Source organism: Haemaphysalis longicornis, unplaced genomic scaffold (genome assembly GCF_048455015.1).
Source record: "Haemaphysalis longicornis isolate Haplotype H1 unplaced genomic scaffold, Haemaphysalis longicornis Haplotype H1 scaffold_9, whole genome shotgun sequence".
In the NCBI taxonomy this organism is placed as follows: Eukaryota; Metazoa; Arthropoda; class Arachnida; order Ixodida; family Ixodidae; genus Haemaphysalis; species Haemaphysalis longicornis.
Genome location: NW_027526460.1, coordinates 71,345,633 through 71,417,721, shown reverse-complemented (window position 1 = coordinate 71,417,721; position 72,089 = coordinate 71,345,633). Strand labels below are relative to the sequence as shown.

The following is a 72,089-nucleotide window of genomic DNA, read 5'->3' as shown; positions in this document are numbered from 1 at the left end:
GCGGACGTGAAAGCCCTCTGCAGAAAGGCCCTGGGCTTCGATTATCCGCTTAGAACGAATTCTTCTATGCCCCGATTCCGGAACACCGGACAAGACAGAATGGAGTCGGGGCACGGATACGCGCAGCACGGCTTTCGTCAAGAATGCGCACCTTTCTGCAATATTCCGTCGTCTCAGCTTGAGAAACTTTGAATGACTAGGTTAAGACTACTATAGTTGGAGCTGTTTTTCTCTTCACCCTATTTTGTGATTTTTGCGTGGTATTTTCGACTTTTTCTTAGTTGCTGGCACAGTTTGCATTGTTATGTTTACCTTTAAATATTTTTGGTTTGTAATACATAGGACAATATGCTATGCGCAACTAGTTTTTTTGGGAAATATACAACGTGTGTGCTCCTATCGGCATTAAGAATAGGCAGCAACGCTTAGCGAATGATGATGATACATTCTTCTATTAGGAAGGGGAGGACCGAAGATCACTGGAGGTGGAAGAAGGGGAATAGGAAGGGAAGCAGACGCGCACAAAATCACGCTCGCCAGGCCACTGGCAACGCCAAACTGGGCTAGGGTTACCATGTGTTGGGGATTTTTTAGAATGTCCCTATGTAATGCTTCTATATCTGAACTTTGAAAAACATTATGGTTCAGTCTATGAATATCAAAAGCGAAGCAGTGCAGAACAAGCTCATATCATCCCTAAATGGCAGACAATTGCTGGCCGGAAGATGGGCATTGGCACCGCTGCCCCCTGCACATGTACCTTTGTCACACTGTGTGTGAAGAAAACATGGACTTTGCGAATGGTGCGAGGTGACAAGGCTACATTATTTAATTAGTAATTTTGTATTATAAAATATTAATTTGTTCATTTATTGCCTTGTTCATTTCTTTGTTTGTTCATTTAAGCGTTTATTTCTTATTTATACCTTACTGAAATGCGTAACCTGGAGGCATGATTAGAATAAAAAATATTGTTCAATGGAGGAAAAGCCCACACGCATATGTCACGTGGTTGTCCTACCCCTGAATTTATTTTTCATTTATTCGCATTGCGGGCCTCCTAATTCACCAAATGCGGACATTTGGTGAGGTTAATTGGTCATTCGGGGTGTTGCGGTGAAACTGAGATGCAGCGATTTCTCGAACTGAAGCTCGCTTGCAATTCTGATTTTTTCCAATCTTCTTAGTTTTGTGAAGTCTGTATTTCATTTTATATCAGTAAAAATAACTGAAAATTCGCGAACATCTCGCCAGAAAAAATTATATAAAGATCATAGGGCAAAACGATATTGTAAACGCTTTAATTTTTGTTGACTGGTAATTCCTTGTAGGTAACTCTGTTCTGAGCTTCATACCCACATACCGCAGAGTGCGGGAAATGTTCGTGTTCTATTTGCTGCCCGATTTTGAAAGCGGTCGTCTGACTCTATAACTGCCTCTAAGAACATTACGGTTGCAAAACAGAAAACCCGCTTTGCAGATGTGGATGCCTTGTGCATGCAAAAGAGGTTTGTTGCGACGGGTTTTTATGCAAGTCTTTTGCATTAAAATTCAAACGAGTGCTGATTCGCAAACAGTACGATAGAAGAAACAGCTAATTTCAAGCTACAAAACGGGTAGCCTAGCAACCACAAAATATGCACTGGCGTAACTCATAAGGTCCCTCTAATAGTGGAAGATAGATATGGCCGTATACACATTGATGGAGTTACTAGCAGCTGCTTCTGAGACTAGTTCGTATTAGCATCGTCATAATCCCACCCTGGAGTCGGAACGCGATCGTTTTTATAGATTACCTGACATGTAACTTAGGGGGATTGAGTTCAAAAGCCTTTTTTAAGAAAAGATAAATTTTACCAGTTTAACTGAGTCCCACGAAAAGATTGCATACCTATTTTTACTGCGATGCAGTATACCGCTACCCGCCAAGGCTACTGTGGCGACCATTGGCATCAGCAGAAAACTCGCGGTACCAAATAAAAGAAATAACTCCAACCGCCAGGAATCAAACCTGGACCCGAATAGAGTAACGGAGCAACAGCCCGTCGTCTTACCGAATAAGCGACGCCCACACGAAGAGACCGGCGACAAGATGTCTGGTCTATCATCTGCGATCATTCAAAGCCCTTGTGTAAAGTGCACACCGCATAATATATGATAACAGCGTTCACGTGGTTTGGATTAGCGGCGAACTGAACAGCGTCTGGAGAGGGGTACTGCGGGGAGGGTGCTCCTTGGCCTTGGCGGCGGCTCATTGAACAAGACAGAGGGGGAGGCAGTGAAAGAGCTGACGTCATAGCCGCGCGTGCTGGCCTCCTCCTCACCATTCGCGAGACGCTCCTTTCTGTTTTCTTTCTGCCACCGCTGCTGCCTTCCATCGCCTCTCGTTTCACTCTTTGTAGACCCACGTGTGTGAATTCACGTGTCGTTTCATGGGTAATCGTTGTGGGTGTCATACATAGCTTCACAGTCAAGAACCTTCACAGCGGTGGTTGGAGCCGATTTTTTGGTTTCTTTTGAGTTGGGAGAACTTTGATTGAGGATGGCTATTTGTTTCTTCGAGCAAGAAATGGCGCCTTTAAGAACCCTACAACATCGGAAAAATCGTTAAAAAGCCTTGTCAGTCCTGTCAAAGCTTAGTGTCGAAATGAAATCTAAAGGTCGGCGAAACCTCGTCTTGTCGGGTAAAAGATTCCTAGTTGCAGAAACGGTGATCACCGACCAGAGGTTTATTTAAAAACATAAAAGGCGTTTTGGCTTCCATACGGAAGCCTTGTCCACTCAGCGGAAAAGCCTGAAGCTTGAAGCTTTTAAGTGTAGCGCCGAAGCATCGAAGCCTGGTGCGATTACTTCGTCTCACCACTTGAAAGTTTCGAGCATCGGGCTATTCCGTTTAGTGACGAAGGCTTCCGTATGGAAGCCGAAACGTGTTTTTACTTTTTTAAATATACGTTTGGTCGCAATCACCGTTTATTCAACTATAAAGCTTAGTTTATTCAACTATAAAGTAGGAATACTGTCCAAAAGAAGTCGCGAGCAAAACGCGTTCTTTCACACAAAGGTAAAATGAAAGCCTGCGTGGAACGTCTGCGGTTATGCGGAGTTCTGTAAATAAACATGCCTGTTTTGTTGCCCAGAAAAAACCCCACCAAAATTGAATTACCTCTACGATTGCTTACCCTCAGAAACACAACTACGCCCTACTCCGGACAAAAATAGTGATGGCTAAGTCGAACCTTTACAGTAAAACACCATGCGAAAGTACGTGAAGATGTTTTGCTACTTTCTGAAGTGCGTTAACGGATGCGTCGATACCGAATGCCACGTGAACAAATGCTGTAAGCACGCGTTCGCTTCTCCGGTAGTGCGTTAGCAGAGAGCGTGTCTTGTCACTTGTTGCTTCTTCTCAAAAACTTGCCTGCTGAAATATTTGAGTAAGATAGAGGGCTTAAGTGAGGTACGATTTGATACTTGATAGTTGCAAAGACCATTTATCATAAACGAAAATTTCTTCGTGTTTTGTGGCTCTCATACCGTAATTTATGCAAGAATTATTTCTTAAATATCTATTTACCTCTGGTTGTTTAGGTTAATCCGGATATAGGTGCTAATAAACCTTTGCAGCCGCACTTATCGGTCTTTGTCATTGCAGAGGGAAAGACGTGTTTTTTTTTTTGTGGGTGCAACAATTTCCGCGTGTACGGTGATCACGGAACTGAGCAGGAGTTCCAAGAACACGGCCTACACAAGGTTATCAATGAAAAATCGGAGTTCAAATTGGCATGATAAGCCATTTTATTGCAGTACTCAGAGCCAGTTTTTACGTTTCCGCTTGCTCACACAGAATGAAATTTGTATTTAAAATAAAATAGTACCAAAGGGCCACAGTAAAAACAGCCGTTCTTCCTCAACCGGACGCTCCTTAAACTGCCTAACAAAGCGCCTTATTTTCACACCACAGCAGTCGCTGGTACAACAGCTGTAAAAAAGAGTGGGTCAATTGCAATGTGATCGCTCGTAGGAGCGCACACGCTGGCTTCATTCGTGTTTCTTGTTTATTTTTAGATGCGACTGCATCTCATTCACTCGCCTTGTCCCTGCATCCGGCGTCGGCGTTGTTGTCGGCGTCCGCCCCTCCCCCAATCTCCTCGCCGCGTGAGCTGCGCTCTCCGCCGCTCACCCCCTCTCCTCTCCGATAGCGAACACTCTCTCTCGAGGGGCATTGGATTGGATTAGAATGGATTGGCATGGATTGGCTTGGCTTGGCTTGGCTTAAATTGGATAGGATTGGATTTGGATTGGATTGGATTAAAGTGGATTGTGTTGGATTGTGTTGCGTCATAGCCACGGCAGACGCACTGGCGCCGGCGCGTCCCCTCACAGTTATGCGCGCTATAAAACGCGGTGCCTGCGCCGCTCCGCTAGATCGTTCCAGCGCCGTTCCTCCGCTGTCCAACGCTGCAACGTGAACCCCCTATGCGTCGCATCTACACAGGGGTTCGCGCCAGGGGAGGTGGGAGATTTTTGTTGTTTTTACGTGCCTTGAAAATGTTCGTGCAAGTGTAAACTTGCCTTTTGGCGGTATTAGCTGTTCCTCCTCTTAGAGACAATTTTATGCGATGTACCTCTGTCACTAAAACAGATGTTCACATAAGCGCTCTCGCAAATGTTATCCCAACACGTCCGATCAGAATAAGGTCGAACGGAGCAAAGCATGCCGTTTGTAATTACCGCCTACGATGATTAGCAGCCTTCCAGCCCAGTGACCAAGCTAACCCAACCTGCCCTAGACGTAGACTCTGTAGTACTGCCCTTCAACGACGGTCCGGAAGAAGAGATTTATTGCCTTGGCGAAGAGTGAAAAGACCTCCACCTGAGTCCACGCTAGATGGTGTCGGCTTCTAGACATCATGTTGCGACGACACTGATAAACGAGCTCTCGCCTATTCCTCAAGAGAGCCTATCGTTAACGCAAGTAATGCGTTCTATTCAACGCACAGAGTGGGTAATTTGTGGCTTTCGTACAACTTGCATGCTGCGTTTGTATCCAGCGAAAATTCTGTGGAGGATGTCAGTGCAACAAGAGTTAGGACTGAAAGCAAGCGGGAAGACTGGAGGGAAACCATCACCACACTTTCATGCAAAATAATAACGCTTTTTTGCGTACAAAAATGATATTGTCATTATACGGTGCAGGTATATTTTCATAGAAAACAGTGGACAACTATCTCGCATTTCATGCTCTTTTGCCGAACATTGTTTAGTATGAAGAAATAAAAAAATTCACGCTTCTCCACGAAGTGAATCATGACGAGTGGGCGAAGCACTGGGGATCGTCCTTACCGTAAATCACCCGTGATAGTGCTTACTGCTGCTAAAACAAATTCCAATCCAATCCAATTTAATACAATTCAATTTATTCCAATACAATGCAATCCAGTTCAATCCATTTTAATTCAATCCAATCCAAATTCAAACCCAATTCAATCCAATTCACTCCAATCCATTCCAATGCTCCTCGCGCATGCGCGGCAGGGCTCTCCAAGAGCTCACTCTCTCTCTCTCTCCCTCTCTCTAACTTTTTCTGAACCTTTATTTTGTTCTTGTTAACTTTTTGTGAACCTTTTGTTCACAAATGTTTCGATTTACACGGTGCTGTGCGTCTCTCTCTCTCTCTCTCTCTCTCTCTCTCTCTCTCTCTCTCTCTCTCTCTCTCTCTGTCTCTCTATCTCTCTCTATCTCTCTTCCTAAGCTCTTGTGCACCTTTTCTTTTGTTCTAGTTAAACTTTTGTGAACCTTTTGTTCACAGATGTTTCGATTTGCATGGTGCTGTGCCGTGAGCACGGACGCCGGACGCCGGACGGACAAGCCTCGTCCTTGAGGTGCTTCGCTCCTAAAAAATTAGCAGTGGCTTAGCTCGGCTATGCCAGGAAATAAGAAGCGTGAGTTAAGCTTCACCTGGTTATTCTTAGCTTACCTGGTTGTCTAGGATTAGCTTGATTATCATGCTTACGGCTGCTTCAATGACACACACACGGTATACGGATCACGTGACACATATATATTTGTCGATCGGCTCCGGCGCAGCGTCACCAATCGCCCCAGAGCTAAGCTGGTTCCACAGGCGCACGCCGGTGTTGCAGCGACGCACGAGCCATCGATTCCACACCCGGCCACCCCCCGCATGATCATCAAGTGGACCGGGCCGCCACGTGCCGCGCTTGCGCAGCAGTACTCTCCAGGGGCCACGCGAAACTGCTCAACCTCGGCCAGTGCAGCTCACGCTACAAAAGTCATGCTCACTAGATATTGTAAGCTAGAATTACTTTAATCACAGATGTATCGACTACGAAGCCAAAATGTGCGGAGAATGTTTTCAGCATCACACTTTGTGAAGTCGGGTTGCACGAAAGCAAAAGATCGAGTGCGTGTGAAACGGGAGCAATGACACGGATGTTTCAGGAGTATCTCTTGAAGCAAATGACTCCGCTGAACGGTAAAATTATTTCACAGGTACCGGAAAAAAATCGTGAACCACAACTTGATGTTCTCTAAAAGCACATTTTCACTATTAACATGGTAGAGCAGCTGGCCTTTTAAGTTATGCGACACATAAAAACGACATATTTACTCACGAACGACAGTAAGGGTAAGCCACTCGTGGCTACTTTCAAGGGACGGGGTTTTCTTGCCAGAGAAAGTATTACTTTGATGGGCCAACAAAAAAGAGCAGTACCAAACGGGGGAGCTGCGGCTGCAGAAAAAGAAAACCAAACTTGGGGGAGCTGTTGAAAATTTTCTTCCACCTTTTGTATACAATTACGTTCGCTGCACCCAATGGTCGAACTGGCATTATCTAGCCATACTGATATGAGCACCTCAGTCGACTGCATAATGTTGTCCCTGTGAATTACCGTAGAGAACCCATTAGGTTAACCACTTTTTGCCGGTATTTTGTTATCAGGCAGCGGAATATTTTTGTGACCTGTAAGCAAAGTTCGACGAACCCAATACATGAACTTGTCTTTTGTTCCCGTCTCCCTGAATTCTTGTTAGAGTGCATTCTAAAAGACAAGTATCATGCGGAGTTATGTGTTTCTTAGTTATTTATTGTTTCTGCGTATTTGCCCTTCAGCAAAAATTTTAAAATATTAAACAGGAAGTCAGATAAGGCGAGCGGGTTCACATCTCGCGGCGGAGGTAATGTTGGCAAAAAATTTACCTGCCAACACCACCCGGTGCTGTCATCGATCAAAGCTGTCAGCCGGGCCTAAAGTCATGCGCTACCCGGAGTCGTCTGGTGGCCTCAAATAATATAAGTGTTACCACCATAAAATTTAAAAAAGTGCACGCACTTGTCTTATTTTTATATGGCTCAGGTACCTCTTCTCCTGAGGGATCCCCCGGGAAATCATAGAGAGAGGTGTTCACCTGGCGGAAAAGCGACCCAGGACCATGGAAGTCAATAGCCTGACTAAAAAAAAATAGGACGTTCTTCTATGGAAGTGTGATACAGGCCAGATTTTATTGCTTGGCGGCGGAGAAAAGTGTTGATAACTGTTTACTACGATTTTCTTTGAACTGTAGGAATTCACGCTAACTTATACGGTGGCATACGCATTCTAAGCAGTTATGAAATTCCTAGGGAGTTCCGGGTTCCGGTATTTCTATGGCTACGCGGCGTATGCACAAGAAACAAAAAGGATCCAATAAAATTTCTGCAAAACTAGTTTCGCCTTGCTAAAACTCTACACACGCGTTGGTGTCTCTCGGAGAAGAAAAATTAGCATAATAAAATTATTGCCTGAGTTTGTAAACGGAATTATTTCAATTTTGCTGCCAAAATAACAGGCGTAGCAAGTTTTTGTGTGCGTAAAAAATTTTGTGCAAAGAAACTTTTTGCGGAATTTCAAAATGTACAGTCGCCTGAATTTGAAAATGGTTAGTAAAGTATTGAGCGTCGCCGCAAGCGCCCTGAAGATGACGCGCAGCGCGTCAGTTTTTGGTCGTAGCATAGGCATGAATGCGTGAGCGCACCCATCCTACTCCCCTGATGGGCCAATGGTGTTGCAGGAATGTTCGGTTTGGTATCGCGAAGTGGTCCAAAAATGGCCAGCTTTGTCAGGCAATGTCGATTTATCTGTATTCAGCAGTTTGGACATAACAAGAACAATATAAAACAAGAAAGACACTGCAGTTGACTTAAAACGGAAAGATTGAGTATACAACGCGCAGAATAAGTACCTTTTATTAAGGATATATACGCTTTTTTTTTCAATTTTTAAATTTCAATTCATTTCGGACACAAATACATTGATTTTGTAATGATCCCAAAATTGAGAAATCAGTATCAATTCGTACTTGCCAATTGCGTCAGGTAGGTGCGCGGGTTCGAATATGTTCTAAGAAATGAATTCATAAAGAATTGGTGAGCTGCTTTTTTATTCGAACGCGAATAAAAAGCCGCATCCTGAATTCCCTCATGGGGATGTGGTCTTGAAAGTGGCCCTGTTGGGTCTTTTTAGGAGGGGGATAGCGAATATACTCGTCCTTCAAGTACACTCACGATCAAAAGTTAGGGAGCACGAAAGCAGCCATTTTGGGCGATTTCTCCGCCGGGTGACAGCCCGAGGTAGTATATGCCGTATTTTTCATTACTTTAGTAACTATATGACACCTCTCATGCACACAGAAGCTTGTCCGCGTCGCGGCGCTCTAGGGCGTCGATCTGCAGGCGATCAATAAAGTTGCCCCCCTCCATCCATTGTCGAGCTTCTACCTGAAGAGAAATAGCCTAAAATTGCCATTTTCCTCGTTCGTAAACTTTTGATCGTGGCTGTATATGCCTCTGCTTGTCACAGCGGTTTATCCTCTTATTTTCCCCCACAAGCCGCACGGTCGCATAAAGCCAGGTGGCGGTTCAGCGGCATGTATAGCCCTTCACAAGCGCGAAAAGCCGGCTGGGGCATCAGTGAGCAGCCGTTGCTCCTCTTGTGTTAGTGATGAGTACATAACAGACAGAACGCCGATAATGTTTCGCGAGGGCATCAGTAAAAATGCATTCTTTGTTGAACGGGATCTAGAACGTATTGTCTAATAATAAACAAATTTCGGGAGTTCATAAAATATTTGTGTGCAGAATATTTAACAAGACAAAGGTTGTTGAAATACTTCGAGAAATTCTTCCCGTTTAGGTCTTTTCTTTGATTCGCAACATCCTTGCTTTGTGGCCAACGTTTGCTGAGAAATAATAGACGAGGTTAACATAGGTATGTAGGTAACTGCTATCACTCAGTACATGACTGGAAAACTGATTATGCGGTGATGATGCCGCTGGCTTTGCTATTGTGCGGCCACGATAAAAAATAAATAAAACGTCGTTAAACACTTTAAAACACTCGGCTACGCCGATTAACCTCCCGCAATGGTATGTTCTTTTGTCACCCTAGATATGAGTTCCAGGCAAGGTCCAGAATAATATTGACGCGCCGCTTAAAGTATTCGCGCCTGAAGAATAAGAAATACTTTACACAACAATTGAGAATGAACGAATTGTCTTCAACTGCCTAGGAAGGAGTAATTCATCAATTAATTCATTTAGTGAGGGATGAGGGGAAAGACGTTTTGTAATCTCAGTGCGTTATGGCATAAGTCGTGAAGTTACTTTATGATCTCTTAGAAGTGCATGGTCAATAACTCGACGAGTACTACAACGGAATGCTATCTTTTTAGTAGTGAGACTCTACTTAAACATGCATGGGATAGCCTAGATCCCCAACAACCCCGACAAAAGGCTGGATTGAGGAAAGCATACTCAACAATCGATGGCATTCATGTCGTCAATCAAGAACTCAATCAATCAATTAATAAGAATGGGCTCGAGAAGCCCAGGAGGTTTGAGGTCATTGGGAAAGGCTGTCGTCCTGCCGTTGACATGAATATTCTGTTGTTGATGGTAATGATGACGACGATGATGACGTTAAGCCTTCTTACATAGCATTTATTGATTATGGTTAGCGTTTGATTCTGTACACACCATAGCTGCGCAGGGAGCATTGAAAGACCAGGGACTACAAGGGACCTACAGGATATAGACTACAGGAGAATTCTAGATGACATGTACAAATGATGTACGGGCAGGATAAACCTCCACAAGCAAAGGGATATATTCGCGATCCGAAACAACCCGCCGCGGTGGCTCAGTGGCTAAGGCGTTGCGCTACTGGGCACGGAGTCGTGGGTTTGATTCCCGGCCACGGCGGCCGCTTTTCTGAAGGCGAAACGCAAAAACGCCCGTGTGTACGAGATTTCGACACACGTTAAAGATCCCCAGGGGGTCAAAATGAATCCGGAGCCCTCCACTACGGCGCGCCTCATCGCCTGCGTTGCGTCATTGCGTAAAACCTCCACAATCAATGAATCCTGATCCGAAACAGGGAAATACCATCTCGTCAAAACTATTCACAGCATGTCTTGAGGGAGTGTTCACGAAGAATTGACTTTGAAAACATAAGATTACGAATAAGGGGGAACATTTCGGCCATTTGGGATTTGCAGACGACATAGTCTTGCTAAGTTCGTCTACGGAACACCTGAAAAAAAAATTATACAAGAATAACAATCAGGAAGCCAGGCCATGGAACCGAAGATAAATTTGAATAAATCGAACGTGGTGCTGAATAAACATGCTGAAAGCACCCTGTTCAGCTTATGTAAGAAAACGATACATACGAAACCACACTTCTGGAATGTATGTGCGGCCTCTCTGGGAATACGCAACTGTTGTCTGGGTCCCTCACACCGCGTCCAGCATTAACACTCTGCAGAAGGTTCAATGAAGGAGCACGCTTTATAAATAAAAGATATGGGCGTACTAACTCGCAAACTCATCCATTACGTCGAGCAGGTTTAGCTACCCTTACGTGTAGCGCACGCTTGTGTGGTTGGTTTTCATAATAAATTAATCCATATATCGTAAAAAAAACCCGCATAGTTTTATTATGCATACTCTGAGCCTTCACTTGCATTGCTACTATGATCTTGTCGTTGTATCTGCGCACCTGTCTATTTTTTATTTTCTGCATCTTTTAATGCATACGCTCAGTTCCGTAAAAATCGAAAAGGACGTTTTACAGCGTCGTGTAAATGGAAATAAATAAATAAATAAACAAACAAACAAATAAATAATTAAATAAATAAATACACATTTATCTCGGACAGGCTGTGAGAGTTTACCCCAATGACGACAGATAAATTTAGCGCAGAACAGGTATAGGCTGGAGTGCCTTCCGCAGGCACTCCCAAATAAGGAAAAGTAAGCTACCTCTACCACCCAATAGAACATTATACAACCAATGCATCGTTGCGGTGATGACATATGGCGCGGAGACCCTGCGCCTTCATAAACAACTGAAAAAAAAAACTTTGGTTGGCTCAACGGGCATTGGAACGAGTTATGATAGGAGCAGCATTTACATGTTAGAAACCAGCTTTCTTGATTTGGGAAAAAGTTCGAGTAGATGATAACGCAGTTCAAAAAGATAAAAAGCAATAAACCTGGGTAGGCCATGTACTGAGAAAAAATGACATCTGGTGGAACAACAGTGTAAAAAAGTGGCACCCAGATACGGGTCTAGAAGACGGAGAACGCCAATAACTCGATGTAGGTACAAGATAGGGTATTCTAGAGGCAAGTAATGGACTGTAGCGGCGCGGCGCATTTCGAGGTCGATGGGACAGGCATTCGTCGTGGACTGGACCAAAGTAGGTTGATGATAGGGATGATAATCATCATTATAGTGATGCTCATTATGCTGTTGTCGTTGTTATTAATATTGATGATGATGATCATGATGAGTTAAAGGAATCTGGACGCATGTTAATACTGTTATACGGGACTTCGAGATAGCAGCAATTTCATTCGTATTCCCCTTACAGGTTAAAGCATCCGTGTGATTCAGGCGTAGGCATCCCACGTTGTTTTCAGTACCGAATGGTTGTAGAATATTGTTGGCGACCTTTTATTTCTGAAGCCATTTTCTCGGCCGCCTATACATGCCCATGAGGAGCAGTCACTGTTCGATGAAACAAAAGTAACTTGACATATTGTCTCAATGGCGAAGCGTTGATATTTGCTATAAAATAAGCCTGCGGTTTCAAATGGGCCGCCTTCTCTAGAAGCCCATATAGCACTCAAGGAGCAGGTAAATCAGTCTTAATGTTTAGCAATATTCATTCCAGGTATTTCCGCACGGGCAACGAACTTATTTGTTCCGCAATCACTTTAAGACCCGCTAAGCCGCCTGAAGAACGAGAGGGCTGGATAATAGAGCCTTGAGAAATAAACCTCTTCTTTGCCAGAGAAACATGCAATTCAGAAAGGTAATATTCCTGTGTTTTCTAGACACGTTCCCCGTTGACGCCAGTGTTACGCGCTGGCCAATCACGTGTGACCAGTGGAGTTCTCAGAAAGATTCCGGTGGGGAGTAGGACGCCGGTTAAGGACGGAGGACTGCGCAGATCAAATGGCAAGACAGAAACACTCACCCAATCTGGCCGACTAAGCCCAGCTTGATGTGCAGGTGCTGCCCGCGTAGCTTCATTTCTTGCGCTCGAGTTCCGCGAGAGGCATAGCGGCTGCCACGACCGTATTTCTGTGGCAGCACACTATGAAACGTTCATTCAAGAAATACAACAAACGCAAACCCATGAGAAAGCAGATGTGATAGAAAGAGAAGTGGAAGCCTAAATTAAAAGGTTTAAAATAATTTACTTGCGGAAGAGGCAGTGCAGTTCTTTGGAGAAAACAAGCGGCCTTCGTCAGGTAAACGATAATCCAGGAAGACGACCGAGTTCAGCGGCTGGGATGACTGCAGGTTGAAACCATGTCAAATAAAAGGGACGTCCTTGGGTGATAGTGCGTGCAAGGTCTTCCGTCTCCGAGCTTTCTAAATGATTGATTTCTGGAAGTGGAACAAAAGCACTCAATCCACCGATAGATGAACCTGCTTAAGCTAATTGATGCAAACAATGTACCAAGCGCAAGGATCAAATCATCTGCTTGGTCCTCCGACGTTGTTAAAAAGTACTGCATACAACAATAGCATACAACCAGGTGCTTATGAGAACACCGACCCCTCGCTTTCCTCCGTTCCCTTGCCTAAAGATTTCAGAGAGAAATAATGGCAAAGAAACAGCTAGCTTTCCTAGTGAATTTTCAACTATAACGTCGTAAGAACCGCTCACCTTATCAAAAAAAGGTTTCCACAAATATTCATGGTTGCTTACTTAACGTCCTTAGACAAGCTGTATTCGCAAAATATGGTCAAAAATTTCTGATATTCGTAAATAAAATTGTTGCATATATAGAGTATGTATATGAGTACTGGCTTGTGCGTAATATTTTTTTTTCTCGCAAGAAAATTGCAAGGGCGGATATAGTTAGGCATTGTAACAAATGCAAGTTTCATCTAATTGAAAAATAACTTGCAAAGAGAGTAAATAATATTACCGTCGCTAGTAAGAGTGGTGTCTACTTAGTATTACTTAAGAGCCGAGCGCCCGGCCGCTGAGTCGCTTGTACCTATTTTACCAGTAGGTGTCCGGTGCCACCAAGGTATACGAATGCACATATAACATGATGACTTCCACAGCCACGGTGGGAGCTCGACTTACTAACCGCCTGTGGGAGAATATGGCGCCTGACTCTTTCACCCCCCGGCAATGCGGCAACAAAGCCGGGGGCTCGGCCAAACGGGCAAGGGACAGGGGCCACTCGCATGGGGAAAGGCAGCTGTGCAGGTGTAAATTCCCCTTTCAAGGGCCGACACTTGACCAGAGACGCCTGTACCCATTAAAACCAGTCGCTGCACGGCTGTACGCAGATTCGATCCCGTTTCCTCCCGCATACGGACAATCCGCCTCTTTCATTGCGGTGTGCTGCCACCTAGCGTGCCTACCGGAAGTTGAAGCGGTAGGGTTTGCCGGCGTTTCCTCCGGCTGCATTCTCGTTGCATGCACAGCAATCCCACATTACGGCGGGGAGCAGCCGAAGTTTTAGGGGCGAAGCTCCTTAAGGTGTGGGTCTGTCCATCCTCGACGTATGTATGTAGCCACCTCTAGTTTAGTTCTTGGATTGTTTACTAGATGGCGTGGCTACCTCTAGTTTAGTCCTTGGATTGTTTACTAGATGGCGGTACTTGTATATGATGAAAAGTTGCGCTTGGATTGTTTGCTAGATGGCGTGGCTACCTCTAGTTTAGTTCTTGGATTGTTTACTAGATGGCGGGGAGCGTTGTAATAAAATCCGTTCGCTGTTGGCGCGCGCTCGGAGTCGCCCGATGGATAAGGCTGCAGAGCGGCGAGCGCGCAAGGCGGCCGCCGCCAAGATCCTGCCGTACGAGAGCGGGAGGCCGAAGCGTGTCGTCTGGCTGCGCGACGCCGCCGCCAAGATCCCAGCGTTCGAGAACGAGAGGCCCAAGCGTCACGGCAACGGCGCGAGGACCCTGCCGTACGCGAAGCGGCACGGCTGCGGCGCGAAGAGGATCTCCAAAACGTCAGAGAACGGGAAGCGGCGAGAAAGCGCACGTATCGGCAGGCAGACCCCGATGCAGTGAGAGCTCGTGAGGCGTCTGCAAAACGCATCTGGCGAGCCGACGCCGACGCCAAGGTGCCGATGCGCGGTTTAAGCGAGACTTTCTAGACGTTACGTTCGGACACAGATGTAGTGGGCGAACTTTCACTGAAGAGTCACGGTTTTACCGATGGTTTCCCCTCAGGAGCTTCGCCCACTCATCATCATTCACCCCGTGGATATGCTGTGAATTTTTTTTCTTATGTGTTGGTGTTATAACGCCTTAAGATGACAGCCCCTGGTCATCACATAATACTAGGCGGCTTCTTATCACTGAATGAGGGCTGGCAGAGAAATCTCGGACAGAATCGTGTGCCGTCCGAGTAGCAGAGTGAGCAGTACTTGGAGTCGTCTGGCATGAAGTGCGATCGCCAGCTCAACAAAGGCCGGCATTTCGCAAAATTCCTTTAAGCGCTGGACACATGTACGATTGGTACACGCGATTCGCATGCGACTGATCGTTACGACTGTCGGCACGACTAGTCGTACGCGTGAATTTGAGACGGCCCGATGCGCGCATGAGATGCGTCGTCGGCGTCGGTCCGCCCACTGTTTTTGCTCCATGGTCAACTACGATGATCGCTGAGGTAAATTTGTAGATTCTGCGCGTTTGTTCACAAGAAATGGATAAAGCAAGCAATCGTGAAGCGTTTTCTGCCTCCGGAAACAGTCCGCGCACACGCCAGCCGCGCCTGCCAGCTCGGCACACTCAGCGGCTCGAACCGGCGCAGACCACGGTAGCAACCGCGCTTGTCGCTGCTCTTCTGAATGAATCTGATCGCTAAAAAGAGGTTCCACATGCGAGAACGTAGGTGTTAGTGTGGTGAAAAATTGTGCTAGGGATTGTTGTCAGGGCTTATTTTAAAAGCGGCGATCAGATATCTGCCGCGATGCAAGCCTACGCTGACCGGTCGCCGCGGCGCGCGGTGCGCCGAGCGGCCGAGAGATGGCGATACCTGCGCGGAAGCATCGAAACATGCTACGCAGATATCTTGGTCACCGATCGCTCAAACGGCAGTTATAGCTTAAATAGAGTTCCACATGCGAGAAAGGGGATGATAGTGTAGTGAAAAGTTGTCTTGCGGATTTTCATTCGCAGTTGCACAGATAGCGGCGATCAAATATCCGCCAGGATGCTGAACCTAAAGTTCCCATCACCCGAGCCGACGCGAGCGACGCAAGCCGCCGTAGCCGATCGCGTGCGGCCGACGGGAAGCGATAAAAGCCGACACCGGTCCCTTCTCGGCACTCCGAGTTACAGCGGAACGCAGCACAAGTTGTGGGCATTGTTCCGCGCACAACGAGCACACAAAAAATCAAACGATGTAAATACAACCACGACCCCTTTCCGCTTGTGCGGGAGCTGTGGGGAATGTCGTCTGCTGCCCGTACCGGACTGCTTAGGGACTTGGCCGCTAGGGGATTGCGCATGCGCAGTGGGGTTGTGAAAGAGGCGGATTGCTGTACTTCTGAACCATCGTTGTGGTTAACAAAATTATGTTATGTTATAACGAGAACAAAACCAGAGGTCATTGGATCTTGTTGGAATAGTTATAATGTAGAGCAGGATGTTCTGCCTGTTGCTGTGCATATTGCAATGATTATTGGAGCCGTTTTTCTTCCGCAAGCCGCCGTGTGCTATTAACATTTCACTGCTCGAGTCGAGAATCTTCCACCAGTTGCAACCTCGCTTATGACCTGTGTGAGGTCACAACCGCGACAAACTTTTTTGTTGTTTTTAGGCTTGTGAAGTTGTCGTGGTTTACGTCGCAAGGTCGCCGGTGACAGCACCTTGAAGTAGTTTAGGCGCACTCCATGAAGAACGCCGGTGACAGCACCTTGAAGTAGTTTAGGCGCACTCCATGAAGAATATCCTTAACGGATATAAACGCAGGAGAAAGGTATTAAATACGATCGAAGAAGATATCGTGATGATAACGGACAAAGCTAATTATGCCACTGAAAGTACAAAAATATTCAATAAATACACTGCGCAGAAAAAAAAAACAAAGCAACGTGTACGTGGGACGACCCAAATATGTACGTGGGAGGAATTTTCGAGTCTGAGTTTTTATGTCTGTGTGGTGCAAGTGTAGGGCATTCTGCGGGTACTGCTTGAGCGAGTATAAAAACAAAATCTTTCACTCATAATTTTGGAGATAGATGGAGTACTGATCCTGTTTCGTGCTCCTTTCCTCCCCTCATCACTGCGATCAGGCTCTTACCTCCAATCTTGTTGCAAGTACAGTAAGGAGCGTAGGACACTACAACAATTAAGAATAAATAATAGAAATCTCCTTTCACAACTGCGCTGCTGGTTTACGTAAGAAAATAAATACCTTCAGTCGTGTAAGAAAAAAAAAAGTCGGTGTCCTCATCCAGTTTTTTTCGTTTCTCTGAATTTCAGGTTATGTAGGATGAAATTTTACCTTTCACGACAAGAAGAAGCGTTTTTGTACCGCGCATCCGTATTGGCCAAAAGTATGCAAAAGCAGGATGACAGTTAGCCGTTCATCATTGCGAAAACTACAAGGATACCGCCTCTCATACTTCCTTTCTCGTTATTCAGGAGCCTGAGATGCGCCACCATCCATCACGATGCGAGGAACCTCGACAGTGCCCCTTATTACGTTCCTATTATCCCCGCACAGCACCGACACGGTATGGCAATCTGGACAACGAGTAAAGAACTGATTACAAAACTAGTTATCTCCGCAGTTGAAGGAGCAGCTGTCATACCTATCGCACTCAGTTTGTAGAGCCATCGGGCTGCATTCGCACATAAGGCGAACTGCACATTCCTCGGTTACTGTTCTCAAACATGTTGAAGTGGTTCATTGAAAACGGACGAAGGACGTAGAAGAGTGCACAAGACGGGCGCTGAATCGGAACTAGTATTTAAGTCTAGTGGATTCTTCTACGTCCTTCGTCTGTTTGCGCTGCAAAATTTCAGAGTGGATATTCATCAACCCACTTAGCTATCCGTTGTGTTATGCTCAAAAGTTCTTACACACTGCATTTGAAAAATACATCGGAAATAAAACTCGCATTCGCTCACTCCGCTCAACAAACGGGGATGGACGCCATTAGCAAATACGAGGGAAACCAAACATGGCTATTTAAAAAGAAAGGTGGTCCATATATTTTCAAGATTTCCACCCTTTATTGCTTACACATAGCAAAATCTGTCAAGCGGGTCAGCTTTCAGTCTGTTCGCATTGAATATAAACTTAATCTGCCGAAAGAAAAAAGCCCTTAAACGCAATGAGCTCATTTCTATGCACGCGTGTGGCGCATAAAGATTTGAATGGAAATGACGGCCCACATTGCTTAGGGCACGAAGCGGCGCGTGTTCAAGTTTTGTGGCGAGAAATCCGAGAACCAGTTGTTCGAGGAGTTTTTTTTTTTTGTGGGTTGTGGTGAGTACTTTTGGAATAAAACTGACAGTAATATCTATATTTCGGCTACGAGATACAGATTTTCAGCGCACAATCACGAGCAATCTAATCTCTGACACACAGGCGCATGGTGCTCAAACGAACTCGTGGAAATTTTTCATTCCAAGCAAAGGAAAAATCTAGCTGTGTTGAGGCCATAATGTTGTGCCTGTAGATTGAAAGAACACAAATAAATTAGCTAAAAACACAGCACTGAAATTACGAATAACTGTACATGGAATCTGTAGAGTATCCTCGCAAGAAGGAGAATGTAATAAAATGGGCAAGTATAAGTCTTTGTGGGTATGTAAAGAGATAACTATTAAGTGGGCACTTTAAACTACAATTGCACATTTCTACTAACACGATATACCATAACTTAACCACACACAAACAAATACTTATAGAAAATTGGTGTAAGGTGCCAATGGGCACCTGTGAAATCTGTTTCACCTCTCAACTATTCGTTGATTGATTGATTGATTGATTGTGGGGTTTAACGCGCCGACGCAACGCAGGCGATGAGGCGCGGCGTAGTGGAGGGCTCCGGATTAATGTTGACCACCTGGGGATCTTTATCGTGCGCCGAAATCTCGTACACACGGGCGTTTTTGCTTTTCGCCTCCATCAGAAAAGCGGCCGCCGCGGCCGGGAATCGAAACCGCGACCTCGTGCTCAGCAGCGCTCTCAACTATTCCAAAATTGAAGTCGTTATCAATGCTGATGTAGAATTATTTTATTTAAAGCGAAGCTTTTAACGCCGCACTGATGCCGTCGAAAAACGGAAATGCACTGCAGGAGCGCCAACTTCAGACAATGGGAGGGTATATAAGGTTGATGGGTTTCCGCAAAGGCACATAGAGCGCCCCCTAGAAGTGATTCCCGTTGGGTTAATGTAATCTGCGTTCCTCGAGTTATGAAGCCGGCACCTACCCGAATCGACCATTCCGACACGGATGAAGCAGTTTGGATTTGGGACTTCGACTTTGCGTTAGGTTGAATGGGAAAAAGTTCGCGTTTCAACCGTCTTTTTCTTAAAAACGGGCATTTGATTTTTTCGAAACTCTTTCTACAATTGTAGAAGCTTTTTTTGTTAAATTTAAACAATGGCTTATTGCTTGGAGGTGCTTGACAAAGGGCTTTTGTTCCTATGTTATGACAACTGCATCACTGCTCAATATCTACACGCAGATAACTAGTTCATAACAAGAAAAAGACGTTCGCCTCGACCCCTGATTTCGTTATTACAGAATACACTACCCATATTCAGCGTAATGTTAAAATATCGGTTCGTGAAAAATAATTTTACCTACATAAGTGCAACGGTGCTTTTTCTTTGATAGTCGTTAGTACACACCGCATTCACGTTCCGAGCTTTCACACGGAACTTGACAATACACAAGAAACTATTCCCTCCCTTCAGAAACGTAAACTTCTGATTAAAAAGAGCGGTTCCCGAATAAGCAACTTGCTTGCAGTCCAGTAGGAAGTAGAAGAGTGCAAGGTAAAGTGCATAATAAGGACTACATAACACCTTGCAGTAGTGATATGTATTCTATACGAGTAATTCGCATGCACGTAATAGGTAAGTGTTAAAGATTCTAATGTTGCCTTTAATGTAGCTTGTATAATTAGCAAGTACTTTAATTTCCACTGGCCCGCATCCATATTAACCTTAAACGTGTAGTTCTGTGCCATGCATGCACACAGGTTCAAATTTCTTGCAATGTTTGGGACTTCGCGAAGACGCCATACCAACATAAGCCAGAAGTTTGGACTTTCTATGTGTACCACTAATAATTAAACGCGCTTGTTTCACGGTACAATCACCGGACGCAGGTTCAAAGCCAGCATATACCCTGTGTGAGTTTCCTTGGTGTGAGTGCACGTCGTCTTTAAACTGCTTCTGAAAAGGTAAATGAAGTGGTTGGCTGTCAGTTTTATTCGTGCTTGTGAAACAAAATATACAGTTAACTGTCAACACTGCTAAAAAATTGAAGCCCGTTTCAGGCACGTCGTCCTTCTTTCTCTCCTTTCTCGTTGGTCATGCAGCTCTACTCGAAATGAAATTTTCTGAAGGGAGTTGTTTTTATCACCCCGTTTAGAAGCTCGTCCTGAAGTCAGGATAGATAAGATGTCGTCAGGTGACTGCTTCCGGTTACTGACGAGCCAAAGAAAGCCAAATCCACGAAGTGATTTCCCAGGTGGCTGAAAATATTTTGAAACTTCAAGGCATTGTTAGAGTTGAACAAAAATGATGCATAAAGACGCCATCATTTTTCCTGCGATAGAATACCTCCCCTATTTAGATTTTTCTTCATCGGTTTGTATTTTTAAAAACCAAACTTCGAAAAAAAGTAGCGTATGGCACCTCTGGGAAATTTGCTCTGCTTGGAAGAACATTTTGTTCCTCTTTCAATACTTTTCTCAAGCGAGCGCCCAAATCAACAATAGTATTGATTCTCCCCACCTGCAGATACCGCCGTGCAGAGCATTTTATTTCGGTTGCAATGGCTTTCAGAATGAGATTAAAATTTAAAATGAAAAGCAAAAATAGTGAATTAAAAATATTTTGAAGTCTGCTATTACCATCGTATCGAGAAGAAATACGAAAGCGAGTAACGTGTATTCATTGCTTGCAGAGTGATATTATTTTTTTGTAGTCGGTATTTCATCGCCGACCCACTCAGCGGTAACTCCGTGTCCTAAAGAAAATTTTACAGGAGCGCGGGTATCATTCATTCACCTTTAACTATTGAGTAGGGTTGTTCAGGCGCAACTCGTTGCACGAATTCACTGCATCATTTCTATAGCGCAGTAATAAATTGTTCCCACAGGTTTTCGCCCCCACAGCGCACCAGAACGAAGAATCGAACATAAGAAGTGTCCAAACATAAGAAGTGAACATAAGAATAACGACCCAGTAGTGCGTCTGAACATGTGCGGGTCTACATGATGTTTGGCGTTGCGCTACTTCGCTGCCCGCGCACAATTTTTAAGCAAAGCAAAACGCGTACTCTTGTCAGTCGCCAAGTTGAGTCCACTTAGTTATGCCAAGGTAGCATAAGAGGGTTTTCCGCCAGTTGACCGCTAATGACAGGCTGATAAGCGTTTGAGTCAGGACCCGAGGGTTGAAAAGAAGGTGCCCTCCTCCCCGTGCAGTCGGAGTGGCCCTGGCTACCACCAGCCACGACCTCAAGCGTCAGGTCCAGTGTAGTAAAAATATAAATACCTCAGAAAGTGAAGGAAAACCCAGTCGCCAGTTAGCCGAGTTGGTAAAGCATCCTAGATAAAATCGGAAGGCGTGGATTGGTGCGGACTCTGAACGCGTGTTTTTTTTCTTTATTTCTTTCTTTGTTATGTAAATTTAAAAACGTTAAATTAACTACCCGTTCCCCGAGGCCTCCTTAAGCGTTGTGGACTGCAGGCCTTTCTGTGTTTCATTAACTGGCCCGTTATTTCCTAACCATGTTATTCTGCGAAAGCCTAGCGAGGGCCTCTGTTCTGGCCGCCTTAATGCCACGGTAGCATAAGACGGTTTTTGGCCAGCTGATCGCTCATGACAGGCTGAAGACTTTCGAGTCAGGCCCCGGGGGTTGAAAAGAAGGGCCCGTTCTCCCCGTGTAGCCAGAGTGGCGCTGCCTACCGCCCTCAAGCGTCAGGTACAGTTGTAATAAAAATATGAATACCCAAGAACTTGAAGAACACAGTCGGAAGATAACCGAATCGGTAAGTCTTCCGAGGTCAAATCCGAAGGCGTGGGTTCGGTCTCCACTCTGTATGCGTGTTTTCCTTTCTTTCTTTCTTTCTTTCTTTCTTTCTTTCTTTCTTTCTTTCTTTCTTTCTTTCTTTCTTTCTTTCCTTCTTCCTTTCTTTCTTTCTTTCTTTCTTTCTTTCTTTCCTTCTTTCTTTCTTTCTTTCTTTCTTTCTTTCTTTTTTGTTTCCTTGCTGGTTTGTTTCTTTCTTTCTTACGTAACTATAAAAATGATGACCTAACTAACCGTAGTAAAATATACAATATCTGGCACTGCAATCACAGGCCGTCATGGGCAGCGCGATTGCAGCTGGCGACGTTCCTCGCCTACTTTGTATGGCAAGCCACAAGGCGTCTTTTTTATCTCGAAGCCAAAATCAACAAGTAAAAGTAACATCTTTCTTTCATTCATGTTGCATGAAGCTTCTAAATTATCCCCTGACAAACATTTTTGTAGTTTCCTTTGTTAGATACCAAAACAAATTTGATTAGTCTTCTTCAGTATTATCGTCGGTTTTTTGCAGCCAGAGGCACTTGTCCAACCAGTTCATGAGCCATGCCGAGGAAAAGCGGAACGTCCCAGCCTGGTATATCAAGGAACGCTTGCGGTAGCGCGGATCGCCTAGACAGTGGTGCCAGATTTCCCTCTAGTAAATAGTAGTCTAAAACTCTATAATTTTAATGACTGATAGTAACAGAAATCAGGGTCACGTAAGTGGCGATATCGCGTATGCAATTTTCCCAGGACCACGTCAAACAAGCCCAACGCGCCAGACAGCTTTCCAGCTATGGAAGGCATAGTTCAGTCAGTACGCACTGGTGTTTCTGTGTTTACGTGTTCCCTCTTAAATTACATTGTTTAGCCTATTTCTCTTACAGCTATAAAAAGAATGTGCACTAAATTTAGGCGCAATTAGCTCATTCCGCAAGATTATAACTCGTATTTAATCTGCGTTGGATGTTGTCACCCTCACTCCATAGGAACGAACTGCCCATAATAACCCACAAGGTGAGTACGCAACAGCAGCTAAGGAGTCGATGCCTGGTTTCTGTTTTCTTCGTTACACAGCTTGCTTGATTGTAGTTTACATTAAAACTGGTGTCATTGTTATTCTAACGAGGCGATCTTTCGAATGAACTAAACTTGCCTTTTGTCTTCATGTCCCCTTTAACCCTTTCGGCCCGGGCGTCCTATATTTAGGACGTGAACCAAATGACTTCTTGCAATGTGTAAACAAAACTAATACAGGTAGTTTATCAGGAAACAGTTCTTCATGGATTCCTCTTTAAAAGATATCACCATTGTTTGTTTTTTATAAAGCTGAATGCTTGAGAGAGAAAGGCACTCCAGTAAAGATCAAATTCACGTTAGGGAGACCCCAATGACCGAAGTCCTCGTTTGATGACTAGGCTACACTACCAGCCTTATTTTTGTATGTGAGATCACTGCTTTCCAAGTTGTATGAAAAGAAGCAAAAACATTTTATGCTGAAAATTTCAATTTCAATTGGCGGGCGACCTAATTTGATGCCATGCTTCTAAATCACTAAAAACTTGCATCACAAACTCTATTTCTTGTTTGTGAGCCTATATGTTTCAAATATAAAAAACACACAGAAAAAATGTTTTGACAGAAAGAAAGTTCAGGGCTAAAAGGGTTAAAGCCTGTTGTGGTGAAGCCTCGAATACAGGCGTCATTTTATAGCTAAAATACATTTCCTGTTGAATAAATGTGACGACCAAAGCCTAAGAAGTCGTTCATTAAAATGTACTGCCCGACTACAGTCATCTTTTTTGTGGGCTGTCCAAATATTCCATCATTGCCCCCGTTTTACAATGCTTTACGCTTACGTGTCTGCGTGGTGTCGGGAAACTATAATCACAGCCAGGTACTTTTTCGTCCTTCTTAGACTGATTTATTGCTTCCACGCCAGGTCATACATGTTTTGCTAACAGGCGATATAATGTAAGTTGTACGGGAGACAAGTTGCAAGTTTTGTAATCATTGGAGTAATATCCCTTCTCCATTAACGAAAGATATCGCCGAGTGATGCGTTCGTCAAATATGGCATGTCACGCCCTTCTTTAGACTGATTGCAGAAAAATATTAACACCCCTTTATTATTAAGCAGCAGATCATTAAAGCGCGAAGCGTTCTGCCATGCAACCTGAGTCCCAGTCAAAGTCCAAAATCCAAACAGCCGCGACCGTGTCTGATTTGCGCCATTGAGCAGACGTCGGCTAAGAACGCGAGAGGCCAGTTCCGATTCACACCACGGGAAGCATATTTTTTCTTGAGGCACTTGATGGGCCCTCATCATCGTCATCAGCAGCAGCAGCATTTTGCGCAACCATTTTGTAAAGTTGGCTTTCCAGCAGGGCGCTAGGGTGGACACTGATGCCATCATGGAGGCATAGAAACCTTTCCTTTTAAATATACTTTAGGCAATATGGGCTATGGCTGACATTACCTCCATCCGTAATGCCGCTACCTTTATGTAGCCTTCACTGAAACCGAATAAACATTAGGGACGAATTTCGTTCCAGGTATCTGGATTTGTCAAGAAATCCGGAACCTCTGGGTTACTGAAACAGTAAATATGAAACGAAGGCTACAGCGGGCTCAAAGGCTAAAAGAGAATGAGGGAACTAAGACTATACTAGCGCTAAAAAATGAGCTGTATTATGCCTTGTTTTAGTAAAAACCCCTTAGCAGGCCGGAAAGTAGCATCTTCCAACCGAACATTAATAGAGAGGCATTGATAGGTTTCATAAAGTATGCGTGCTTTATTCGTTTTTTGAATACAAATATCGTTGACGTAACAAATTCAATAGATCATTTTAAAACACATACCGGTTTAAAACAAAAGTATGGCAAGCTAGGCCCTATTATTTTTTTTTTTTTGAAGCACACATTTCTTTCTCGGCAGCATATGGTTCTTACGTATTTACCACTTCAGAAGTATTCTATTGATCATGTACGTAAATAGTTTAGTGTAAGTAAAGGTAAAAAGTCTAATAATACTCTGATTGGTTAGCGCAATTACGCATTAGCGTGTCACTTGTCAATCGGCGGCCTGGCGTGAACGTTATTTATTCTCGTTTGGTATGTAGAATGCTTCGCACAGAAAAAATGAACACGCGTTACTTCTGTAATCCAGTACGTATGGAATTGGCCTGTAGTTTTTAATCGTTTTGTAAAGTCGAGTACAATATACACCTTTTATTTTTTCGTATCAGTGTCGCAGTTACCTGAATATGTAACAAGACAAAGTGCATGCGTGGTGCCGGGGAGAGAAGTGTCAGAGATGCACTTATGTGTTTGGATGTGGGCCATGTTCTTAGACCCACGGTTTGTCGGCTGCTCAATTTGTCGGCTCCATCTTCCGGCTTTTCTGATTGGAGTATCGGAATTGATAGCTGAGCGGTAGGCCCCAAACGTTATGGAGTGGTTCGAGGGGTTAAATAAAATATGATCGAAATTGTATTTGAAGAATGGTCTGGTAAGAGCCCTGTCGATTACTTTTTTCTCTTTATTCCAAGCACCATAGGTCGCATGGGACCTTTTTTTTGCATAGCTTTGTGAGAAATTTCTCAGACATCAAAGTACCCAAAGCCCAGTGAAGAAAAGCTGTCTAGGCACCATGATTCCGTTTTTCAGAGGCCGCTGGTAATGACGCACTCCTTGCTGAAAGCAATTGCAGCGCCTTTATCTCGGAGGTCCCTGCTTGAAGAGCACCGTCCGTTTGGTTACAAGGAGAGCTCGCACCGTTAAAAGGCGAACGTTGGAGGGCCGTACCCTTGACAACGCGGGGCAATTCGTCTCTGCGACAGGCTCAGGTTGGCGCAGCGCGATAGAAGCGTCTTTGATGTGCCAGCGCTTTAGTGCCGCAGTGTATTCTTGCGAAGTGGACACCGCAAATTGCAAGGGGCAAGAGTGGGCGTTTCAGCCGAGGTTCCCCAACAAGCCGATAATACTTTCAGATTGAACTTTATAATGACTTGAGTTTAGAGGAACTTCAAGTTATTTGCGATCACAAAAATCGCTCTACTATATAAAGCAAAAATGTATGTTCCATTCCGCTCTTTGAAGCTGGATGACGAATGAATTTCGCCTGCGGACTTCACGCGGCGTCTTCCTTAAAACCACATTGAATAGCGGAGGCCGTTGTAATGAAAGTAAATTGGCTCGCGGGAACCAGCGGTGTATAACTGCTCGCGGAGCCACTCGCTACTCGCGGGGCCAGAGCCACTCGCGGGGAGCTTCTCTCTGCAGTGGGGAGTTCAAGTGGTGGTGAGCGTGAGCGCAAGTCAGTGCGAGTGGTTGCTGTGAGTGGGTACGACAGGTGAGGCTGAGGAATGAGCGTGAAGGCGAGTGGAAATGGCGACGTCGAGAGGTTACTGTGAGTGAGTGCGCGAAGAAAAATACATTTAGTTGAGTGAGCGTGACTGAGTGGCGTACAGTTTTGCCGAGGTATAGCACGAACGTTGGTGACCTTACCGCCCTCCCCCTGCCCTACCTGGGAACCTGGTTCTCCGTGACAAGAAACCTCTGCGTGCGCATCCATGCGCACGTCTCTCGTGAAGGAAGGACGCCGTAGCGGTATCCTCGAATTTAAGAGCAATTTTTCACCGCCTTTTGCTATGGGTCCAAGATACAAACTCGGAATTGATACAGGCTGTCCGCGCTTGGCTTCGTATCAGGCATCTGTTTCTAGAGCGAAACTGTTCCATGGAGTTTCGGAGTGCCGCTGAAGCCTCCCTTGTGGTTTTGCAAGCCCCGCGGGTGAGTCTTGGCACCCACTCACCGCAATCGCTACAGCTGAACAAATTTGGGCAGCTGAAACCATCATTGCCAAGCCAGCTGGCGGGAAGGGGGGGGGGGGTCGGGGCATGAGCAGGCGGCAGTCGGATTTCCCCTGCCAATTAACAAGACAGAAGAGAAATTAATTTCAAAATGGAGAATGGCGGCTTTCCATGAGGACGGAACTACGGCATGAAAGAGACCGAGGAAGCTAGACATGCAAGCACTGGGAACGCCGACAAAGGGAGGCTGGAGGGAATGTACACGCAGTCGGCGCGGATGGCACAGAAGCAAACCTTTGAGAAACCTTTACGACCTATAGGTAATATTGGACTTGTATGAACTGGTGTTCATCGATGGCTCAATACTCAAAATCCATATACAAGGGATGAGGCGTAGGGGTTTTAGGTTGAAACATAATGTTTTCAACGGCGTGTGCCCTTCATTGTGACCACGTGCTCATAGCAAAGAAACCGGTTGACAAGGGCCCGCCGTTCAGAAAACGTCTCTTTTGTTCGCAGATGCTGAGGGCAAATCGAATGCTACACCGTTAGACTTAGCTGGAAATTATATGGCATGAAATGTGCGTTGTATCATCGACACGAAACCCTACGGTAGCTATGTTGTGGGAATTAGGTGCATGTTTACGCAGCTGCATCGCACTTAGGCGATATCAAAAGACGCACAGTAAAAAAATATGCCTGCCTTTCTTGAAGAACATTTTCCTTCCCTTTTCTCCTGGGAAGCCTTTTTTACGTTGTTACGAATTCCTTTTTTTTGCTTTGGCGTTAACCGCGATTTCAAAATAATACTGTGGTCTTTGCGGGAGTCAGAGCGCTAAGCGTTACAGTGATGAAGAATTGAAAACGGACGTTCATTTTGATCATGTTGGGCGGTTGTCCTGCGACAGAGAGAACACCTGTGAAGACTGGGGACGCGTGGGCGAAGGGTAATGGCGTTATTGTAATTGCGTACATGGGAAACCACTGTGCATTCGTTCCTGCTTTCTCACGTTATTGTACATGTGTTCTTCACTGTACTATATCCAGGTCCAACAAAAATGTCTACGTTTGGGTGCATTCTCGAGGGCATACTTTCTGGCCTGTTCATCGCGTTGTGGAAGACCAAGCCATTGATTATGATTTTACGTTAGCCCAGCCATGTCGGCGCTTGTGACCAAACAAATCGGAATGAAAGCGAATGGAAGCGTTATAAAAATTTTTCTTTCAATCTGACCACTGCGCAATATTTCACTTTGAATGCCAGAAAAAGAAGACAGCCACGTCTAAGAAGGCACAGTGACAGAGACCTGCACGAGGACCAGTGAGCAATACTATCCAATTAAATATTTAGAGCCCCATGGCCATTGAAGTCGTTAATCTCCGTGTGTAGGGTGCAGCCGTACGCGAATATTTTAATTGTGCACTCTGTTGGCCGTAATGTCGCTGATGTAGATAAGAAATAAAAATAGCCCATGGATGGGCCCTTGGGCCACACCTGATTTAACAGAAGGTGTCACTGACGATGCGCCTTCAAAATGCAGAATCTGCTGGCGGTCGCTAACAAACACTTTCACCCAATTCGTAATTTCCCCCTCCCCACTGATGTTTTTTTTACTTTGGAAATTATCTGCCTTGACAGGCTCGATCGCACGCTTTCGATAAAGCAATCAGTATTTTATGAGTTTGAGAGCAGTTATTTGCACAAAAGGAAGGTCATGAATAATTGCGGTAGGTTGAGTTACGTTCGATAGTCCTTTCCGGAAGCCGTGTTGGTGCAAAGACAGAAGGTTGGTATTCCTAGAGTGAAATGATATAATATTATATGCTCTAGTATTCTGAATGACGTACTCCAGAGTGAAATAGGTCTGAAATGAAAAGAACCTGCGGCATCACCGGTTTTATGGATTGGTATTACCTTTGCTACTTTCTATTCTGATGGCAGCGGTAGTGGATATACTGGTCAGTAAATTTATTTCCGAATTTTCAGACCGCGGATAAAACCCCGCTTATGAGCACAAGGTGAGGCTGTTTTGGATGTCGCTCTTATTCGTGTATTTATAAGTGCAACATAAACATCTGCACATACATAAGCAATAGAAAAAAACCAATCAATTCGAGTTCCCGTGCAAACTTTCAATTGAAAAGAATTACCCAAATTATACCGTCTGGAACAATAATACTCCAATAAAACCGGTGGTGTGCTAAAGAAAGATATGCAAATTGGCTCTATTATGATTGTAACACCTACGTGTAGAATCCAGAGGAATTGCTCAAAAAATATTCAGAGCAAGAGCAGGTACTGAGCCCACACAACCCTTTCACGAACGTGTGTGAAAACACCGGACTCAGGGTTGAAGCACACGTTTCCCAGCTGAATAGACATAAAGCAGACAGAAGTGCCCCCAAAATTACTGTAAATCATGTGCTGCTGTTTTTGTATTGCTGTAACTATACTTTCAAGTGCATGTCATGCACATCCCTCATTTAATGTTATGTTGAGACCTTTTAAATAAATAAATAAATAAATAAATAAATAAATAAATAAATAAATAAATAAATAAATAAATAAGAACAAGTAATTGTGTATAATAATTTTATTCATAAAATAAATCAATCCTCTTAGATAGTTATGACTTGATGTATCGAATTTCCCGATGTGGAGAAACGATTTTCCACAGGAAATTTTGTTCCCTGGAAATACTCATGTAAATCATTAACACAAAAGTAAAAGGCGCCTTGCTGATATTATTTTCCAAAGTAAAATTTTAACTGCGTTTCATCGAATGGGAAGCATGTGCCATATAGAAGCGCGAAACTAATGACTTCACGCTTTCTCACAGGAGCACTACAACCAGCGTCTCCCTTAGGTTGTCTTACAAACAAACTCTCCTACAAGCTTGGGATCATCATTATTATTCATCCACAAAAATAGCAAAAAGGAGCTCTGTTGCCTCTAGCAATTTTGGCACAATGAAGCAGCGGTTGCCATACCAGGCGCTGTGGAGGCCTTATTCTAGTCATGTATTGATAGTAGGGTTTAACGCGCCGACGCAACGCAGGCGATTAGGCGCGCTGGGGTGGAAGGCTACGGATTAATTTCAACCACTCGGGGATCTTTAACGTGCATCGAAATCTCGTACACATGGGCGTTTTTGCTTTTCGCCTCCACCAGAAAAGCGGCCGCCGCGGCCGGGAATCGAACCCGCGACCTCATGCTCAGCAGCGCAACACCTTAGCCACACAGCCAGCGCGGCGGGTATTCTGGCCATGTATAAACCGTTGAATTCTTGCATTGCGGTGAATGTGTTAGTACAGAGAAACCTACGAAGTGGATGCTGGGTTATGATTGTATCTGTTAAAAGACATGCTGGACGCGTACCAACAAAATTGTTTGCAACAGCACAAATGTTACGTCTCCTCAGGCGTACAATCAACAGCTAATTTGTGGCATCTTCTTTGTCTTCATTAGCAAGTTCTCTGTAAATTGACCTATTAACTAATAGTTTTGAAGTGTGTGTGAACTAAGGGCAGCCGGAGCAATTATCCAGTTGAAGGCCTGTGCGACCAAATGTAGCATTCTTCCAAAAGAATAAATTGTTAGCACACCTACAATGAAAATTTGTTTTCCAATATGAGGGTGCCTATTTGTTTCCAGAAATTATATTTATGCGCATCAATCACACATAGAATATTTTGATGTTTTCGTTCACATAACATACTACATATATGAATAGCAGAATGTTCCTTTACGGCAAACGTATGTGGATGAGCTGGTCAATTTAACATTACATGCCTTCATGCTCTTCACAGCCCATTCCCTCAAACAAATCTACATTGCAGATAGAAATTACTTTAATAAATTGTGTCGTTTTTTCGATAGCTTTGGCTATGCATACGGCCGTCCCAAACTTTGTTCAGGTGCGCTGATCTTCAGAAACAAGGGTTTCATAAATACATTCAGCAGGTTAAAACTTTTTATAAACCCTATGAAAATATTCCGTACATTTAGCCCAGCTATTTTATTAGACTTATTGGGTGGGCAAAAATTAGCTATATTTGGCAGGAGACATGCTGACAATTGCGTTCAAAGGGAAGGTAATGCCATAACTTTTGATGTTTTCCAAAAAGTTTCAGAATATTCCGATATCGTGTTTCAACATTTGCGTCTTATCTTGTTAAATAAATGGTGAAGAAGTACTGAAGGAACACTATCATGCATTTGAACCACATTGGGTCTTCAATTATACGCAAGATTTGATAATAAAAACAACAAGGTTTTTGGCAGTTTAAACTTTTGAGATATAACTATTAAAGTTTGTTGAATTTACTAAAGCTGTTGAGTTTAGGAAATTCGCAAGGAATTCAAATATAATTATAAACACAACGAAGACAGCGTGTACAGCTTTCAAGAACTTTATATAGTGCTTCAAATAAGAAACCCGCTGCTTAGGCATCATGACACTTAATTTTTCCACGAATTTGCAGGTGAGCGTTAAGGAACACTCATTTTTCTTAGTCTCAGTAAGCTTTTGAGCACACTTGTTTCACTTACAAAACGTTTCGTGGCCAGAAATGCTTCAAACGAAAATCGTGGATACTAGAGGCAGTCAAGGCGTGACTGGAAAAACTGTGACAAGCCCAAGGGGAATGCAGATGGAGTGAAGAAACACCCAGAGCAGTGGTTTCTTCACTCCGTCTTCGTGTTTTCTCGCTGGTTCCACTAGAAAATGTCATTATAACGTATGCAGCTTGCCCCACCTTCAAAATGATGCAAATGGCACTCCCAGCGAATGGGTCTAGTTTAATGACGAGATTATTCCACAATAGTTGGGCCACACTTGGCACCGCCTTACGCAATACGGTGTCATCACCACTCCGACTATGGTGTTGTGGTAGGGTTAGTATTCAATGGATGTCGTTACTTCTATATGGGATACAGGAGGCATTCGTGTGTCGGCCAGTAAACTTCTAAACAGCCCAAAACGCTCGAGTACCATGTTACGCTTTCTGTTCTAAAAAGTTCTCCTACAAAACCGCGCTGTTGGTTTACCCTTTTTAATGCTTTGGCATATCATTATTGTGAAACTTAACCTCTCGTTGAAGCGCTATTTTATGCAGCCTAGAAAAGCGATAATTAGCACAAAGCCTGTATAATGGCGTCTGCGTTGCCATGCATCGTTTGAAGTAATATCTTAGCAAACAAAGCCTGTAGTTGAAATGGTCTAACGGCGTCCTGGTTATACTGTACATGCGACCAAAAGAGGGCTTGAGCACTCTTAGCTGCGAAGGCGTATTTCTCGCAATTATTGCTGTCTGCGGGAACACTGCGCCATCGCGCCAGTACCAACGACATTTCGACGACAAAATCCCTTCTGGCGGGAGTTGTAATGGCGTCATTTATACTAAATAGAGCATCATGACGAAATAGTGGCACTGACGTCATACGTTAGAGTTTACTGCAAATGACCTCATCAGGTTTTTGAATAATTTTGTTTTTGCAGCTAGTGGTCTGGTCGCTTTGTCTGCTTGTTTGTATTCTGTGAAAAGTTCAGCAATCTCTCTTGGAAAACCAGTACACGATGAGCCCAGCGGGAATGGCTTTTCATAATGAGCTATCTATTGTGTCATCCCGGTTCCTACCATTGCAGATTTCATTCAGTATTTATACAAATTATAAAGTGCCTGAGGTCCTTCTCAATATCATCTAGGAAAATGGCGTGCAGCACAGTCCTATCTGCCTGTTTACTTATATTGTTACGTAGTTAAAAGAGCACAAATAACAGTTTAGTAACAATGAAATGCTGCAATACACTATAACGAAAAGGGTAAAAGTAAACCGAATTTCAGTTACCACTCAAGGTTACCTTCCTGATTGGCCGAGAAACTGTTACAAATTTAAATTCATGTACATGCCCCTTAAGCTGCACTGTATGTCCCTAGGACCAACCAGCTCGTCGGTCGACCGCACGGCAACTGGACAGGAAGAAACGTTACACTTCCACCTACGCTCCCGGCAATAAGAATTGCGTGCTCAGTGACCCCAGGAAAAACCATCCAGCTTCATTGAACAAAAGCAACGCGCCCCTGCAGTGGTTTTGTTGGCGCGAACTTACCTCTCTATACTCGAAAGCAGCAAATATTGTGCGTACATATCTCACAAGAGGCTGCTGTAGGCTTTTCTCATAAAAGCGCTCAGAATAAAAATAACAAACCACCTCATAGAAACCATGCAGCAAAATTCTACACGATAAAAAAAGAAACAAATAATTGTGAAGAGGAGCAGCTGTCTTATGCTGCTCGCCTGCTTATCTCTATGACCAGTGCACAAACGATCACAGTAGTACCTTTACGGCGTTGGCTGTGGGCTTCATATCGGTACGCTGCCAAAAATGCGTGTATCGGAATCGCTCCCCTCGGCATGTCGATTTCAATTAATGCAGATAGGTAGTTGATGTAAAAAATACAGTGGGCTTGCTTACATTCCTGAAATAGTGTGCCATAGAATGTTGTCGATATGGCCTAAGACAAAGTAGCGAAAGAAGTAGAGGTCATATGGTCGCAAAGCATGTTTCTTTCATTTCGTTCTTTGTAGTTTGGTCCTCTTGTCTGTGGTTCATGTGGTTTTGTTTTCAAAGAATTAGGCTTTACTATATAATATTTGAATCATTTGTGCACTTGCCGCAATGTTGCTTACTGCCCCGAGCAGGACGCGTGGGCGTTTTTGACGTCCGTTATTTATATAATCTGTAATACTTTCAATAACAAGTGTTGTAATCAAATACGATTGAAAAAGCCAAACCTTGGCAAAATCTTTTTGTCTTTGTCCTCGCTATAAAACTACACCCTGGAAAGCATCCCTCACAGGATTTCAAAGATGATTAGCGATATATTGACCAGGAAGACAGCAACCAATGCGCTCCCTATTGCACCTGTGCTACTTTTTGGCCCGTGGCCGCAGGAAGACATTGATGAGGATGACCGAAGGTTAGCGTTAAACCGCCCTTCTCTGAGGAACCACGTTTCGTAGCCGTGCATCTGAAACCATTCATGCTGCATTTAAGTTATTTTCTTCCCCTTTCCTAATGACAACAATACATGCGAATATTTTGGACTTTGTATCACTGTGTTATCCGCGAAGAAAAGAGACCGACGGTATAGGTTACTCGAATATGCACACATTATGCAGGATGTGCACCCACAAAGGCGGAGCTCAGCGCTGCTCAAATGTGTACAAAAGAAAGCATTGGGATTTATTCACAACGCATACAACAGGCGAGTATCCGTGACAGAACTGCGCAGGCGTACTGACCTACCAACACTACAGTGCCACCTCAAATTACATCGAAAAAAATTAATATGCAGCATATTCAATGGTTATTCACAGCATGACATTAATACCTACCTGGAATTCAACACGTCCGGCCACCAGCCTCAACAGGCACAACAAAACAATCCTAATGCCTTTCACGAAAAGACGCCCACCGCCTTTATTTCAGCGTGAACGATAGCATAATGGCACTATGCCACACGACGTCACTAACACAATCAAAACACCAAGAGGGCAAGGGACACCTACTTGAAACATGCAGAAATGTACCTATTACCACTAATTATGTTTTTCACGTGCGAAATTATCTGGCCCCCTTTGCTACCGCAATTTTTTAACAGTGGAGCAGCTTAAGGTTGAGGTTAGTCCGGCGGTGTTAGCAAAAAAATGCCGAGAAAAAAATCGGGCCATCTACACTAACGTGAAACCCGAGGATGGGCGAAGCATACTGTGTGTAAGTTTATTCAAAGAATCCAAGCCTCTCTCTTGACGTGGGCCGCGCGCTGATATGCACGATATGCAAATTACGAAGACGGACGAGAAGAGAAAAACGAAAAGAAAAACTCCAAAGTTTTAAGATAAAGCGAGTACTAAGCGAAATAGAAACAAGCAAGCAAGCGCGAACAAAATACGAGTGTCCTGGTGTGTACGCTTGGTATGCGTGTGTGCTCACGGAAATGAAACATTGCACAGTGAGTATTTTCAAAACGAGTGTCCCGGTATTTTGGTACCGTGACAGCATGAGATTACGATGATGAAGGACGACGACGGCATGAGACGCCGGCAGCCCCGGCCCCTAAGGCGCTTTTTCACTAAAAAACTCCTCGGGTGCCAGGCGCCTAGCACGAGCTTCGTGCAGCTGCGTGCTCGGAGCCAAATCTCGCTTAGGCATGACGTCACTACGCCGAACGGGCGACACAAACGCAGATGCTGCTTGGCGATCTCGACGGTCGAGACACAAACCGGCAGAGAACTTGGATGGCGCCCGCAGCTCCTTGTATACCTTCCGGATGTCACGCACTGTAAATGTGTTCCGAATACCCCTCTCCGCACACCTCCGATTGAAATGAACGAGCAATCACGCACAACAGCGCATCGTGACTAAGCCTAGAGGTTGCTAAGGTCGGCCAAAGAAATATGTAACTCTTGAAGACGAAGGAGCGCAGCTCCAATGCCTTCGTGTCGCTGCTCGAGAACATCAGAGACGGCTACGATCAAACCCCTAGTATTGCGTCGAAGACTTGGAAAACCTAGTAAAACATAGAAAACCAAGAAAACCCAGGGCAACGCCCACCTACGGAATTTCTCCAGCCTTGCACCACACGTGCAAGCTGCGTCAATGTTTTTTGCAACTCAGAACGCGTTCTCCGGCGTCGGGTCGTAAAAAGCAGCGTTGTCTGTTTTTTCTCATATTGTAAACGCAAGAGTGGGTAGTCATTTACGCAGCAATAACACTTAGACATATAAACCTGTAGGCTAGCGTTTGTGACCGAACTTGGTGCATTTGGTTAGGGAGGAAAATTGTATCCACACCCTGACACCATGTTTCATCACAATGTAATCGAATCACCTCCAGGTGCAGTCCAATAAACACGAAACCACCGCTAGGATAGAAAAACGTAGGGCAGCTGCCCAATTTGTAATCGGTTCCTCCCATCGGATAGTGTATTTTCGTACGTTCTGGAAAAGGGTTAATACAGGAGTGGGATGAATGGTTTCCTCCAAGATAAACTTTTTTATGTATTCTTTATTGGGGATCATAGCATTTGAAATGCCCCGGGGCAGGCAACGGACCGAACTTGCGCATCTTGGAATTCTACTCTCACAGCGTTCAATGTTATTAAAGTACGCCTGCAAAACCGATCAGCTAAATCCACAGCATCTCTATATGAATAGTTTGAAACGATTATTTGGTGAGCGCTTTGTTTTTTGTTCAATTTTCGATTGTTTCTTGCTGAGCATTGAGTTGTTTTACAGTTTTCCTTGTCTGATGATGTTAATTTTTTTTCATTTTTTTCTTGAAATAACCCCGCCTATAAATAAAACCTTGCGTACACCCGTGACGATGTGATCAAGATTACACACTTATAAAGCCATCAAGACTATCGTTCGTTAATTTAGCAATGTCGAAATTGTCGTCGGCTTTCCAAGGTAAACGGGACACATTTTATAACAAAGGAGGGAGGAGGGTCGTACCGAAACAAACATTTATCTACATAGCGAAGGAAAAAGAGAAAACTATACAAAAGAACCTTGCTTGTTTACGCCCCCACGATTCGCCAGATTTTCTGGGTTTCCCTCGGCCCGTGAATGCACCCCTCACCGCGCCTCGTCACACGCGGATTGGTTCGTGGGGCTACGAAGCGTTCAAGTGCACACGGCGTGTCGGATCGATGCCGCTGGCGATGCTCCGGTGGCACGACCGACGGGGCGAGTCCAAGGATCAGCCGGAAAGGGCTCGACGGCTTTGGTTCCAAACTGCGGTCAACCGTGCGTCGTCGTCTTCACGACTAGGGAAAGAGGTAGCAAGCGGGAAGATCTTAAACCATCAGCACCGCAAAGAGAGGGGCCGGAGCGACATTTTGCCAGGGCCAGTTGCCCAGCATTAACAAGTCTACAATGATTGCGCCACCCTTAACAAGGCGTGCTTGATAATGTCAAGGATGAAGACGGGGTCAGAACCCCTCCATGCCGCTCTCATCCGTGTGAGGACGGATGGGATGAAGGCGTTCAAGACAGGCTGAAAGCGCCGTCCCACGTAACTGAAATTTGAAGCGCCATTTAGCCGGAAGATGAGCGGAGTAAGGATTTTCTCTGTTCACTAAAGAAACCGCCGTGGCTTTGTGGTATATCTCCTCGTTAGGGAAAACTGCTCGCAAAGGGCGAGGTATAATATGACTCGCTCTTCTGTATTGTCGGCATCATAAAAAAGAGCGCTTCCTTATGCCCGTGTGTATTTTTTGAGCACACATGAATGCGCGTTTCTGGTTCGTACCAATTAATTTGTTAAAATAGTCACTTTAGATAATTTCCGAGGATCGAAGTCATTACGCGGCGAACGTTCAGGTCTCGCAAATGTCTCATCGAATCATGTTGGCGCAATTTAGAGGCGCATAGTCGTGGAATTTAGTTGGGGTTCTCCTGGAGAATAAAAAAAATCCAAAGAAAAAATACACGGTCGACAAAAAAGCCATGCACCCCTCCGTAAAACTACGGCGATGGTTGAACGTGAAACTTCCTCGTGATGGAGTCTTTGGTTCGCCAATCCTACACTGAGAGTATGATGATGATTATGGTTAGATGTTAATGGCGCAAGGCCAACTAGGGCAAAGAGCGCCAAAACAATAGTCATATATGAGGGGTGAAACCTTAAACACTAAGTAAAGTCAGCAAAAACAAAAGTAAAATCACAAAACGACAATGAGCATGGCTGGTGTATAGGGCCAGATTTCATTATGCGTGATAGGAAATGAGGTTTAAAAACTTGACGTCTGACAAATACTCAAACACACGTTTCACGGAAACAATGGCATCGTCACCTAGAAAAAACGATGGATGTAGGGGAATATGTTGTCTGTAGAGTTCTCTGAAGTGTTTGTGTCGTGTTGTATGAAGTGCCTTGCATGGGATTAGTATGTGCACTACGGATAGGGCCTCTCCGCACCTGCTGCACTGGGGTCTAGAAGATCCCGTCAGCAGATACGAGTGCGTTGCATGGGTGTGCCCTATCTGCTGCCTACCCAAGGCGACTTCTGTGTGTCTGTTACGTGTGTCAGTGGTGTATGGTCCCAAGCGTGGTTTTATAGCGTGTAACTTGTTATCTGTCAGTTCACTCCAGTGTGTTTGCCATGTTCTACGTAAGTGTTGTCTTATGTGTGGCTTGAGTTCTGTATATGGTACGGTGGTTATGTCTACAGTGTTCCTGAGTGCAGCAGCAGCGGCCCCCTGGTCTGCCAACTCGTTCCCAGCGATCCCAGCGTGTCCTGGGACGCAGCAGAGGAGCAGCTGATGCTTCTGGGCATACACAGACATGATAGTGTTAAATACAAGACTAACTATGTGGTTTTTGGGGGGTGTGTGCGATGACAGTGCGCGAACAACACTCAAGGAATCTGTGTAGATGATAGACTTTGGAATTTGATTTTCAAGTATGTGTCGTACAATCAGTAAAATTCCATATGCTTCTGCTGAAAAAATTGTTGTGTGGATGCTCATGGTTCTGGCTGCACTGAAATTCGGACCATGAGCAGCGCAGGAGACCATAGTGGAGGTTTTAGACGCGTCACTGTGAAATTCTGCACATGTGTATTTAAACTGCAGAGAGAGAAAGTGGGGCAGTATTGCAGCTCGCGGTACCCGATTTTTGTCAAGTGTAATAAAAGAAAGGTCGGAGGACACAGGACGAACTTTCCAAGGAGGTAAAATGTTTGAAAAGGATGATCTGTACACATCTAAAAAAGAAGCGCTCAGATCCGAGGCTCGCTCTCTCACTCTAAGTGGAAAGGGCAGAGGAACGGATGGGCGATTTACAAAAAGCACAGATGTGGATGTGTCGTTAAAGACGGGATAAAAAAGATGGTTATTCAGCGATGAAATTTTAAAAGCATAAAGTAAGTCCATGTACGTCCGTTGGTTCTCAAGGCTCCACTTATTACACTCGGTATACAGACTCTCGACAGGGCTAGTACGAAAAGCACCCGACGCAAGCCGTAGTCCCAAGTGTAGCACTGGGTCAAGCATTCGCAGCGCTGTTTTAGTCGCCGACCCATATACCACACTGCCATAGTCTAAACGAGACCCAACCAAAGCAGTATAGAGCCGTAGTAGGAGTTCTTTGTTGGAGCCATACAATTGGTGTGAGAGAACCTTAAGTCTATTCATTGTTTTCAGACATTTATGTTTAAGTTCCTTGATGTGTGGAATGAATGTGAGTTTCTGGTCAAACACAACACCTAAGAACTTGTGCTCCTTGTTCACAGGAAGCGACACGCCATTTAGAGTAATGTCTGGGTCCGGATGGACCCCTCGCTTCCTGGAGAACACAACGCAGGAGCTTTTTGCAGGATTCAATTTAAACCCATTCCTGTCTGCCCAGCCGGCAAGCTTCTTGACACCAAGCTGGACCTGACGCTCGCATATTGACATATTATATGATTTAAAAGATATTTGCACGTCGTCTACATACATAGAATAAGAGATTGTTGGTTGCAGTGCCTTTCCAAGAGAGTTCATCTTTACTATAAAGAGAGTGCAACTCAACACGCCACCTTGCGGCACGCCATTTTCTTGGACGTGAACCTTTGAAAGTGCACAACCAACTCTTACTCTGAACGTTCTCTCTGACAAATAACTAACAAGGGTGTTCAACATATTACCCGAAACACCGAATGACCTGAGGTCGCTAAGGATCCCATAACGCCAAGCGGTGTCGTAGGCCTTCTCGAGGTCGAAAAAGACAGTTAAACAGTACTGCTTATGCACGAAGGCATCCTTGATGTATGAGTCAAGTGCAACCAGTTGATCGTTCGTCGATCGCCCCACCCTAAAGCCTGCCTGGCAGCTCTCGAGAAGACCATTGTACTCGAGGAAGTACACGAGCCTGCGATTAATCATCTTCTCGAAGAGCTTGCACAGGCAGCTCGTCAGGGCTATTGGACGGTAACTTGAGGGGGACGACGGGTTCTTTCCCTCCTTCAAGAAAGCCACTACAATGGCCTCCCTCCAAGAGTGTGGAATGTGCCCTGAAAGCCATATTTTATTATATAGGTGTAGAAGTGCTTCAAGTGTGTCTGCGTGTAGGTGTTGTATCATTGTATATGTAATGTTGTCTGGGCCTGGAGCTTAGGGTTTACACGTGCTCAGAGCATCCCTCAGCTCATGTAGTGAAAACAGGGAGTTGAAAGAAGTCTGTGATTTGTTGTTGTTGTTGGCGTACCTCCCCAGGGGGAAAGAGGGAAACCTCTTCCGCGCCTCTGGGAAGGTGATGCTTTCTGTCAATTTTAGATTGATTATTTTCTTTTCCACTTGGAATTTCTCGCACTTCCTGGAGTAGGCCGCATGAGGGCCCCTGGAGTTTGCACATGTGGGGTTGTCAGAATTGCAATTGTCAGTGGGGTGGTCCTGCGCTGCACATTTCGCACAGGTTGTTTTGCCACGGCAAGAGGTTGTGCTGTGCCCGAACCGCTGGCACTTAAAGCAGCGGCGCGGGTTCGGTATGTACGGGCGAATAGAGCATCGGATGTAGCCTGCATTTATATATTGCGGAAGTGTCGATCGGTCGAAGGTCTGGATAATGTGTTTGGTGGGGATTATCTTATCGTCCCTGCGAATCGTGATGCGGCGCACGGCTGCGACGCCCTTGTCCTTTAACACTTCAAGAAGGACGAAATCTGTTTCTGTAAGGAGATCCGACTCTGGAATCACACCCTGGGAGCTGTTCAGGATCCGGTGGGGTGTGATCCTGATGTCCAGATCATGGATGCGAGTTTGGGCAAGAAGTATGCGGGATTGTTTTTTATTGTTAAGTTCGACAAGGATTTCTCCTGTCCTGAGCTTTTTGGCTTTATACTTTTCACCTAATGTGCTTTGCAGAAATTTCGAGACAAGGAGTACCGACAGTGAAGCGATGGGTCTCGCTGGGTCAGATGACTCGATCACAAGAAAACGAGAATAGTTATTCACGTTTGTTGAAAAGACAATTGTTGACAGAGGTGGGAATGAAACTTTGGTGCGGCCCCTTTTCGGGGGGCCGATCACGTCTGGGGGAAGGGGGGTGTAGAAAATGCCATATATCATAGTATAGAAGCAGGGGACGGGGGTACTTTCTTCTTTGACTTTACCCTGATGGTCAAAGAGGTCCCGGAGCTCCCTGCCTGGTGAACAGACAGGGAGCCCATCCGCCGGAGCTTGACCTGGGCTCCGACGGCCACCGTTCGTGGTTTCTAACCCTCCACCTATAAACACATCGCCACGGTTGGATCCAGCTTATGTTTGGGGGCTCGGGGTCCGCTGTATCGCCAGTACCGTCACCAAGATTGCTCAAGGTGCCCCGTGCGGGGTACACTGAGAGTACGTGCTACTCTGGTGGTACGCACTACTTTTATAGTATACCCACAGTAGCTCTAGGGTGGGCACACGTAGGCGTAACGTTTGCGCCTAGGGTGAATGGCGCGAATCTACCTGACGCTTGGCGTTCGCGTCGACCATGTCGAAATGGAACAGTCGGATAGACCAGCTCCATACCCCGAGAGACCCACGTGCACTTCCGCCCACGGGAGGCGTTTTTTTAACCCGAAAGTGTTTTATTCTGGGATACAGAAATATTTCTCTGACGGGATATCCGTAACGGAAATGACGCCAGTAAAACGAAGCAAGTGGCCTGTAAAGGATGCACCCCTGCAAACAAGGTCTTCTTGGGAAGAAGCAACCTTTAGTACGAAATAGTGCGCTATTATATAGGGTTGTTCGTTTTCGGGTTGTATATTTTAACACGAAAGTGTTTTATGCCTGGATACACTAAGATTTCGCTGACGTCATATCAGCCACGGAAACCACGCCAGTACACCTTTGCCGAATCGTCCCGACATCAGGGCGTCACTCGCCAAGCACAATAACAGAGCCGCCGGCCCGCCCACTATGCTGAGCGGCAGATTTTGCTGTACATTTCACATTTGTAGTTTACCGTTTCCTATGACAGAGCAATCTGCCACAGTTTCTTCCTTTCACTTCACCCACAAGAGAAACATGCCAGCCGGGTGGGATTCGCACCCATGACCTCCAGAATGTGCGTCTAAATAAATAAACATAACATTTTTTTTTCGCCAGTAATTAAGAGGAAACTGGTAGGCGCAGCTGAAAAATTTCGATTTGTCTTTGAAGTGGCCTAACATGCTAAGTCCCTAATCCTTCGAAGTGCTTTGGATCTTGTGCTGCACGTAGCGTTCTTTTGAATGCCGACTAAGCATTGTTTCAGGACGTCTTCGAAGGCCATTTGAAAGCGAAGCAGGAATTGTGCTTCTTCAGCTGTACAGTTCCGTTCAAAATATAAAACTGGGCTGTTCTACCAACAATAGAAAGTCCGCATATGTTTGCTTCCGGAAACCGTTTATATGCTGAACGTGCGTCCTCTCTTTAGAACGGTCACGTACCTTTTCAGCTGTCCGTACGGGGTATTTTCAACTGAAAAAAAAAGCATAGACGGACCACTTATACTTTGTACCTTTTAGTATCCATGCCTGCATTTTTTTATGCGTTTCAACTTCCAACTTGGTAAACATGTTGTTGATGGCATGGTTGAGGCCACACGAGTGCATTTTATGCCTTTTATACGAACATTCACACCAACAAAAAAAGAAAATTTGCTTTATTTAGTGTGACAGCCTTAAGTACCACATTCTTCGAAAGGCTGCGTTCTTGTGTTGTACTACAGAAGATTCCCACCGTAGGAAAGAGCAAAACCTACAAAAACATCAAATCGTGCGAAAGTGCCTTTTTATTCTATTATCCTGCTCTGTGACGTTGAGTATTCATCAAACTGCGAAATCATTATGCTCGAAAGAAATGATAGATACTTTTGAGTTATGATGCCAATGAACCTGGTTATCGAAAGTAGTATCCGAGAGTGTTACCTCCGCGCTACATTTGCACTTTACCAGAGGCAGAACCGTAGTTGGTGTGCGGCATGCAGTGCCGACGTGCTATCGCATGACAACTTAAGGTGCAACTGTGTAAAAGCAAGGCATGAAGAACATTCGTTCTGGCCCATTTCTTGCGTGATGTGTCCCCATTCTTCCTCTCGAACTAAGTCGCGTTAAAAGCAGATAAGTGCCACCAGGAATTGTTTCGTGCACGTGGTTTGAGAACCAAATATTGGCAATATATGACGTGCTGATTGCCGGATTTAACTAAACAAAGCCGTTTAAAATGAAAGCGAACTGTTTCAATCAACTACTTTAGTATTTTGAAGTAAGAATGTATGAACACAAATGTACGACTAGAACTGCTCATTATCTCGGAGGGAACGGTTAAAAGGAACCTAAGAAAACACTAACATTTGTCTACATGCTGCGAATTTAATGTTGAATGTGTATGCCACAGCGAAAAAAATTGTTACAAATGTTCTTCATTTTGTGTAGGACTGCAAATTAACTAAAAAATAGGTGCTAAGCTCTACGCAAACTGCCCTAGCAATCAGGAATGTGTAAGTTTGCTTTAACTCGAAAGTTCTTAGATGACTGTTGTTGCGAAGCAAAGGTTACACGAATGGGTGTTCTGCTATACAAATCATGTAACTATATTGGTGGCGCTTTCACTTTTGTGGCCACAGGGTCTTTCGATTGACGTCTGGTGTCAGTTAACGTGCGGACACTTTCGTGGCCGAAAATATTTTCCTTTCCAGGATTGTGCAACACACTATGATGTAGGCAATATTGAGCGTCATCACAACAATTTGGGGCGCCTTTTGTTAAATTTCGTACTTAGAAGCCAACGTCTGAATCTCGCTATGTTGTGTAGAGTAACTTTTGATTCCATTTATATCAGCACAAGTAACGACAACAAGGTCGTGACAGAACAGTTGCTTCGTGGGAGCAGCTGTTCTACATCCAGCGTGTTCTTGTGTCAGCATGCTGGTAAACCTTACAGGTTACGTAGCCGTCGACAACAATAATCGCGAGTTTGTTTTTCGCTGCCCTCGCTTTGTATTTTCAGACTGCGGATTGAAATGTGCATGGTACCGCTCTCGCAAAACAATCCCTTAAAATTGCAAACAAAGGGAAGTAGCTGTTGATATAAAGCATAAGACAGAGGCCGTTTTGTGATAGAAGTGTGTAACGAAGATTTGAATATCTGCACAGGTTTTTGCTTGAAAGACGGAAACAAATGTAAGTGCTCTTTTGGCTCTAATTCTGCCTACTATTCAGCGCTCCAATCGCGCCATCAAGCAGCCATGCGTTGCCCGAAAAGGTATAGCAAAGAGATAGAGAGAGTGGGTGTCCAGCGTGCATTCGTTGTTCATTTTCTTTGCGTCTTGCAGTAACCAGTACTTGCCGCCATCAATGCAGCGGCAAAGTGCTATAAAATGGCTCAACCTGAGTGCAAAGTCACACAATATATTTGTCACGCTGAGGCAAAAGCGAAGGAAAATGCTAGTCCGGCCAACTTGGCGAATTTTCTTCATGAATACAGCCAGAGTTGAATATTTTGGCTAGCGCATTTCAGCAACGACAAATGCATATACAGTCGTTCAGGCATTTTGAAACTGAGTGCATTTACCTTTACACTTACTCGCCATTTAGCAAATGCATCGCTTGCTGACCTTGCCCGGAGCGGCTGGAAGTTCCAGACGGGAAACTCATTCTGGTTGCTTAATACTATGCACGCGCTAACAAGTGTCGGCGCTAAACACAAGGGCTAGTGCATTTCGAAAGACACTTTCCCAAAACGCGCTAAAATGTCTTCTGGTGCACTTTTAGGAATGTTTCGCAAATACTGGTGGACTATTGAGGTTTGATTGATTATTATGTTTAACGTGCCGATGCTACCCAAGCGATGAGGCGCGCCTTAGTTGATGGCTGCGGATTAATTTTGACCACCTGGGGACCATTAACGTGCGCGGAAATCTGGAAGACACAAGTGTTTTCGCCTTTTTGCCTTCATCAGAAAAGCGGCCGCCGCGGCAGAGAATCGAAGCCATGTGCTCGGACTATTATTTCAGGCTGCGTTCTCGCCTGTGATTACATCTCGGTGCGTAGCGCCAGTGCACGGTTATTTGCTCGGGTGTGATTGATAACAAAGCGTGCACCTAAGGTAGTGAGGCTCAACGTTTTAATATTTACATGTGCTGATACCAATATTGTACCAGGAATCTTTTACTCGATTCTTGTACTTGTAGCTGGCATCAATCTGTGATGCAGTTAGTCCTGTGTGTACGAACGGAATACACCATTGACGCTGAAGCTCACGCTAAAAATATTGGTATGAACGCCAGGGGAAAGTTCTTGCTATTCTTAGAACTGAATACACGCATTTACCGCATGAATGCTATATTTAATGTTGCTTGAACACGGTGGCTACCAATTGAAAAATGTCGAAAGAATTCAAGTTCTCGCAATGGCTTTTACAGCTTAAAATGTAGTCGCCACAAGCCAGGGTGATGGAACATATCAAATAAATTTATTTACGATCAAGAAATGAAAACCTCGGATGATTGGCATAAATTAAAACTAGGAGTCTAAAGGTTTTTTGTGTGCATTACTTCTGCAAATGGGTTTTCAACAGCGAAGGTACCTGTAGCGTACCCTAGGGAGTGATCGGTGTGGGTTTTACGAATTTCAGCAGAGCTTTTATTTTTTATCGTGGAGTAAAAACACAGTTGCTTTCATGTGGATTCGCACTTTATTAGGCAAACCCTCTTGCGAGAAGGGAGAGAGGTCTTTAATGGGAACTGGTGGGGTAAGCCCTGCTAGGGAAAAGGCTTGCTACTCCAGATAGGGAATGACTAGAATGATGAGTGGTAAAAGTGGGACATTAGGGTACGGCAGGAAAAAGACAAACACTAAACATGAAACGTTAAAAACGAGAAACTAGGGAATGTTGCTGCAGAGTCTATCCATAAAAAATACAATTGAAAAGAAAATGCACCGCTCATAGAAAGTATGTATTACAGCCTTTGCGATTCTATCTTCTAACATACTGAAAGATTTAAATTTTTTTGCAAAAACTTCTCTGGGTTAACTTATGTGTTCCGTATAATTGGTGCGGTAAAATAACCCAGTTTACTCACAATGTGACATTGCAATAATATAATTGCTTGTTTACTAGCTTGTGATGGAGTTCGCACTTGGACATAAACATTTCTTCGATTTCACGTCTAGCAATTTATTCAAGAAGTTATTTTGGTAGAAGCGATGGCCTGTGTAAAACGAAAAATTAAATTCGTTGCGCATTTTCCCATAGCCATGGTTCCACAACACAATCGTTGTATTTTACATTGTGATCTTTTCATAGACGATAGTCTTCCTTAGGCTACCGAAACACCGAACATGTTGGTTGTCTGTCTGTGCGCCTGTCTCTAGATGCAGCTGCCAGGCAGAAAGCTAAAATGAAATCTAGAAAGGGGAGTTTACAGAGGCAGACGATTTCAAACCCCCAAATGTGAAACAAACTTCATATTTGCCAACATTGTTCAGCAAAAAGAAAACATTAGACCTATTTAAGGCAAAACATCAATACGTAAGTGGCATTTTCAGTGCTATGCTAAGAAAAATGCGTTGCTCCAAAATTTTTTGCGATAAGAAAAAACAAATAGGCACTGGAAACCATATTTCTAACCAAAAATGGATGGACAGCATGCGACGAGTCTGGAGCTTGTGACTGCGTTCCAAGTCCTACAGTGACAAAACGTTCTACTAAAAAGCGCGCGACAAGTAGGGCGCTCAAAAATTGAATCGGTTTAAAAGCGCTCGAGAAGTAGGTCACTTAATAATTGAATCGACTTTAGCTAACCTTCTCCGTGTTTATCATGGGATGAACTATACCGGACGAGGACGAGCTTGAGAGGTGGGAGGAGAAGACAAGAGAGCCAATTGCAGGGCAGGGGCGACCGAAGTTTATCATATTTGGACGACATTTATCATATTTGGACGACATTTCAGCAAAGTGGGCAGATACACGGCCTTTTTTGGTTCAGAGAGGTGATCAAGGGATATTTAAAAGAAGCAAGTAATCTACTCTACCACCCATTACTATAGAGGAGCCGTTCAGTCACTCATTAGTCGGTCTGGCGGCAGACTTTGACGTATTTATACGTACACTGGGTTTTAACTCCCTTATTGCCGATAAACTACTGTGAGCGGTATGGTCTTTGTAGGTAGATGAGCCACGGAGTGAGATGCCGTAACGTTTTTTTTTTCTTGATAAAGCGAACTGCACCCTAAACAAGACAAATAACATCCGTATTTGTCTAGACGTGGATTTTTTATTTTAGTAGTAGCAATATATTAAACGGTTGCTCAAAATGAAAAAGGTGGCCTTTTATGTATTGCAAAGATCAGACACGTATTTCTCCAGTTGTCTATAAAGGGTTTCTTCAGGCTTTATTTAGACCCTTCCTTGCCAAGAACCCGGACTAAAGCATTATCATACTCTATAACAAGAGTAAGTAAAAAATATTTCGGTGTGTTTTTCTGCTTTTTATATTTGAGGCACTCCTTGAAGAAAGTTGTCCAATAAACAAGAAACGCAAAAAAAACGCATAGCGCCACAGGGCCAACGAGAATCTTGTGTGTGTTTAAAGATGTGGAATCATACGATATGGAGTTCAAGAAGATGGCATTCGAGGGGTCAATGATAGGGACGTTTTCGTCAAGGCAAAACAACGATACAAAGGGCAATGGTTTGTTTAGATCATTATTACACAGAACAAATTTGACATATATTTACTGAAACTGTAATAGAAGGACTTCTAATAGGCTTTTATTGCGACAGAAACAGAAGCAAGACAATGAATCGAATCCTGCCAGAAAAAGAACGGTTAGCCAAACAGAATACCCATGGGTAGGAGAGCTTCTTAATTTAACGCAGCTATGCGATCACAAGTGTTTGGTAATTATGGTGAACATTTGTCCCTTTTTTTCTTGCAGAAAAAGAAACCACTTCTGCCCCTCTTTGTTCTCAGATGCTGTGGGCACAAATAAAGAGTTACCGTAATTGTAAAAAAACGTCAACTAAATTTCTTGTTTTATGATGATGATATGATTGCTATTGGTTTCCCCTTTGTAGCGGCGTGATGACAGGTCATCTTACAGAAAGGGCTAATATAACTATGTTTTATACTCTTGGTTTAATACTAGCGCTGCTTAAGGCAGGCACAAAAAGCATATTATGCAGAAAATACTTTTTTTCCTTTTACAGGTGGTAACTGTCCAAGGCAATATTCCCCTCTCTGCTTTTCGTCCACCATCATTCTAATCTTCTTTTTGTCCCCCCGACAGCCTTGAAGTTAATTTCCTCTGTGATACCCTTAAATCCTAGTGCTTCTGGAAGCCCAATATTCCCTTCATGTAGATTTGGATGGATACCTTCACTATGGGCCGCATAGTTTCTGTTTCTTTTCCGCAGACCACGCATACCCCATCATTTTGTGAATACTTCCCCACAAAACTCTTAGTTCGCAGGCAACCTGCTCTAGCCTCAAAAAGCAAAGCACTGCCCTGGGAATTACCGTAGAAATTTTTCTTTCTGATGTTCAATTTCTCAGCCCCGTACATCTCTTACGACGTTTTAGCTTCCATTTTTTCCCTTCATTTAATCGTTTCAATCTGCCTTGCTTCTTTTTTGGTTACCTTGGCTGTTCTGGATTATCCACTGTTGTTTCCGTATTTCATCGTTAGCCTTCTAGTTTTTCTTAACCACTGCGTGTCCACGCTTTTCAAGTATAGGTACCTAAAAACCCTAGCTGCCAACCTTCGCTGATCCATTGCCCTCAGCCTCATCTCAAAGCATATTTTACTCTGTGCTTCTCTAACTTCAAACGACGCCCAGCCCATATCTCCCTGGACTGCTTCGTTTGTTTTTGCATGCGCGCCTAAGGCCAAACATCCTACCTTTCTCTGGTTTACTTCAAGGCCTGATAGAACGTCTGATTTTAAGCAGAGTACAGCATTCGCAAACGTGAGACCCGGAACCATTACTCCTTTCCACATTCCTCTTACTACTTCATATTTGTCATATCCCCACAGATCTCTATGCTTCATTATAGCTGCGTTTCGCTTTCACTTAACCTTAAGTTGCTCCTCGTGAGTTCTTAATTAGTTATCCCCTTCGTTTATCCACACAACCAAATATTTTTATTCCTTCACTCTAGGTGATTCGCCTTGCCGGATAGACATTACATCAGTGGTAGCGTCATTGAAAACTATTATTCCTGATTTTTCTGCACTGAAATTTAACCCGAGGTCAGTGGCGTCGTGGCCACTAATATTTATTAGCCGCTGCATATCGGTTTGGTTATCAGCTAAAAGAACAATGTCGTCTGCGTATAACCCTCCCGGTATATGCTGTTGTACCACTTCGCCTTGGAGCATATGGGTAAGGGTAAACCCTACATTACTTTCTTCCAGTTTCTTTTCTAACCCTGATATGTAAAGCATGAACAGTATTGGGCTCAAAGGGCATCCCTGTTTCAGTCCCTATGGATGTTGACCTGCTGGGCGCATTTCTGTCCTTCCCATGTAAAATGTACTTTATTGTCTTTATAGATCGCCATAAGAAACTGCATTACTCGTCATCTAATCCCTGGAGTTTCAGCATTCTCCACAGCCGTTCTCTGTTTACGTTGTCATATGCCCCTTTAATGTCCAAAGACGCAATCCACAATGGTCTATTCTGTGCTTTATCCCGAACAAATTGTCATCCTGTCGCCTGTGTTGTCTAAATTCATTCTGCAGTTCCCCAAGCATTTCATTTTCTTCCATTCATGCTTGAATTTCTGATTTTATCGCCTGCATTACGAATCTATACACCACTGACGTTACTGTGAGTGAGTGTATGAATAAATACTGGCTTTGTCTCCTCTGCCATTATATATTTATTTCATCCTACTTTCTAGCCAGTCCTCTGGTATTTGTTTGGTTTCTATTACCTTATCTATTGCCCTCATAAACGATTCCTTACTTTTAGGTCCAAGCAGGTTTATCAGTTGTATTGGTATTCCGCCCGGGCCCACTGCTGTCTGGGGCAAACCTTTTGCTCTGCTTTTTTTTCCAATCAAGGTTGCTCAAACCTATTTCCCTTTCCGCAGACTTCTATGGCGCTGATGTTATCGGTGCAGGTTCCCCTACCACTATTGCCCTAAACGTCTCACTAATCACTCGATGAATATGCGCCAACGCGTGCTCTCCTTCTAGGTGTTACCCCTCCTCATCAATCAGGAATTATAGCATGTCACGAAACAAATTTCTGCTATGTTATTGAAACATACAGAAATACATTGCGGTATGCTATATATCTATCGGTAATTGAAAATAAAAATACCTAATCAAAGATTACTCGTAGAAACAAGCAAAGAACGGTGTGGTGCACATTTTCCCGCTTGATATATTGGAGGAAGCTTTCGTGATATTTTGTCAATGAGTTTTTTCTGTATGGTATGGTCTTTTATTGTGGTTTGCCGCAATTCATTGTCAAGCCATTTCGAAGTCTGCACCGAAGGAATCGAGATAGTAGTAGGCCTCGCTTCGACGCCGAATGTTTACGTAATGAACTCGGAGTGTTTGGAAATTACGTCCAAATCCTTCGAGGGCACCTCTAGAGCGTCCGCGATGTGTTTCTGACGGTTGGGCTTATAGCAAAACATGTTGATGGGATCTCGCTAAAATGCGGTTAAGATGCCTTAGGACCGCACATTGTAGCAAATGTATTAAAGAGAAAAACGCTTCCGCTGATTTGTTATCTTGGGTTCGGGATTTTGTAACAGCAAACGGGTAGTTTTGATTTCTCTATGTTCTTTAAGGTTCTCTGGTTTTCAATAATACCCAAAACGTATGAATATTGCGAATATTTATTTACTAAGAAACGGCGTACCGGCTAGAAATATCTAGGTCATTTCAATGTCTCAGATATAAAAGGAACGATTTTATAAGTATCTCAATCCGCGCCTGCTTACCCGCTAACTATCCTCTACGGATCCTTTACCTTACATGCATAACGCCAATCATACAGCGTACCATGCCGCCAAGAAACATGCTGTGTCCTTACGCAAAACTAATGTTTACCGCCATGCTTATGTATTTAGGAAATACACAGCAGGTTTTTCTGTGGCACTTGCGATACACTTGTAGCCATCTGCACATAGGGTTCCAATAAGGGAGAAAATAAACCCTATTTCAAATCTAATATTGATGGAAGCTTGATAAAGATTTGCAAAATTTGGATATGGAGATATTTTACAAACGTTCGTGATAAATATTCAAACAGGTTAAGAGCAATCACATACAACAACACCGTCAAGCATAAATTGCCATGAGCGCAGAGTGAGTTACTAATATGTTGCCGCACTTAAATCTACCAAATGCCATGCAGGCTTTCTAATTGCAGCATTGTCGTAAGTAAATCTGTTAGCGTACCGCAGTGCCTAATTCGAGAGCTATATTACGCAAAAAAAGTATTAGGTGATACTCATAAAATTACAAAAAGCCCTAAAAAAACGCGTGAAAAGCTTCAAAGAGAAAGTTCTTTTGACTCAAGTTTACAATAGCGACGAAATTATTACCGGCACAGTACACGGAAGAAGACCAGCTTGTTTTCTTGTCAATGAAACTAATGCTTTCACCTCTTCACTTTGTTTGAATTTTTTGTTGTTGTCAAGACAACCTTTACAATGGCATGCTGTTTCTGCCCTGCTATTATAACTGAATAACAAACATGACGTGTATCCGCGCACACCCATTGCCATGCACGAAGGTAACGATGACAAAAAAGCTTATTGGCGGTTTATTTTCCTTTGGCCAAAAAAACTCCCATCATTAAAGATTATGGAGGCAAAATTGAGCATCCCAATTAGCCAATTAGTGAACGTAGCGGAAGCAAGAATCTACTACTTGTGCATGCTTAGGTGGCAATTTTTCACTTTTTTGCTGGTAAAAGCATATGCCGCGTGTGGCAGTAATGTCTCCTCTCGGATAAATTTTTTATGAGCCCGGTTAAGGCGGCTTACACAAATTGCGTTACGCGGCTGCTTACACAAATAACATTACGCTTGCTACGCCTGGAGAAATACGTTCACAGGAAACGATTATGAACCTGTCCAGTTTTACAAATTGTGGGTTCATTAATGGACCCCTAAAATGCTCACTCCTCCAGCTTTTGCGCAAAGGCTTGATCCCTCTGCGAATATTGTAATTGTTATTTTCACCCTGTCCAAACCGCCGTCGCAATATCCGTGGGACGGAAGCTAATGTATGCATTGATGAGCAGAGCATGAAAGGAAACTATCGCATCGGCTGCATCACCACCATGGCCGCATTTTATTGGAATGTAATGAAATTTAGAGCAATGCAGAGCCTCGCGCTGCGCGCACATCGATGATACTATCGCCCACAGCTATTTTTTTACATGCCCGAAACCTCGAAATATTTATGCTGCTAGTTTGTATTTTGTACACATGTGAAGCTTCGTACAGACGCGTCGGCCGAGGGATTGAGAATTGATATTATCTGCTGACTCTCCAAATTCTGCTTAGGGGCGCTTTCCGGCCATTAATTTTGAAGAACAGCAGAGTGAACAGCCCTAAAAGAACCTGCCGGGAAAAGCTGAAGTTTGCAGCTGCTCTTCAAAAAGGGGGGGGGGTGGAGGGGAGTTCACTTCATTAGAGGGCTAGTGCACGCATCAGGGAAGGTAAGACCCAGCATGTGCAGTCAGAGAAGCAACAGCACAAGAAACAAGCTGCGGAGACGACGAGAAAATATTTATACCCTTCCCCATCATCATGTGTAGTGGTTTACAACAGCTTCGCTGGGCATCCACTTTAGCAGGGCGGGATGACGGACAATTTTTTCACCTCGTATGTGATACTTCTGCCATGAAAACGTTAACCAGAACGTCTTTTCTTCATGACTGTAATTACTCACAACTATGCTGGGAGGTCAATAAATGTATTGGGTAGTTCACACAGTCAGCCAAATTATTTACTGTTCCATCGATGTATTCGACTAACCCGAGGCCAAAAGCAACAGCTCTCACTGATATATGGTTCCGGCACGCAGAATATAATTTTAAAAAACTCTACTAAAGAAACTCGTGCTTTATTTACTTCGATAGTACTAAATGTACGAATTACGACTGTTAAAACTACCTCCCCGTAACTGCTGCCATACAGCTCAACTTTCACAAATTTTGGACGCGAGACCCTGGCGCAGAATAAATGCAACAGCATTTTTAAAATTAAATACGCGAACTGCTTTTTAGGTACATAACGTAGAAGCATCTTCCACATGGTGCACGGATTGTTAATCCAAATATCTTCTTGTTAGAATCCGGCAAGTAAAGTTGTTTTGAAGAATCAAGGCGTCATAAATATGTAATAGCATAACCATAGTAGCAATACAAAATACAACAATACAACATGTTACTTAATGTTGCTAGAGTTGGAAATAGGGCTACAAATGTCTAAAGTTCAAAATAAAGGTCACTAGGTTAGAGTAGAAGAAAGGACTCACCCTGTAGTGCCTGCATACTTGTCGCGTGTCGTAACAGTCAACATTAAGAGAATCCAGAAGCCTGAAAAATACGTGCTTCATTTCTTCAAAGTAATAATGATGGAAGGCAGGCAACCAACTATTGATTCATATAAGTATACAAAAGCAAGAAAAAAAAATAAGACGCAGCTGAAACTAAACCCCAACTAAACCTGCCACGTATAACGCAACTACGTTCTTCAGTGCTGCTCGTCCCCAAACGAGGAACATTTGTGAGACTGCCCCCTACGTCCCCACGCGTACTGCGCTTCAAACCCGACGTGGAATCTACGAAGATGGCAATCATTCACCTGCGGGGCACTTGCGCGGCTAAAGCAGCGTCCATATGGCACACTGACGCAAGTCAGGCGACCCCCGATGGCGTGCGCTAACGAGCGACCCTGGAGAAAAATCTACAAAGGCGTCTTCCCGCTGGAGGCGGCGGCGGCCTCTCGGGAGGCTCTTAATGGTGTGTTACACGCTCTTCTGAAGCGGTTCCCCGTCTCCCGGAGCCGCATCCATCCACCGACATCTTTCAAGCGGTAATACTTCAACGTATCCTGCTTGAACTAGCGTTCTTGCCACCTCACCGATTTCATGTAGCCATCACCGCTGTGTTTGTGCAGGAATTTTGCCTTCCACACCATTTATTCCCCTTGCTGACATATTCTGGCTATATGTTGCAGCACCCGGTGCAGGGCAATGCTCATAACTAAACAAAAAAACAGTTAATGCTAGAAAGATGGCGAGAGAAAATGAGACATTACACTCAGTGTATTTGTGCAGGTAATGAAGGTAAGTGTAGCTCACCGATAAAGTTAATTTTAATGTCGCTGCTCAAGGAAATAAGGCAACGCCTCCATCTTATGTGGAGGGGCACGTGCTCACAGTGAGTGTCTGGTAAATAACGTTGCAACAATTCAAGCCATTTAGGAAAAGAATGCCGAATATTGGCTGACAGCGAGTAATACGAACAGACAAAAAGAGGCGTTCATAAAACAGGGGAAAATATAGAAGTATGATTTTTCCGATTGTTTGAACAAATCATCTTTTTTTCAGCTGACTAAAGCACCTGGCCATAAATTCACGACAACGTAACATACTGATAAGGGGTGGAAGCCGACTGTCAAGAGTCACGATCAAGGAAATGTTACGCTGGTGATGCGCCCGCTTTTTCTAGCGGAAGACCAGATCTGGTAGCCAATATTGGAGAAATGTGGTGTGATTGACTTAACTCCAGCAAACAATCTAGAGGTTGTTGCGCGTGCACGGCTCACTCTATAACCCCAATTTCACCACAAATACTTGTTAGCGGAAGCATCGCAAAATTAAAGAAACTGATTGCTTTGCTAGCTTTTTTCACATTTGTTATTTTGTTTGTCTTGGAGGAATACTATCTAATTGACCGTCTGAGTATTGTGTCCTTGTTTATTGCCGCCGACAGCCCTAAATTACAAGACCTGTGTAGATGATATGTGCGCACTTTGTATTAGTATCTTTATATTTTGGCCTATGTTTATTTTATTTATATTTGCAGTAATTTTGAGACTAATGAAGTAATTTAAAAATCCTACACGAGGCAATAAATCTTGTGGGCATACAACATAAAATGCTGAAAACTACAGTTTTTGTGTATTTTGTTAGCGCAAACGTAGAAAACGCCATTTTTATTGTTCTGAGGTGTTTCGCACTCGGTGACTGTCGGAGAACATGTTTATTTTTTTTATTCCTAATTTTCTTTGTATGCGCATACGCACTTGTGCCGCATTGTTTTGAACGTTCATTTTATTTTTCGCGTAGGGACCTCTTGTTTACTTCATGATATTTTTGTAGGCTTCGTGGTGTTTTATTTCTCTGCGATAGCGTTAAAGATATCGTTTGAAACCAACAAATTTTTGAAGATGACTGAAAAAAGAAAACCAGGTGGCTCTCTGTAGAAATCAGAACTATCGGGCAACGAGAATCTTCCCAAAATAAAGCATCAGTCCAAAACAACCCACGGAGAAGCGTGCCGACTTTATTTATTTATGATGACTAGTACGGTTGTAACGCGTTTCCTACATTATGTGCATATAGTGGGTGTGACGTGGGCCAGCTGGGGTGAAGGAATCGGAATGACGTCGGCGTCATAACACGACCGACCAAGGTACACTTCCGACCCCGGAAGCGTTTTAATTTTGTTCACTTCACACACGATCGTCATCTTCGCCAGTCAAATTGGCTTTCCTGCAGTGCATTTAGGTTGGACTGAAGACATCAGTGAGAGGCTGACAGCTTCTTGTTATTAAAGAAATCATGAAAAGCACAAACCGTGCACTGCGCCTTTTAGGTACCTAAAAATACATAACGCTAATGTAAGAATTTTCATCGCCATATTAGTGTAAACGCGCGACATTTAGGAAAAGGACGAGTTTGAAGCCGGAAAAAACAAAAAACCTAACTACCTGCTGTAAAAAAACTACGATGGATCAAAGTGAAGCTCTCTGAAATCGAGTTTAACCACAATCAAGCCAGTGCATATAGCGGAAGGATTTGATTTTTTATGAGGTCAAGTGCGGTGGTCGTCGTCGTTAGCTGCAGGTGTGAAATTTCTATATTTTCCCGTCCATGTACCGCCTTCCATATCGAAACTGCGTCAACCATGTCAGAAAATGGAGGGGAAAATAGCCCCGGTGGTAGCGTAGTGGGCATTGCACCAGACGCGCATTCTGGGGATCGTGGGTTCGGATCCCGCCCGGCGGGCACTTTTTCTCCACTACCTTTCTGTATTTCCAAATTTTTTATCTGTTTCAAAGACCTACCAAATTCTTCCCTTTGCTTTCCGAGGTTTTCTTGACAGCCAACTCCTATTTCCGTCCTAATTCAACGAGCCCCTCATTTTCTATTCTGATTGGCTGCATGCATAGCGGGGGCGTCTGTTCTGGACGTCTTGGTGCCACAGGGAGCTTAAGAGCGTTCAACGCTGGTCGACCATTCTCGACATGTCGTAGACACTCGAGTCACGGCCCGGGGGTTAAAAAAAGGTCCCCTTTACCTCGCCCGAGTAGTCCGAGTGACGCTGGCTAGCACCCCCAAGCACAGGAAACAAAAAATACTTTACCATTAATACCTCAGAAAGTGGAGAAGAAATGAGCCCCGCCGGTAGCGTAGTGGTCATCGCACCAGACGCGTATTCTGGAGGTCGTGGGTTCGGGTCCTACCCGGCGGGCATTTTTTCTCCACTTTCTCTCAGTCTTTTCAAATTCTTTATCTGTTTCAATGACCTACCACATTCTCCCTTTTGCTTTCCGAGGGTTTCTGGACTTCCAACTCTTATTTCTGTCTTAATTCAACCACCCCTCATTTTATATTCTAACCTTTACTAGGAATGCTTTTTTTGTAAGTTGATATTTTTGTTTGCGGCCGATGTTTGCTAACCTGAGTTCACCATTTTTGCTCCGCAACGTTGAATGCTCCACGAGCGAGTTCGCAGAACGCGCGCAGATTTACTCTGACGCGCTAGCCAGTTCTCGTTGGCGTGCTGTTGCCACAAGCACCGGCTGCTTGCGGGCAGTGGGCATAGGCCCGAATCAGCACACCCTTGGCCTGGTGCGAACACGGTTTTTACGATACAGGCATGAGAGAGGCAAGCTCCGAATATGCGGGAAAAGCGCACGGCATTTGAGCGTCTGGGGTGACGCGGAGGGCTGTCATCTACTGCGTAGGCCTCGGCTAATGATTTCTACAATGCCAAGCCGTCCTGGGAGGCTTGTATTAGGCCTATTACAGCCCACAACATCGGAGAAACGCGGTACGACGATTACTGAGATATCGCAAATGCCCATCCAACGCTGCCGTCGAATGTCAAGTATGTTGGTTTACAGAACCGAAACGGAGACTTGTTTGAATACTAACCTTGCACATCGTCCAATCACGGTGCCACCTCCTCCAGACGTCACAGCCTTTAGTTGGTGCGGCGGCTACAGAGGCGCATGGTAGTTTTGATTTTTTCCCGCTTTATAAAATAATTACCGACTTATCAACCGGATAAACGATAAAAAGTGCGGTAATTTGAGCCAGTCTACGCAGTGCAAACAAACCCGGGAGTTTGACAAATTCCCTTCAGTGTCCCTTTAGTTCCAATTCGAAATTCCATGTGTTTAATGCCAATCGACAAAAAACACAGGCCTACGGAAGATGTACTACTTTTAGCGACGATCGAAGAAAAAAGACGATAAAGTTGTCGCAGTTGCACTAAAGCTGCTTCACCAAACCATAATGAAGTGCGAAGTTAATTTCAACCTAATACTACTGAAAATTTCAGTGGCTGAAAAAAAGGCTTCGCAAACTCAGCTTCGTGTTTCCGTAAAAAAGCAAAAACTCTTACTAGTGTAGTTCGCTAGCTGCCCCACTTATTCGAATTTCCAAACTAGCTTGAACACCGTGGTTTTCAGTGGTGCGGAAAGCATAACTATATGCAGTATACCAACTACCGGTAGCAGATCTACAAAAAGTTCCTGGAAACTGCTGCCGCCGATCTCTGTGCGTGGTTTCACTGGCAGTATGAACGCCGCCTTTACAACAGCCTTACTATATTTCCGGTGTTTTTGTGCGCTTATTCAGCCCAGCATCCGCTTCTCTGCGCGCAATATTCATTCGTTACAGAGGCGTGCATAAGCTCCTACTGCTCGACTTCTCCATCACCTGTTTTTCTACTATCCTCGCGGCAGCGGCACCCATTTCTCATCCGTATCTGCCAGGTAATATCATTCCAGCCCTGTCGTACGGGATTGGAAACGAGAGCATTGGTATCGTCTTTTGCACTTCTGGTACTTCACGCAACCACAGGGATGATGCTTTGCGCTGCGGATTCACCGCACACGCCAGTTGCTGTAAGCAATATCGACCATATTTCCGAAACTTTTCTTTTTTTCCGCTATTCCCGCAGCTCCATCGTGTTGATTGGGTTCTAGAGTTGTAGCGGGGCTGTTCTTTTTTCTTTTTTTTAACCTTTGGGCCTACGCAACTTCAGAAGCTCCGCGCATATGTTTAGTTTGGGGTTCCTTTGTTGCCTGCGTACATGTAGGCCTTCTTTTCGTCCAGGGGCTTATCTCCGGTTAGCTAAACTGGATAACCAGAATTAACGGCAGTTTTTAAAATTCTGTATTGAATCCCTACATGAGAGCACTACACAGATTTAGCAGCAATCTATTGTGAACGAAACAAAAACCGTGTATTTTTTATTTGCACGGTTTACAGGTTTACAGGGCGACGCCAATGTGGGATAGGCAGTGAGGATCACCCGGAAACTCGGTCCAGCTATACAGTATAGAATGTTGCAAAAGGCCGAGCGAAAACTGTCTGAAGCGTTCGACTCAAACTCGCGTGCGCTTTCAACAGTATCTACCACTTTGCAGCTTTGTTTAAACGAATGGGCAAAGTGTTTTTGTTTGTTTTATGAAAGGTAGTAAGGCTTCCTAATCCTCTATTATTTAAAAGAAGTTCAACATTATTTAATTTGGATAATTTGTTACAAATATGTCCCCCATGTGCCGCCCTTCTCAACGACATCCCAGAATAGACAAGGGTTTATCGTATACCAATACCAAATGATTTAAGTGCGTTGGAACATACGCTGCCACGCGTATTTACAATCCAAATTTTCCTATAACTGCAATGTGGGCAGACTACATGATCAATTTATTTTCGGGCTAGCGTACAATAGAAGAAAATAATCACCCTTTGCTCCGTGAACAATGCATTACAAGATACTGAATCAAAGTGCTTCTGTGTAAAGTTTGCGGAAGATTTGTTCTCGCATAGCAGACAAAAAGCGTAATGGCAAGGAAGTGTCCACATCACCAGATAGTTACCCGGTAGAAATTTGGGGCCACAGTCCACCGGATGTCAAGGTGAATCGCTAATAACCCTAGACAGGCCAGCGCTGCTTCCTGTATACATAGAGACCGGCAGTAGTAATCGCCAGGCGCGGATTGCAACGGTATTCATGCATTTTAAATGTGCCGCCCACTTTTCGTGGCACAAGCCCGGAATGGCGCAGCTAATTTCGGAATAAGCCCCGCTGTCACACGCCGGCCTTGTTGCCCAGGCTGACTGTAGCGACGGTTAAACTGTTGGGGTGACGCGGAAGTGGTCGAGAATATGTGCCTGCTTTTGTGTGCACGCGGCCGCACAAACCGGAAATGAAATATTCAACGGGTAACAGGGCGACTCTGGGCGGAGTAAAGGTCACTTCATAGTAATACAGGTTACACCGAGTACTCAGAATACACTTAGCTAGTTTATATAAGCCCGAAACGTTTCATGAAACAACTCTTTACAGCACTATCATCAATCAAGCCTTACTATGCCGCGGACAATGTAAACTTCCGCAAAAACCTGTGAGGACGTTTTCCATGGCTCTACCCTCAAGTAATGCACATGAAGTGTAATTTTGAAGACGTATGCATAAAACACACACAAAAATGAGCGCAGACAGGCATACGCACACAGTCACCCGTAGCCGACGGCAAATAATACGGCTGTAAACTGCGGAAGTGAGCAAGCCCGTTTTAAATAATGTGGTTTGTTTGTAACCTTTGCTATAAAAATAACTGTAGATTCACTTGTCAAAAGACAGATAATGTGTGGAATGTGAGTTAATCACAGCGTGGCAGGGCAATCCTCCAAAAGTTGCATTCCATCAGAGTAAAACTGAAGAAACCTAGCAGCAAATCTGGTTCAGGTAATTAAACTAAAGCCATGGTCTTAGCATTGAAGGCATCATTAGTGTTCCCCTACCTGTCAAATGCGGGCAAATGGCGAAGAAAGTTATTTACAAAACTCCGGATAAAAATACTGAACAAATTAGCTTCCCGAACGTGCCCCTAGTACTGTATTGTGTTGCAAACAGCGAACCTATTAGGACAACGTCATTGCGCTTGCAGATAATATTGGATGGAGGTGGTGTCCATCTTACCTCATAGTAAGGTTGAAGCTGCGGCAGGTGGTCATAAAGAATGCCGTATTTGTTTTAGAAATTTGACTGTACACGAGCACGTTCTACCACCTAAAAGTCGAAAAAGAGAACGAAGGTATGCAAGTCGTCCGACACATTCCCTTGGATAGGGCATGGGTATGCTTCTGCTGTAATATTCCCGGGCATAATTACACATTCCAACTCATGCGACACGTAACGGGTGTGCGATACAGAGGATGGGATATTTGTTTCTCGCATGATTTTAGCTGCTCGGTTGTAATTGAGTTTTCACTCGTCTGAGTTGGGACACGAGGGAAGGTGCCTGGTTGCCGTACCTTTTTACCAAAATGATCTGTCCTTCGCCTTCCGTGGTTGGTTGATTTACCGGAAGGCTACCTTACAGTGTGTCTCTCTGTCTGCATGCCCGACCGCCTGCGCGCATGTATGGATAGCTTTCTTCAGGGCAACTATGTAACAGAATTGTCGGTATATAAATATAGAAGTAACTGCGGTGTAATAGTTTCGCCAGATGGAGGTTTAGTGGAGCGGAGTTTAGGTCCACACAGAATAAATAGCAACGGAATGCATGGGGTCACGGTATTTATTTGAAAATGCAAATTCAATTCGATAAGCCCCACGGGAACACTACTTTGGCGGCTGCCGTGATGGCTGCAGAGAGCGCATTTCCTCCGAAATTTCTGACGACGTTCGAGTGTTATTAATAATGAGAAAAGCAACGTAGCAGTCTAATAAAGCAACATAACGCCTGAATAAGCATAACACATCAAGAAAAACAAAACTTGAGCCGCGGTTTCTGTGTTGCATCTTCCTGGATATTGTAGCGTAAAAATAGATGGCTTTATCCCCGATATCTTTTCTTGCTAGGCAAAAATTGCAAAGAAGGGGCATAGAGCTGTTAACACCTAAAAATAATACATTTGCAGCAACTTTAAGGTTACTTACAGCTGTGGTGGTGGTGGTGGTAACACGTATTTATTTTATGTACAAGGGATACAAAGACGCCATGTTACGCTTTAGTGAATTTTGGTGTCTGGGGAAGCGGCAATACGTAATGGGAATTGGGGAAAAAGTATGATACATCCAGTGGTACATCCATTTGGGTGTGCAATTAAAGGAAATGGTGAAGGCCAGAGTTCTCGACGAACTTTCGTAGAGCGGCGAGCAGGCGCCGTCCTTCGCTCTGATTGGAACGGCTTGGATAAAGCCAATCATTAGGGCTGGGTGGGATTGGCAATCCTACGGTTTTGAAGGCTTGTTGTCGAAAGTCGACAATGCGAGGACTGTCCCACAGGATGTGTGCAATGTCATTATTGGCTGAGCACCGCGAACACTCGGGGTCATCTAGGCTGCCGTATCTTGTGGAGGGAAAGTGCGGGATTCTGGCCTATCCATTTCTAATCCCGTGTTCAATCGTGTGCCATTTCTGAGGCAAATGCTGAGGTATGACATGACGCTTCACTCTTAGGGCCGCTCGTAGTTGCAACTTCCTTTCCACCTTGCAGCGGGTCTACAATTCCGAGCTAGAAGTAGGTGAAGGATCTTCCGCTGTGTTTTCACAGTTGTAATACGTATGCTCATCCCGAGATGCAGATGATGGCACTATGACCGAAGGAAGCTCAGGAGAATGTCCAAGCTGAGCAGGGGAGGGGTAAGCCCGTTCGATGTAGCTTTTCCCAGTTGGTGTGTCGCTTGCAGCTTGTTGAGCTAGTGCGTGGGCATTGCCAGTGCCTGAGATTCTCGCGTGAGCCGGTATCCAGGGAAAGGTCACAAGACGTCCACGGGTCCGCAGCCTGCTGACTCGTCGCCGGATATTTAAGATGACCTCGGAGGTTCCATCTAGATGTTTTAGACGGTGTAAGATGTTGATCGCGGCTGTAAGAATCACCGATTCTTTGAAACGTTCTTGCATTTCTAGCCACTGAACATCTCGATGAATGGCTATCAGCTCGGCCGTCTCAGGTGTCGTGTTGTTGAAAAGGTGTATCTTACGCTTTTCATCGCATTCTGGACACACGAAGGCAGCACCCGCAAGCCCAGTGGCTGGGTCAACTGAGCCGTTAGTGAAAACCATGAGAGCGGTGTTATACTCCTCGTCCAGCCATTGAAGTAGCAAGGATGCTCGGGCCAGTTTCCGTTGTTCGGCCCTCCAGCCATGAAGGCCGGTGCGGTGTCCAGGAATTGGAGCACATGCGGGCACATCTGCTGTCCACGGTACTTGCGGGAATTGCGTTCTGGGTCCCTGCGGTGGGTTTTCGTGATGTTGCTTTATGATGCAACGTCCGGCTGGTGTCATAGCTAGGCGATGCTGCTGTGCTAGATGCCTGTCGAAGGTGAAGTCGGCAAGGGTGTTCATGCCAGCCTCCGTGTAGAAGTGCAAGCTGGGAGTCTAGGGTGGAAGGCCAAGGGCTATGTTATGCCCCACCTGTTCAAAACATCGAGTTTATTAGTTTGGGGCCTGGTAGGGTAGAGGTGCGGTAGGACGTATAGTATCCTAGATTGAATGAGACCCTGGTGTAGGCGAAGGAGCGTCTTGGTAGAACAACCCCACTCGTAACCAGCGCACCGTTTGGGTATGTAGAGAAGCCGTAGGCAAATGTCTCTTAGAGCGATAACTTAACCTTAGTTGCGTAGGTTGGCGTCAACTATAAGGCCCGCTATGCGGGCTGTAAAACCTCTGTGCACAGCTTGTCCATGAAGGTGGAGTTGGGTGGCCGGGGGTCTCCGCATACGTATACATACAATGTGTGTTCTTTTTCTGGTGAGAGTTCAAGACCACGATGGTGTAGAAATTCAACTGTGACGTCAATGCCTTGCTGGATGGTTCGTTGTTGCGTTGTGATATCACGTTTTGTCGTAATGCGGCCACTTATTTTCCTCCTTCCAACTCTTTCTGTTAGAGGTCTCACGTGTAGCTGCACTCGCTAATGCACGAAAAGCCGCAAAGGCAGTACTACTGTTTCTGTTGCAGCGGAAAACACTCAGTTGCCATTGAGTGGCCCACCATTTTATTTACTGTGTTGGTGCGAGTTATCAGGTCTAAATTAGGTGAGCGTTCGTTGATGGCGACCTCGTGTATCGTTTATCGGTAGCGTGTGCTTGCCTGAAAATATACGAAATGGTCTGAAATAAAAAGAGGCTTTTAAAGCAAGCCTACTCAGCCGGAGTGGTGGAGGGACGACTATATAGATTAAAAAGAGGTTTAAGATAAACATAACCAAAACCAGACTTTATTGTAGAGGGTGGACATATCAACGGGCTTAAGGATAGGGGAAAGAGGGGCGAGGGTGAAGGTTTACAGATTACTTCGGCAGTCAACGGCTGTGCAGCGCGCGAAGTCTTACATAGACTGCACCGTCTGCCGCATATTGTCTAATTGCGTCGTTATTTTTCAGTCAACAATTTGCGGAACTCGGGGTAGGAGATAATAAGACGGTGCGTTTGGAAGCCTAGACACTACCACATGTGGCGTACAATACACTTGGCTCCAGTGGAGCGGGAGGTGCAGGGTTAAAGGGTTGCAGGTTTTTAATCCTAACGACCATGCTAATGGCACTTTCGCACATAGGCGTGCTATAGGGGCAGCACATCGTCGGTGAGCGCACCACCAGCCCATGTCTTGTACAGAACAAGGCACGACCGACAGTGAGGGTCGTGACAGCGATTGTTTTTTCGACAGCGATGTTCGAGTAGTAAAACACTTGTCTCTTAAGCGGGAAGAAGAGTAGAAGCAGCCATTCCCCGCATCGCCGCTCCGTGTCTTGGCATTGGCGTTATAGGTTGCGAGCACTCCGTTCTTTGGTTTCTGTTTTATGCCAAGCAAGCTGTACCCGCTTAGGATGTTATTAGAATGGAGCTTGCAGACTCCGCTCTAGAAGTGTTTCGGCGTGAACGAAATGAACATCTCGCTCAAACTCGGGTAGTTGTGGCTTTTCCTGAGCCCTCATGTTTCTTGCAACCTTTCGAGTAATTCACCTTCGTCGGGTACACCGCGTCTATAGCGAGGTGGCGAACGTCATTACAACGCTTGTAGTACTTCTCTCCGTTGTAGCTGTACTCATCCGGTGTTTCGTCATGCGTTTTACCGCACTTTGTACACACTGCAACACCAGCGAAGTAGGATACCGCCCTTTGTAGCGGGTGATGGAATCGAAGACAAACCAAAGCACGGTGCCTGTATTGCCGGACTGTGCAGTAAAATCTCCAGTAAACGACTTGGCATGGCCACTTTCTGACTTTGCAACGCCCGAAGTGCACGAAACATGCAAGCATTGATTATTGCATGTTGCTTCATCGGCGCTGCGTAAGACAAACGGATACGTGCACCGCCCCCCCCCCCCCAGACTACAGCACACGAACAGGCTATACAGCTCAACGTTTTATTCACCTTCAACGGCCAATGTGGCTTATCATTTTTTTCATAGTTTGCAAAGTGCTTGTGCAGATCAGGTACAAATTAATAGAAGTATCTATAAACCGAATCATGTTATCATAAGTAACTTCAGTGGCAGGATAAAGAAAATCAGAAAGAAAAGTAAACGCGGCCACGCGTTTGAGTAACATCCGTGAACGAAACCTAACTCATCCCGTCTTAACCTAGAGTAATCATCCTGCTCACTCACAGTGTTCGACTGAGTCGCCGCTTTTAACTGACGAAGGAAATTGTAGGCGTGTACTAAACCTAATACAGTAAGACAAAATGTTCTGAAGCGTGCGACTGCATTTACTGTTCTGTACTTTGAAGAAAAATGGTTGCTGCCCTAAATGTTAAAGATTTTCCTCTACCGAATGATTCACGTGAATACTTAGTGCTGTACAAAACAAACCCCCTACCCCCCGTGCAGTCTTATTAGGCACCCGTGGTTGGCCAGCTCGATAATTCTTTTGGTTTCATATACTCTAGAATATACCATGGAGCCTAAGGAAATATCTGACGGCCGTCTGACTAGAGAATCACGGCTTCTGAACCGAGCCAGAGCGCATTGCAAAAATATCTCTCGGTTTACCTGGAACCAAGGTAGGCGTAGAGCCACATTCTCAGAGCTAACTGTTCTCGTGTTTTACCCACGACATTTATATGATCAACCAAATATTATGACATGGTCCTTGTGATATTGCCTTGTTTCTAGGCGCTAGTTACGTATATTGTGCGTAGTATACACATACTTTAAAATTGTGACCCACGAAACGCACCGGTGCTTTTGTTCTGATTGCAACCGAAGCTAGATATTGGTTGTCTCTATCCAAACGTGTGCGTGTTTACAATTCGTACCGTTTTATGACAGTTTATTGCAGGGGTAAATTGGTAATTTATTTTTTGATTGTAAATATAACGACATCACAATTTTAGAAAGTTTTGGCACATTTATTTTTGACAACACAAACACTTATTTATCACCTTCATCATTAGTATTGCTTTGTAATATTTTTTATAATATTTTTATTATCACCACCACGATCATAATCATCCCCATCACCATCCCGATAATATTCATCATCAGAATCCTTCCGACTTTCCAGGGCAAAGTTCTTACGAAGCTTAGAACCCATGAATTTTTTCGGAAGCTGAACATAAAGTGATTTATTTGACTGAACGGTTTAAGTAGTAAGCAAAATAGGCGCCTGAACTAAATCATCTTACAACTCCCGGCTGACACGTGGTCAATGGCAAATGGTAACTTTACCAAATATAAATGCCATATGTGTTCCACGCGGCAAGAATCCGCCGCGTTTGCTCCTTCTGTCTCGCTGATTCAACAGGCCATTTTTCAACCCTCATGCACGCGCATGCCTCCGCGGAAAAGGGTCGTCTGCCGTTTTACAGCGCAGCTGTTAACCTCTAGTTGTTGTGGAAATTTTGTGTCTTTAACAAAAACCCACGGCAGAACCCGACAGCTGTCGCATTAAACGCCGAGCGCATTCATCGCGCTAAGCAGGTATACATCATAGTGCTCGGTATTTGTTTAAAAAACACAATACAGGCACCGAAACCGCATTAGGGATGATAGGGTGCCTATGCACAATGAGACTCGCCTCCCACTATGTGTTTCTGGTCACGTATATGTTTGCAGATCATGTTCGAAGGGAACGCAGGACTAGTGTCACTAAATAGAGCAGTTCTTGCCCAAAACGCTAACTGAATGCGTCAGGCTAGGCAGGACCCAGCATTTGCCGCTAGAGAAGCCGCGCGCAAGCTACAACCTCGCCGAGACGACGAGAAGCATTTCTAACCCTCCCCCATCTGCAGTTTTAGTGGCTTAAAAGAACTTCGCTGGACATCCACCTTCGGCGGGCTGGGATGGAGACCACTTTTGGTATTACGCGTTATCGCAAGTGAAAGCGCATACTTAATAAAAAAGGCGGAAAATGCATGACCAGTACTACTAAATAACTTCCAAAGAAGCACTGTGTTTATCCTGTAAATAAGTTACTCTTTTGCCGGAGGAAGCAGGCAACAAAGAGCGGCGCGTTCTTTTTTGACCTGCTATTATTAAACACGGCAACTTGCACAGGAGGGCTCTGCTGGAGTTAGAGCCAGTTATTTCAGCTGCCACACTTTGTTATTAAAGAAACCGCTAATTTTAACGAAGCCGTAACAAGCCGTGGACGAGGCACGCAGTTTAATGTTTGAGCCTGCGGAGCAGAAAATCGCTAACAGGCATTGCTCTTAGAAAGTAGCAAAAGTGATGCATAATAAAATGTATACTTTCACGTACTTAAATGATGATGGGGTATGGTACAGAATAAAGTATTTTTTCCTCAGTGAGCGCCAACTCGGCCAAATAAATAGTACATTGAAGTCGTCTCGCACTCGTGCTGCACTTCCGCCCATCATTAATTTTGCGGGCTTATTTGATGTATCTGCTGCGTCTATACGAGCCCACCAACTGCAGTACATTGCTGTAGGTGCTCCTTCGCTTCACTGGTATACTGATGCATTTATTATGCGCCTGGAAATGGGACCCCACCCGAAAGGTACAGCTTACCGGTACCGGTATAGGGTACCGGTAAAGACGAGATATATTTCTAAAAGAGGGAAACTGGGCCATTGCGAACATTTTTCTTTATGAATTTGCAGAACCTTAGGTATCGGTATCCGTTGCTTTTTAAGCCCGTCGGCCATGGTTGAGGAAGTCCCATTAGAATGTGATCAGGTGAGTCTCCCTTAAAATTTGATGATGCTTTGATGTTTATGGCGCAAGGCCAACTGGGGCAAAGAGCGCAAAAACAATAGTCGTATATGAGAGGTGATACCTTAAACACTAAGTAAAATCAGCAAAAACAAAAGTAAAATCACAAAACGACAATGAGCATGGCTGGTGTATAGGGCCAGATTTCATGATGCGTGATAGGAAATGAGGTTTAAAAACTTGACGTCCGACAAATACTCAAAAATACGTTTCACGGAAACAATGGCTTCGTCACCTAGGAAAAACGATGGTTGTAGGGGAATATGTTGTCTGTAGAGTTCTCTGAAGTGTTTGTGTCGTGTTGTGTGAAGTGCCTTGCATGTGATTAGTATGTGCACTACGGATAGGGCCTCTCCGCACCTGCTGCACTGGGGTCTAGAAGATCCCGTCAGTAGATACGAGTGCGTCGCATGGGTGTGCCCTATCCGCAGCCTACCCAAGGCGACTTCCGTGTGTCTGTTGTGTGAGTCAGATGTGTACCGTCCCAAGTGTGGCTTTATTACATGTAGTTTGTTGTCTGTCTGTTCGTCCCAGTGTGTTTGCCATGTTCTGCGCAGGTGTTGTCTTATGTGAGGCTTGAGGTCTGTGCAGGGTATCGTTGTAATGTCTACAGTGTTCCTGAGTGCAGCTGCAGCGGCCCTCTCATCTGCCAACTCATTCCCAGCGATCCCTGCGTGTCCTGGGACCCAGCAGAGGACCAGCTCGTGCTTTTGTGCATAGACGGACATGATAGTGTTGAATACAAGATTAACTATGTGGTTTTTGGGGGGCTTGTGTGATGACAGTGCGCGGACAACACTCAAAGAATCTGTATAGATGATGGAATTGGGAATCTGGTTCTCAAGAATGTGTCGTACAACAAGTAAAATTCCATACGCTTCTGCTGAAAAAATTGTTGTGTGCACGGTCATGGTTCTGGCTGCATTGAAGTTTGGACCATGAGCAGCACACGAGACCATAGTTGAGGTTTTAGAAGCGTCACTATAAAATTCTGCACATGTGTATTTAAACTGCAATGACAGAAAGTGCTGCAGTATTGCAGCTCGTGGTACACGATTTTTGTCAAGTCTCATAAAAGAAAGGTCGCACGACACAGGGCGAACTTGCCAAGGCGGTAAACTGTCAGAAAAGGATGTCCTGTACACGTCTAAAAACAAAGCACTGAGATCCGAGGCTCGCTCTCTCACTCTAAGTGAAAAGGGCAGACGAACGAATGGGCGATTTACAAAAAGAACAGATGTCGATGTGTCGTTAAAGACAGGATAAAAAGGATGGTTATTCAGCGATGAAATTTTAAAAGCATAAAGTAAGTCCATGTACGTCCGTTGGTTCTCAAGGCTCCACTTATTACATTCGACATACAGACTCTCGACAGGGCTAGTGCGAAAAGCACCCGACGCAAGCCGTAGCCCCAAGTGTAGCACTGGGTCAAGCATTTGCAACGCTGTTTTAGTCGCCGACCCATATACCACACTGCCATAGTCTAAACGAGACCCAACCAAAGCAGTATAGAGCCGTAGTAGGAGTTCTTTGTCAGAACCATACGATTGGTGCGAGAGAACCTTAAGTATATTCATTGTTTTGAGACATTTAATTTTAAGTTCCTTGATGTGGGGAATGAATGTGAGTTTGTGGTGAAACACAACACCTAAGAACTTGTGCTCCTTGTTCACAGGAAGCGACACGCCATTCAGAGTAATGTCTGGGTCCGGATGGACCCCGCGCTTCCTGGAGAACACAACGCAGGAGCTTTTTACAGGATTCAATTTAAACCCATTCTTGTCTGCCCAGCCGGCAAGTTTCTTTACACCAAGCTGGACTTGACGTTCGCAGATAGACATATTGCATGATTTATAGGATATCTGGACGTCATCTACATACATGGAATAAGAGATTGTGGGTGGCAGTGCCTTACCAAGAGAGTTCATTTTTACTATGAAGAGAGTGCAGCTCAACACACCACCTTGTGGCACGCCATTTTCTTGCACGTGAACCTTTGAGAGTGCACCACCGACTCTTACTCGAAACGTTCGGTCTGACAAGTAACTAACAAGAGCGTTCAACATGTTACCCGAAACACCGAATGACTTGAGGTCACTAAGGATCCCATAACGCCAAGCGGTGTCGTATGCCTTCTCAAGGTCGAAAAACACAGTTAAACAATATTGCTTGTGCGCGAAGGCATCCTTGATGTACGAGTCAAGAGCTAACAATTGATCGTTCGTCGATCGCCCCACCCTGAAGCCTGCCTGGCAGCTCTCGAGAAGACCGTTGTACTCAAGGAAGTACACGAGCCTGCGATTTATCATCTTCTCGAAGAGCTTGCACAGGCAGCTTGTCAGGGCAATAGGACGGTAACTTGAGGGGGACGACGGGTCCTTTCCCTCCTTCAGGAAAGCTACAACTATAGCCTCCTTCCAAGAGTTTGGAATGAGCCCCGAAAGCCATATCTTGTTATATAGGTGTAAGAGTGTTAGAAGCGTGTCGGCGTACAGGTGTTGTATCATTGTATATGTAATGTTGTCTGGGCCTGGAGCTGAAGGTTTACACGTGCTCAAAGCAGCCCTCAGCTCATGCAGTGAAAACTCTGAGTTATAAGAAGATGTTGACCTATTGTTATCCAGTATAGGCTTCTTTTCGGCCGTTTGTTTGTGTTTCATGAAAGTGTTTGTGTAGTGTGCTGAACTGGACACGTGTTCGAAGTGTTGTGCGAGGGTGTCAGCCTGGTCTTCAAGTGAGTCCCCAGTTGTGCTGACCAGAGGCAGGCGGTGTGTTTGTTGACCCTTGAGTTTGCGTAATCTTGTCCATATTTTCCGTGTGTCTGTGTAGGAGTTTATTGATGTTATGAATGTGCGCCAGCTCTCTCGTTTTGCCTCACGACGCACACGTTTTCCTAATGCCTTGGCCCGTTTGAACAAGAGGAGGTTTCCCGACGTGGGGTACCTACGAAGGATACCCCACGCCTTGTTCTGGGCCTCTCGCGCCCGCCTACATTTCTCATTCCACCACGGCCTCCGCTGGTTGCGCGGGGCACCAGAGGCGTGGGGAATGGACCTTTCGGCGGCGTCGAGGATGTGCGCCGTGAGGAGTTGTGCGGCTTCTTCTACGTGTAGGTGTCTTATAGTTGTGTAGTGTAGTTTCGATGTCTCTGTAAATGTGTTCCAATTAGCTCGAGCTTCATTGAACCTATTATGGGAAGATGAACTGCTTGGGCCTTTACCTATATATGTAAGTGAGGTGGGGAAGTGGTCACTGCCATATGGGTCAGTTCCCACACCCCACTCGAGAAGAGGAAAGAGAACTGCGGAGCCAATAGCCAAGTCAAGACATGAGTATGTGTTGTGTCCTATGTTATGATATGTAGGCTGTTTATTGTTGAAAAGGCATGCTCCAGAGGATGTAAGAAACCTCTCTATCAGGCGACCACGGGCATCCGTACGAGAAGAGCCCCAAAGAGAATTGTGAGCATTAAGGTCGCCTGTTAGAATGTATGGTTCGGGCAGCTGGTCAACCAGCGCCTCGAAGTTACAGCTCGAAAGTGCAAGATCAGGAGGAATATATATGGAGCATACCGTTATCAACCTATTAAAAATTATTGTGCGTATTGCTACAGCCTCAAGGACAGTGTTCAGAGTGACAGGGTGGCAGGCTAAGGATTTCCGGGCAATTATGGCCACACCGCCAGAAGAGTGTGTGCAGCCATCCCTGTCCTTTCTGAAGACCATGTAACTATTCAAGAAATTTGTGTGCTTGGAATTCAAATGTGTTTCCTGAACACACATTACACTTGGCTGATTAGCATGCAGTATTTCGTATACATCGTCAAGATTTTTAAGAAGGCCTCTACAGTTCCATTGAATTATGTTTTCTCTTCCCATTGTTTAGTGTGAGAGCTACTGGAGTGTGTGTGTTTATGTGTCGTCTTTCGGGGCTGTGACTCTCGCCTTTTTTGGCTTGTCGGGAGGCTTTGGCGTCGGGACGCGTTCCTTGCGGTGCACCGCCGGCAAGAACGCCCTGACATCCATCTCGTCGTCGGATGTCCGAAGGGTGCCCGACGGACCGGGCCCCCCGGATTTGGCCCCCCCTCGGGAGCCCTTCGTTTGAGCCGCGACCACCGAGGGCGTCCGGGGCGCCAGAGGTGGCACGGGCGGCGCGGTGGCGGTGGGAGCCGGTGCGGGTCCCGTGGTGTCCATCACCTCGGTACCCTCCAACGCACTGGCGGATGGGGAGACAGAGGCGGGAGCGGCACCGGTCCCGACGGAAGGTGCTGCCACCACAACCACTGCTGCCTCAGCAAGCGGCGTGGTGGCGGGTTGGGCTGCCAGAGGCAACCCAGGGGGGGGGCGGGGGAGGGACCAGGTCAGACTCGCTGAACTGGGTCCCTGTGGAAACCAGACGCCGCCCCGCCCCCCGGCGAGCTGCGTCGGCGTACCTCTCCAGGGGAAAAGAGGCGAACCTCTTTCGCGCCTCGGAGAAGGTGATGTTTTTTGTTACCTTTATGTTAATGATTTTTTTCTCTAGTTGAAACTTTTCACAAGCGCGAGAGTATGCTGCATGTGGACCCTGGCAATTCGGGCAGTTAAGGTTGGTTGCAGTGCAGTTGTCGGAAAGATGATCATGCTGGCCACATTTGGCACATGTTGTTCTGCCACGACAGGAGTTGGTACCATGCCCGAACCTCTGGCACTTGAAACAGCGGCGCGGGTTCGGGATGTATGGCCGGACAGAACAACGG

General features: G+C 44.8%; 1 non-coding gene across 1 annotated transcript; it reads left to right on the top strand.

Moving 5' to 3' along the window:
• Positions 1-56,323: 56,323 nt before the first annotated feature.
• On the top strand, positions 56,324-56,396 carry Trnat-cgu (transfer RNA threonine (anticodon CGU)). Its single transcript has one exon. It is a non-coding gene; the product is annotated as a tRNA-Thr (tRNA).
• Positions 56,397-72,089: the final 15,693 nt, after the last annotated feature.